This window comes from Ambystoma mexicanum, chromosome 6q (genome assembly GCF_040938575.1).
Source record: "Ambystoma mexicanum isolate Mex_15411 chromosome 6q, UKY_AmexF1_1, whole genome shotgun sequence".
In the NCBI taxonomy this organism is placed as follows: domain Eukaryota; kingdom Metazoa; phylum Chordata; class Amphibia; order Caudata; family Ambystomatidae; genus Ambystoma; species Ambystoma mexicanum.
Genome location: NC_090937.1, coordinates 959,162,503 through 959,234,591, shown reverse-complemented (window position 1 = coordinate 959,234,591; position 72,089 = coordinate 959,162,503).

Below are 72,089 nucleotides of genomic sequence, written 5' to 3'. Positions count from 1 at the left end.
GGGCGAATCAACGTAATAAAAATGACAATCCTCCTTAAAACTCAGTATTTTTTTCAAGCATCTCTAATTCAAGTACTGCCCCATTCTTTAAAATGCTTTGAAGAGCGATATCTGCTTACAGATGGAATAATAAGACTCCAAGGGTGGCATGTGAAGTTTTAACTGCTCTTATTAACCAGTGTGGTTTGGGTCTTCCTAATTTTCAAAAATTCTACCAAGCCACCCAACTTTGTATAGTAAAGGATTCATGGGGTGCAGAAGCTGAGAAACGCTGAGTGCAGCTGGAACGTGCAATAGGCGGTCTGCAATTGGCTGACATTCTATGGCTTCCTAAAGCTATCTACCCCCTAACATTCACGATAGCACGATTACTAGCTTAGTGGAAGAGGTCTGGGCACAGCAGTGAAACTTTATCGACTCCCAAATTTCCTTCACCTTTTACTCCGCTATATTTTTATCCGGAATTTGCACCAAGTCTACACCCCCGGGCATTCCTTAAATGGAAACAAGCAGGTTCCACGAAACTGCAACACATGTTTTGTGGGTGGGACCCCAAGCCCTTCATGCAAAGTAAATTTGATTTGGGTCTGAGCTAATTTTATCGTTTTCAATTTTTTCAGGTCCGCCATTGGATAAGGGCCCCTCCAATTAGATAGGTGAAAACCAGGGAACTGACCCCCTTTGAAAAAATATGTCACCACTAATCCAGGCACAAGGCACTATTATCAGACGTATATACGATATTAAATGCAGCCTCCCCTGGCATTACCCCACACTACAAATCACGATGGCAAGCAACTCTGGGAGAACACATTTCAAAAGTAGAAGAGACTCTGGCTTGACCTTCCTAAATATACCTGTTTCATCCAAATAAGGAATTTTGGTATAAACTGCTAACCCAATGGCATTACACTTCGGCTCGCCTACATAAAATGAAAGCTTCTATATTGGAGCAATGCTGGAGACAATGCGGAGCACCAGGAGATTGGGGGCATGTGTGGTGGAACTGTCCATTATTGGTCGGATACTGGGCAGAAATTGATGCATGCATGAAGCAAATATTTGGTGTAATAAAACCTATATCTATGAAGTCAAATGCACTGTTGATCCTTGAACCAATCATAAAATACAGCTTGAAACAAAAATCGAAGACTTTTGTTATCCTTCAACTGGCAGCTTTAATGACAATAGCACAGAAAAGGTAATCTAAATACCCACCTCAGCTCACTGAAAGGTTATCTAGAATTTGGAACTTTGTAGCACTTGAATGGATAACTTACATGATACAAGGAAATCAAGCTAAATTATCACAAGATTGGGCTGTGGTGTTAGACTTTTTAAAATCAGACTTTAACATTCAGAATTGTCCTCAGCATCTCCCTATTCTTGGCATTCAATGTCACTCTGAATAATTGAACTAGTACCATGCATAGGTGTAAGAGGGAGGGTAACTGGCTGGGTAGGTTCTGGGAGAAGAGGGGAGGGGTATATTTTTATTATATTGTAAATTTGAAATGATAATAACATGTATATTCATATATATTCAGTGAAAAAACTTAGTTAAAGGGACGCTATGGGTAAGTTGCGCTACTAAAAACCTATGAAATTCAGTGAAAAAACTTAGTTAAAGGGACGTTATGGTTCAAAGTAAAACCGAAAAACCCCTGAAATTCGGCAGTTATGGTAAGATAAGCAACCATAACTCGCGCCACCGTGCACTGCTAACACTAACACCCAGGACATCAAAGATGACATCACAAATGTCATTGATGACATCACTGATGACATCACATTTGTATGTACTTTTCATGAAAACTCTGTACAAGGGATTCTTATAATGCTGACCAAAAACTGTCAAGGATCAATGGGATAAATATCATGAGCTAATTAGTGCATTAAGCAATGCATTGATATAAATAGCATTCTATTATGAACATCTATCCAGTATAGTAAGCTACTCATGCAGAAACATAGGCAGTGTGTGCAGCATACATGATGCCATGTAGAATAGTGAAAAGATAACTGCTTTCTTATTAGAGTTTTGCGTACTGTGAAGGTACCGTAATTAGCACCAAGGTCCCTTTGCGGGTCCAATCCTTTACGGCTGGTAAAACCAGCCGTTAAGGTGGGAACCCGCAAAGGGACCTTGTAATCAGGTGCTAAGGGATTACCGGTACCGGTACTGGTAATCCCTTAGCGCCAGGGTCGTAATGAGGCCCCTTGACTGTTACTGAGCAAAACCATGTGGCCTAGATATGTCAGTAAAGGAAAAAAAGGGGGAGCCAGACATGTGATGTCATCAGTGATGTCATCAATGACATTTGTGATGTCATCTTTGATGTCCTGGGTGTTAGTGTTAGCAGTGCACGGTGGCGCGAGTTATGGTTGCTTATTTTACCATAACTGCAGAATTTCAGGGTTTTTTCGGTTTTACTTTGAACCATAACGTCCCTTTAACAAAGTTTTTTCACTGAATATATATATATATATATACATGTAACATAGAACAAACTAACCCCCTCGTGGTGATTTTCATGTCCGCGGACTACCGCCATGTCCGCGGACATATCGAAAATCTGAGCGTGGTGAATGTAAATTTAAATAGTGTGCCCCATTTCCCCTTTGAAGTTGGCGCTGAAAAGAGCCGTTTTTTTGGTTTTTTTTTTACAGAAGCTTGACAGACACCTGTTATTTTGTATTTTTTTTCTTGTTTTTTTTCTTACTTTACTCCTAAAATCTTCACATAACCTTCTCCAAAGCAACCCTTACATTCCAAAATAGAAAGGCATTTCCCATAAAAGATAAAGAGATGCCATCTTCTTTAAAATTAACAGCATTACTGGCATCAATATGCTCATTATTACAGAAGAACATACCAGCTCTAAGCATGAAGGCACACATGCCTCGGTTGATGACACACCTAGCAATGTTTTGCTGAGGACAAAAAACTGAACTATTGTCCCATATTGCCCTAGGTAGTAATCCAGAAAAAATTACTTGACCAAGCGTTCCAAATCAGCCAACAAACAAAGTAGGGGCACTGCTGTTGCCCGAATGGATGCACCATAGTGCAAAACTACCAAATGCTGACTGTTCATCAATGACATTTGCAATGTCATCTTTGATCTCCTGGATGTTAGTCTTAACAGTGCACAGTGGTGGCGCGAGTTATTTTTCATAGCTTACCATAACTTGCGATTTTCAGAGGTCTTTCGGCTGTACTTAGAACCATAACGTCCCTTAAACAAACTTTTTTTAATATCACGCAAACAATATACAAACATGACATGCAAAAACCAACTTCTCACAGATGGCTTTACACAGAATGTTGCAAAGAATTTATGCTCGTTCACAGTGAAGGTCAGCTGCTTCCATTTTTTTCTCAGGCTCCGGAGAGGCTCACAAAGCGGACTATAAGGTTGTATTGTGTCTTGACCTAGACAGACAGAGATTGTGATGAAAGACTTCTCTTGAAGGAGGGTTGCTAAAACGTAAGAGAAGATAAGGATGACATTTCTGAAACGAAACCACTTTTATATATTATATCACTATGCGAAAGATCGTTCGCACACGCGAAGTCGTATTTTGGGACTGCACTACTCGTAAACAATGGAAATTGCAATTGTACTGTAAGTAACCCTTTAGATTATTTTATACCAAATATAATTACAATAGCGTAGCATTAAAGACCGCTCAAGTTGAACTTGTTCGTTCAAATTGGCATAATGTTTTCTACCGCGCACTATCACCTCCGAATTGATTCCCTGTCATTTAGAGGGCTCTGAAAAAGGCAGACGACACAGGGTGGGTTAATAAAAATAATGTAACTAGTCTATAGGCGGTCAAGCACTCTACTCGCTGTGCCACTTCACTGTAGCCTGTCAAGTGGCACAGCGAGTACAACGCTCGCTTTGACATCCGTGCACAGCTTGCTAACGCAAGTTCGAATCCCGGCAAGGCCAAACTCAGCCTTTCATCCTTCCGTGGTCGATAAATGAGCACCACACACCGTGAGTAATAATAACCACCGCTTGGATACCTCACGGTTCTTAGCGCTATATGAATGGGAAAATATTATTATTTTATTATTAACATACTCGGTTGCACTATCTTCGATAGCAAATAGTTTCACGCCCTAATTAACAAAATGATGATTTTTAATGAAGATCGGCTGGTGAGACTAATTTTTGTTTTTTAAAACAGGTATGTCGCCCCATTTTGCCTATGTCACGATTTACAGACTCCAGCTATGGGGTCTTCAACTGCCAGGTGCAGGTCCAAATATGCAACTTCATGACCCTCACCATTTCATGGGACAATCGCCAAGGACCAATATGCCCTTACGCAGTACTAGCGGCTACAAACAACATACCAACCAATAGGGTGGTCTAATGGCTCTTTGTTGGAGCAACCTTCCGATTATCAGAGAGACCATTTACTGCTTTTATCATAAACCAACAGCCTATCTACCGCAAAGGAACAACGCGTGGCTCAAAATAAACTTTTGCTGATCGACAGCAGAGACAATAGCAAATCGCTGAATATTCACTAAACATTTCATGTGAAATAAATGTACTTTACCAAATGTACAATCATGCTGTTTACTTTTAAACCACAGTTTCATAATCCGAATTGTGGCGCACTGACTTGTAAGCTGATCTAACACCCTCTGTACCGCAAAGGAACATCGCGTGCCTCAACGTGAACTTTTGCGGATCGACAACAAAGACAAATGCAAATTGCTAAATATTCTCTAATCATTTGATGTCAGATAAATGTACTTTACAAAATTTACAATCTAGCTGTTTGCTTTTAAATCACTGTTTCATATTCTGAATTGTTTCGCGCTGTGTTGTGACATAATATGTGTTGTCTTCCGGGTTCTGTGTAAAGTCACTTAGGACTGGAGAGGACTGGGCGCGTTTGATGACGCACCCTGTAACGTCACAGAGAGAGGCGGGGAATTTGAATGCTTTGATAATATCAGGCTTAGGGGCGGGAGATATGATTTAGTGTCGCAAAAGCAAGTCAGCCAGGTCAATAGCGCCAGTCATAGGATTATCACATAATGTCGGCGCACACCAGCCGGATTTATCGTTTGTTTAGTGGACAAAAAGTTGGTTGACGCCCATAGGAAATTGTACGATCAGCGGACAAAAGGAGTGGTCTTAAAACACTTTCACCCTGACAACGAACAATACAAACAACGTTCTCAGAACACCCCCATTTTGTGTAATTGCAACCATTTCGGGACACCGCAAGTGTTCTTAGAACACATTCAACTAGACAGATTACAATACGGACAACGTCCTAAAGGACACCCCTGGTTTGTGTATTTACGAACAATTAAGTACACCGCGAGTGTTGATAGCTCATTTTTACCTTCTTTGCGAACAAAAATGACACATACTCCGTCCTCTAAACACCCCACCATTTAGTTTATTTACAAAATGTCAGAACAGCTGTGTTCTCCGCGGACAAATCGAACACAACAAAAACGTCTAGCACATAAAAAACAAAACATTGAACCTATCTCATACTCCCCCACCCTCCCCAAACACTCTTACACACCAACACACGGCACTAAATACAATTTTGTATCCACGTTTCACCGCGCTGTACACGGTCGGCGGCGAATACAAGATGGCGGGCGCCACAGAAAATCTGACGCGCTCCACACCCCTCGCCGTCCAATCAGCGAACACGTCACATGTCCGCGGACATGATGCAAGGCCATGGGCCAATCGTGGTGCTGTCCGCGGAGCGAACAGGGAAGTCTGTCCGCGAAGCGAACACAGATATCACTAATTTTTTTGCCTTATGTTTTGGTCATTTTATAAAAAACTACTGGACGGATTTACACCAAATTTGCAAAAGCATGCTTTCTGGAGCAAGCCCCACTCCTGCCGCAAATTTGGTGTAAATCCGTCCAGCCGTTTGGCCTGTGGCCGTGCGCAAATTTTTTTCCCATTATGTCTATAGGAAAAAACACAAGTTTTGGGACCCCCCCTATAACTTTTCCCCGCCTGGACAAATCCTCACCAAACTTTGCATTCAGAGTGGGCCATATACTTTTTTTGCAAAGTTTGGTGAGGATTCGTCCAGAGGGAGCGAAGTTATAAGCCACCCAAAAAATGCTCTTCCTATGGAAACACCAACCAAACCATAACTACATGGACGCTACCGCGGATATCTCCCTCAGTAGCCTCGATTAAAAACCCCTATTGTGAATTTTGGTCTAAGAGGCAGAAGAGAGACTCTGAATACATTTTGGTCCAGGATAGACCCAGAAGTCAAGAAAGAGACATTTATTCAGAAGAGTCATCATGCTCTTGAGAAGTATTGGAAAAACCCTATCGAGGAGCATTCTCCAAGGCTGAGCAAAACTGGACAGGAGATTGGAGTCATTCTCCTGGGCCCTTTTCTAGTTTTGCTGAATCCTTATTGTTAGTGGTAGGGTCAGACAGGATCGTCTTTGTGACAGAGGATGGACTTTTATGTTGGGCAATGCATCTTTCTTTCTTATTCTTTGAATGCAACTTTGCTAGAATGCCACCCCTTTCTATGCTTCTTCCTTCTGACTCACCACTATCTGAGTGGTGATTGTTCTGTTGGGGGGAATCCGGTGTTTTTCACAAAATAGAAAGGCAAGCTGTCTATGGCCAACATTTTAGCCAGATTATCAATACGCAGGCATTGTCTGCAACGGGACTTGTGTGATGTTTTTGGTCATGCTCAAATTATTCCAAAACATTGACCTGACATAATTAGGAATCACTACTATATATTATATTATATGATATGATAAGTAATTTATAACGCGTCTGTACACAAGTGTTTCTGGGTACCTGCACATCAACTGAGTTCAGGAAGTAGTGCTTGGAGTCTCACCCACATGCACTAAAAGAACTGCATTATTTGCAGGGGTAATTGTGCAGAATGTTAGGGGTATGCTGTTTGTCTTTTGGCATTTGGAGGGAGGCACCTCAGATCTTTATTTTGTTGTGCTGTGATGCTGCATATTTGACCACATAGATTTAGGACCCACTTGGTCCCTGACTTCCCTCGACACATGCTTCCTGACAGAGTGTGCAAGTGGTTACACTCAGATGATATTAATGATGTGTGAAACCTTTTGTCATTTTTTGTGGTCTAGTATCAGAAAGGTAGCGTTCACATGGATGCAATGGTGTTAGCGGGGGTGCTCCTGGTTTTGTAGAAGACACGTAATAATGTGTCTTTCTTGAAGAGATTGTTCACAAGTAGGGGGTGAGCATCTTATAATTTTGCAGTATCTTCATTACTCATTACTGTTGTCCTCCTGCACCCCATTATTGCTTGTTTGCAGCAGCAATGTTGATTGACTTCTGGACTCTGCTAGATCATAATCATTGCCTTGATCATAATCCATCTCATCATGATCACTATTTCCTGATTTAAGAGCAGATGGGTGCAGTGGGGAAAGAGATACGAGATTTCCAGTGTCAGCCTGCTGTTCAACTACTCCATGTCTACCGTTTCCTAATCTTTGGTAGATGAACGCTGCACAGCCACCTTCTCTCTTTGAGATAGTGCACAGAACTGAATGTGCAACCTACTCTGTTGGTGCCGATTGATGTTCATGATTGTGGTGCATAAAATGGACTTGTGCGTGTATTCTGCAGTGATTTGAGATGTGGCTGTTAATTGTGAGTTACATGATACCATGTTTGCTGCAATTCTGGCATCCCCAGTGCTCACATTCAGTGCTGTTTCAGGAGTGAAATGAGTGTTAGCAACATTTCTCCCCCTGCTTCTGTCTCATTTGGGTGAAGTCATGTTTTTCCAAATGTATGTCACCTACCTCCCCGAACCTCTGCTGCTCCCTTCCAGCACAATCTGGCGAGTGTGCTTGTCCCACAAGCTGTTGTCAGGGTTTTCTGGGTTGTCATACTGCTCCTAAGAGGTGTCTCCTAATGGCAGATGCCTGGGCCACTGAATTTAAGAAATGGGTTCTGACCAGTGTATATATAACCTGCCACCCTTGATATCTTTGTCTCCAAGCCAGCGAGATTCGACCAGTGCAACCTTCTGAAATGCTGCACTCGACATTCCCTGGCTCGACATGGCACTACTACTCACTTTAAGAGCCAGGACCTTTCATGTCCCCTGCCTAACTGTTGATGGCACTTGTGTTTTTCAACCACTCCAAAGCACTAAATGTGTTACACAACACTGTCTAAACAAAACCAACCCAATATTTTGCCTGGCTGGTTCCAAGTCACTTACTACCACTCCCTGTCCTTCTTTCTACAACTACTAAATCTGCTCAGTACATTTAAATATCATAAACCTGTCATGAACTCCCGCAGAAATTAACACCTGCATCTCTGAAAGCTTCCAGAGACTAATTATGAGCTCCACCCCTGTGTCCCCCTTTAAGTCATATTGAAAACGTCATACAAATCATTGAAAATGCTAGTCTAAGGTTCTATTTGGGAGATTTCCCAGAAATTCAGGTAATTCGAGTTAATGTAGAAAAGTCCATTAAGCCCTAATGTGGACTGCCTCCGAAGTTTTACTGCGCAGATATTCTGTGATTACATTTCCCTAGTTACCCACATGTTACTGTCATAAGTGAAACACGTGATATTGTATGTGATTGTATCAGCATGCTCATGAGATGCCAACACAGGGCTTGGAATTAAAGTAGTGTATCTTGGTTCCGGAGCCACATTTTCTGAGATTTTGTTGCATTAAATAATACAATTAACATCACTTTAACTAAGTTCAAGCAATCTCCTTGTGTTGAAGAGCTTTAAATCAACCCTAGGTTACCTGGGAAAACCCAGACGTGGGCCCCTTGCTCACTGTGCTCAGAGAGGCACAGCTCCACCTCACTGATGAGGCCCAACAAGGGTGAAACACGTGTATGGGGTTGCTGTTTGTACTCTTGTTAAAAGGAGATCTGCCTGGCATTTCAGTGCTGGACTTCCCTTCTGGTCTGGACAAAGACTGATATGCAAATGGATATTCCTCCTTTGTGGAAAGTACAGTGACCTGAAAGCGATGGCTGTGAACTCTCAAAGTTGGAAAAGAACCACAGACAGGTTATCGTGCCATGTGCTTTCTAAAGTGGGGCGCCTGCTGCGTTTTTTGTATTTTTGTAAGGAACTTGAGGTTGGTCACCTTAAGTTGCCTGGGGGAACCCAGACGTGGACCACTTGCTCACTGTGCTCAGGGAGGCACAGCTCCACCTCACTGATGTGGCCCAACAAGGCTGAAACACGTGTATGGGGTTGCTGTTGGGACTGTTGTTCAAAGCAGATTTGCCTGGCATTTCAGTATTGGACTGCCCTTCTCAGCGGGACAAAGGCTGATATGCAAATGGATATTCCTCCTTTGTGAAAAGTACAGTGAGCTGAAAGTGATGACTGCAAACTCTCAAAGTGGGAGAAAAAACATATAATAGGTTATCATGCCATGTTCTTTCTAGAGAGGATGCCTGCTACTTTTTTTCTACAACTCTAGATTAACTAATCATCTTTTCACTACTTTCTAAGGGGTTTGTTATGCTATATTTCCCACCTAGCAAACTATTACAGATGGTGTGTTTCTTTTCATTCACAATCTCATCGGTGATTGGAAATCCCAAAAAAAGAAAACATGGAATTAGGAACAGAATTTTCATACATTATAATGTTACCTGATAACTGCAGTCCTCATTACAAGTATGTCGATAAGGCAACCACTGCGCCGGTATCGCTACCGGCACCGTTGCTTCTGCACTGTCATAATAGGAGTTCTGCTTGAGGGTGCCCTTGCAGCCATCAGGTCTGACCTGGTGGCTGTACTGGCACCTGCGAGCAGTACATGATGGTAGCACCGGTATCGTTATTAACGGTACCGGTGCTACCACCCTCCCCATTCCCATTGAGCCCTGTGGGCTCACATGGGAATGGGGATGTACAGTGCCCGGCACCTGCGAAAGGGCAATTACCGGGTCCTGCTGAGCTGGAATAGCCCAGTAATTGCCCATTCGTGGGTGCCTGACCCGGACCCTGATGCGAGTTTGGAGGTAGCCTTGCCAGTAAAACCTGCAAGGCTACCTCCAACCTCGTAATGAGGCCCCTTGTCTTTGGCCTATCACATCAGAAATGTATCACATAGTTGCATGTTGCTTGTACTGAACTCTCTGAGGTGTGCAGAGTCACGAAATTGAAAATTCTATTGTGAATCCCACGCTTTCTACCCCACCATTGATAAAAAGGAATGTTGACACAGGGAATATGTGTTTATGTCAGGAAGGGGTCTACGAAAGTGAAATTGTGTGAAAACAGAGGAAGGGGTTTCCAAAACAGGAAGAAGGGAAGGGGTGATGGGTCTGGGACGACGGTGGTGAAATTCCCATTCAAAAAGAAAATAATAATAATTCTGAAATAAAGAAAACTCTGAATTAAGGGCAAACATAGCCCATTGGAATCAACCTACTTTTTAAAAGTATGTCATAACCATCTATGGTTGTTTGATATAATCATAGGATGGCGGAGCAAAAGACAACTCAAAGTAAAGAAAACACCTCCACTTATTGCCATGTATATATGCAATGTGGAAAGCATGCTTCTGCTGTTACCATCACACTTAGCACTCACTCACATTCCCCATCCTGCTCCTACTCTTGGCGCTGACAATCTAGGCAACCATTGCATACAGCTTCCCTTCCTCTAGCTTCTGACATCCCTCAGAGTTTTTTTGCAAAGGAAAGTGACAAGCAATATATATATATACACAATGGGCCACATTCCGGGTATGGAGGTAGCCATCGAGCAATTAGCTCCACGGCTGCCTCCCATACCGGTATCGACTCCGGTTTGGTTCAATGGGGACTTACCGGTCCATTCCAACCCTGGAGGGACCGGTAAGTCCCCATTGAAAAAAACAATCCCCATTCCCATTTTCGCCCCCATAGGGCTCAATGGGAATGGGGAAGTAGCTAATAACGGTACCGCAATTTGCGGTACCATTATTAGCTCTCTGGTCCCTTAGAGGCTCCCGCTAAGGGAACTCGTAGTAGGGCGCAAAGGGTTTACCGTTAATCCCTTTACGCCCAACTCGTAATGAGGCCCTATGTCTCTATAATTCTGAATAAACAACCGTGAGGCACCTTAAGGCATCATTAGAATGATCTCTGGTGATGACCCTGTCACAATTGGTTACTTTGATGAGACGCGAGATGTATGGCATGATATCAACGAAAATGTGTGAAATTCTCCATGAGAAATTGTAATTCATTTAATTCATTTGCAGGTTCTAAAGGCAAATATAACTATTCAGCCCACCAGCAATGCTTATACCACCTCATACAATTAGGAAGGTCCAATATGCCAAGTGATGATGAGCGCTCCTTAAGTCTATAAAATAATTAATACATAGTTCTCATAGCAGTATGGGTTTTGGAATTACATTAAAGTAAAACAGCAAGTTTAGCAGTGAATAAATCAACCAAAAAAATATGTTACTAAATTGAATGTGGGTTTACTTCTTTCATTTGTAGTATTTAAATTGTCGGCTTTTCTTTATAGGAAAAAGCACTAAATATATAATTGTATGAACTGGATGGATTTTCTCTAATGTATACATAATGTGTATTGTAAAGATGAACAGTTTCTCTGGATGGAAGTGCAACCATTGCTGCATGATTTGCTTTGACTTCGGAGTGTGTTATTGTATGTTGGTTTGAACTTTAAGCAGCAGTGAAAAACAAGATCCTCTCAGATAGAGAATCGTGCTGAAAGAAATGTAGTTGGAAAACTGCGTTGATTTTTCTTGAATACAGAGAAATGGTTGTTGTTGTTTCTGTATCTGCTTCTTAAACGAATATGTTTGGAAAGCGATCTATCCCACTAGACACCAGAATAGGGAGTTGGTGATAACATCAGAGATCAAGCATGACACTGAGAAGTTAACATCAGAGGGGGAAAGTGATATGTATTAGGTGACAGGAGGAATGCCAGGGGAAGGAGACGCTAATGAAGGGGGCAGTGAAAGACACCTCCCCGTCAACACCAGACTGTCTCTATTATAGTTTACGATGGCATGTGACACCAAAGGAAGAGACCCCCCTGGGAATATAGCGCTTAGTAGGAAGATGGTTGGAGGTGGTTATATAGAGCAGAAACATCAGACTAGTCCAGATTGAAGTGCTCAAACAGGTGGAATGAGTGTTGGGGGCATCAGGGGCGAAGAGAGGCCCGAGTGAGGGAGAGAGAACCACATTTTAGAAAGAAAGAGCAGGGAGGTTCTGGTGGGCCTAGCAGGCCATAGGTAAGGACAGGCAGTGGCAGGAGAAATGAAATGGGTCAGGGCTATTATAGTGGGAGCGGAGAGGTGGGGCAAGGGACACCGGCCGGTAGCCCTGGCCAACCCCACTGACCTTTAGACCATTGAAAGTCTGTATCTACTTTAGATCATGCAGAAAGGTTCATGTCACTATAAAGCCCACAATGCCAGGAGTGGTGAGGTAATACCTTTTTGAACTGGACAAACTGGGACATTTGCAGGTTGTTTTTTTGTTGTGTTCTCAACTCCCACTGCATGGGACTTTAAATGGAGGTCTAGACTTGTGGCTTGTAATTGGATGAGGGCTGGGATCGGTTGCTGTCCCTAAGTGCACCGAGAATGTTTTGGACTCAAGGGGTGAGCCAAGTGTATGATTGGCTTGTTCACCATCTTGGATATGAGTTTTCCTCCTCTGAACCTTTCAGAATGTGTGTTTATATATAATATATAAATTCAGCATGTAGTGAATGAGCCGCATTGTATCTCGGCATGAGAATCTTTTACAGGGAATCAATGCTTTTGTACATTTTCATTGTGCCCACCCTGAAGTCTCTGCATTTGGAAATAGGAGTGGAAGCTTTGTATCCAAGTAACCACAAATCTTAAAGCAGTTCAAACACATGCGACCAAATAACTTGTATGGTAAATCAGCTGAGGCAGCAGGTTATCATATCATATCATATCATATCATATCATATCATATCATATCATATTATATGTATCATAACATTTCCTGCTATTTTTTGAGTGAAGAGCATACATTTCCTTTGAAATGAAAGGTGCAATTTTCTACCTCAGAGCTTGGGGTCTGATCACAAACCATTTCTGACCTTCTCGATTGAGGTGGTGTGGCACCCGTATTGCCCTGCAGGGATTCAAAAAGAATTTCAGCAGGGATGAAGCTTGCAGAACAGTACTTCCCTTGGGAGCTGGTGGGGTGTTGACATTCTAGATTCCCAAAGTAGACCTGTGGTGCTGCACTGTGATTGCCAAGTTCCATGTGATACGGGCCATGGTGGGGGGCCAGGGGAACTTCCCATACTGCTAAGAGCCCAGCATCTACTGACTCAGGGAACCACCCGTCTGCCTCAATCCCTACCTTGCTGGTAAGTAGACCCAATTAGGGAACTTTATCAAATGACACAAAGTTAAATTGGAATGCCCAAAAGCCAGACGGGGAGGGTTAGCATTAACTCCAGCAGGCAGAGAGTCCAGAGCTGATCTGGTGGTGATACCCCCAGTGGTGAAATCAGTGATAAGAACATCAGGTAGCAAAAGAAGTAGCAAGGAGAAGGGCATAAGCCAGCTCTTACCTAGTCCGAGAGGTAGAGTAAGAATGTTCTAGCAGGCCCAGTCAGCAATGACAAGCAGGCCCGGCTCCAGGAATGTTCATCTGGGTGGGCCAGGTTTGTGATCAGGGGGGGCCCAATTTCTATTCTGTGTGGGCGTTTGAGTAGTCTAAAGAAAGGGCTGATATTAATGCAGATTTCCCAGATCCGTGATCCAGAAGAAAATGTCTTCCCAGATCCGGACAAAAATAAATGTGCACCACTCTATAAAAACAGCACAGAGCAAAAGAGAAACTAGGAAAATAGTGTTGCAACATCAATCTACCTATCTTCACTTGTCATCTGCTCCTCCCGTTTCTATTATATCCACTTCTCCTTCACCTCGCACACCCAATAACCTTCCATCAGGTCAGGTCCCCCTGACCACCATTCCCATTTACCTCCAATCCCAACTACCCCAAAAACCCACACCATGGTCATCATTACAGGTTTGCCGGTCTCGAAATAATGGTGCCGGTAAACTTACCAGCACTTTTGTTTCCGGACTGGAAAACTATGAGTCTGCCTGCCAGAGCCGCTGTGTCTGACAGGGCAGACCCTGCCGGACACCTCGGCCACGGTAGGCAGACCGTCACAGAAGCACCAGCACCACAGGAAACAGGAGACCAGGTCCCCACATTCTGCCAGCCATTCCCAGGCTCGCAGAATCCGGGAAAACCTGGAAGAACAGACAGGAACCTCTGGGAGCAGTGCCTCTGAGTCAGAGGATGAATGGACAAGGGTTACCCGAACCAAAAAGGCCAATAAGGCAAAAAGGGCCTTGCTTAAGGACCCCTTAAAGCAGATTAAGGCGATCAGGAGCGTCATCACGCCTTACCATAAGAACGCTAAGTATTCTGTTTGGGAACACTTGGAGCTCTATGAGCAAATGATGGAGACTTTTCATTTGAAGGACAGCCAAAGCTGTATCCAATATGTAAAGTGGACATTCTCCCCAGAGTACTCCAGTTTCTTTGCAGGGCTGGAGGACCAAAATCATTCCAGGTGGTCCACCTATAGGGCGGCCATATTAAAACATTTTTCTGTTCACAGAAATCCCCAAGAGGCTCGCAAGGCAGCCTACAATTTACAATGTGGGGAGGATCAGGCCCCACAAGAATTTGTGCAGGAGTTAAAGCGTGCTTTTGCACAGACCACAAGAAGGGTGCGCACGGATAGCAGAGAATTTATTAATACGTTTTTCCATGCCTTGCCCAAATACATAATGACCCAGCTCGTGAGGGATTTTCACGAGAAAAGATCTTTAGACTGGGTCATCGAACAGGCGACCCGGATCTATGAGGTGCAGAAGCCAATAGAAAATAAAAATAATGCGCCCAAAAACCCCAAAGCCAACAACACCCCTGCTGCTGCCAAGGTGGCAGAGGTAAAGGTCACCCCCGTTTTAGAGTTGGAGATGGGGGGGCCTAAAAACCTACCTGCACCTAATAATGCTAGGCCCAGAAGGTCCTCGGGCCAGTCACAGACAGGGAGCCAGGGAGGCAGCCCCACAAATGGGGTCCCTCGCTCTCCTGATTATGTAAGTCCCCGTTACAAGGGAAATCGACCCATCCTGGGTTATGTGTGGACTCCTCCAGCCCAAGGGGGGGGATCCAGCCAAGCACCTAACCCAGGGAACTTCCCTCCTAACTTCCCACAGGAGGGCAGAAATTCTCCAAATCCTGGGCAGAACTTTTTCCCCAGGTATCCACCCAACTTTCAGCCCCAAAACCATCCATCCTTCTTTCCCCAATTCCCTGAGCCCAGACCACTGAATCCGGGAGAGGGGAGGCCAAGGGTGGAGGGGTACCCAAATCTTCCCAACATGGGGTATTACCAGAGGAGGGACAGCTAGCCTTCCCGGGATCAGCCCAGGGGAGAAAACAGGGCCCCGTATCAGCCTGAGCGGGTTTCCCAGTTAGAGCGCCAGGTTCAAAACATGGCGCGGGATCTGGGTCACATACTGAGGGCTCAGCAGAACCCTCAGATGGGCGTGCCGGCGCAGAACGCACCCAACTCTGGACCTGGTGCTCCAGAACAATGACGGGGGCAGCACCCCGATAACTCACCGGTTCCCAGGGAGGAGGCACAAAGGGAAGGGGGGTGTAAAGCCTTGGAGGAAGCTTCCTTCCTCACTTGTAAACAGCCCCTGGAAACCCAGGAACCGGAAACAAAATCTCTTGCCCCTGAAAGTCTGCCTCCTAAGGAGCAGAGGGGGGGTAGGAGAAACAAAAGACCCAAACAGACTCAGTTTGAGGAGGAGGTACAGCTCTTCCAATTTGAGGGAGAGGGATCCTCAGAAGATCCTGGGAAAAGGATCTTCTCCTTCAGAGAGGGGGGAACTCCTCCCAAAGAAAAATGGGTCCCTAGGGATGCAAATCCAGACTGGGGAGATGTGGAGACTGAGCTACCGCCGCCCACCATCTCATCCCAGAACCAACAGCAAGAAAATCCCCTGGTTCAAACCCATCCTGTTGACTGCCTCCAAAAAGGGGGGGGCGGCCCGGAACCGGAGCCAGGGGAACCCACAATGGCTCTGATCTCCAGTTGCCAACTTTTTCTTTCAGATTCCCAAGGCTCTCCACAGAATTCTGCCCAAATCTCTTCGCTAGCGATGTCCAAAACCAGAAAGTTAGCCCACCAGTTGTCCAAAAATGTACATTATCTGTGCCCCCTTGAGGAGAAGGAGGGAAGATATTATGCCCCGGTACAAGTACAGGGGCAGGGTACAATCTCAGCGCAGGTGGACACTGGATCTCAAGCTACCCTTCTGTCCAGAAGGGCCTTTGATGAACTGAATGCAGGAAGGGGAGAGAATTACCAAATTCCTCTCACCTCACTTCCTGGACAACTCCAGAACTTTGACGGGGAGGAAATTCCCGTCGAGGGGACAGCAGACTTGGACATTAAGATCGGGCGACACAAGGTGAAACACCCGGTCATAGTTGTGACTCCAGAGGGCACCCCTTGTTTACTAGGGAATGACCTCCTGAGAAGGTTGTCACCCCTAATAGATTGCGTAAACAAGGTCCTCTGGACCCAGACTAGCCGACCAATAAAATTAAAACAGAGTGTCAACCATGTTAGTTTAAACGGCACCTGCCACATGGTTGAACAAAAATCTGACCAAGTAGAATTTCACTTCCAGAATAGCCAAATTCCAGACGTGACAGTAATAGCAGTAGGACAACAGACTGGTGATGGAGGGTCCTCTCTATTTCTGAAAATCAACCTTCCTTCCAGTCTAAAGTGGTACTCCACGCTGGAAGGAAACACTCTGAGATTCTATACTAATCCACAATCAGAAACTCCCACTCCTATAGTCCAGAAAGATGTGAAATCATCTCAGAGCCTGACTGATATTCAGCAAATTGGAGAGCAGTTGTTCATCCCTGTCCAGTTAAATGATGGGAAGGACTCTGTTCTCGCTCGAGTGTGTGTGAACAACGGTAAGAGCTTCATCAGCGAAGCCATGTTCCGCCAACTCCCAAAAGATCCAGCCATTCCCACATTCAAACTGATAGACAAATGGGAAATGGACCTGGAAGCACCTAATTCCAAACATCTCCTGCCAAGGAGGTGTATGCTCAAAATCTCCATTGGCAACAAGAGCATAGTCCACAATTGTTGGGTTGTGCGAGACGTCCCTGCCGCCTTTTACTTAGGCAGTGACATTCTCAATCGCTTTGCCATTAGTTTGGACCTAATAAACTTCAAAGCTTGGTCCCGATTAGCGGATAATCCCATGGGCTTTGATGATCCAGAAAAAGCATTTAGGTCAGCTCAATTGCTACCTTATGCAGTTGAAATTCAGATCAAAGAGGAAGTCACCATCCCAGAAAGGACCCGACAATTCTCCCTGGAAGTGAAAGTTAAAAGAGGACAATATTTGCAAAACCCTGATGCTTACATACATCTAAATGCTTCTCTCCAACAGCAAGGGTTAGGGGTAAACCCAACACCATTAGTCAACATAGAACATGACACCATTCCAATAGAGGTGGATAACAGCGACTTAAAGAGTATTACTCTAGCCGCAGGCACCATTATTGGAATGGCGGTTGATGACCGACATTTCTCCATTGATCTTGGAAATGAACTGTTAGGACCAATCCCCAAGGACTGTTTTGACAGTGACAGTGATGACAACGCAACACCAGACAGGATCTTTACCCGGCATGGGGGGAACTTCCTGGTGTACACTTCCTGCCCTTATGGTAAGGAAGATGTGACTTGTGACTTCAGGAGGGATGAGGTGATTTTCCAAGTCCATGAGGGATGCCTTTCCCACCTGAAGCCTCCAGTCCAAATCAGCACTCTGACCAGGGACTTCTCCACCCAGCTGGAGGAGGCCGCTGAAATAGCCAAACCAGAAGTCTTTCCAGGCTTCAAGCAGATGGTGGAAGAGAGAGTCAACCTAGCTGATGCCTGTGTGACTCTGGAACAAAAGCAAAAGTTGAAACAAGTTTTCTTGGATTTCCAAGATCTCTTTGCGGTAGACTCATATGACTGTGGTCGCACTGACATCCACACAACAACAATCCCCACAGACCCTGGCATGACTCCTGTGTTTGTGAAGCAATATCGCTTGCCTCTCGCATCAATGGAGTCCCTTACTGAAATAATTAAGAACCTTGAGTCCCGGGGAATAATCCGTCCAGTCCACAGCACCTTCAATAATCCGGTGCTGGGAATATTGAAGCCAAACGGCCAGTGGAGACTCTGCGCTGACCTTAGGGAGCTCAACAAACGGGTCCATACTTCCCGATGGCCTCTGCCCTACATTGACCAAGGGCTGGCCCAGATCCAGGGGTCACAGGTATTCACTGCAATAGACCTGACCAATGGATACTGGACCGTGCCTGTCAGTAGGGAGGACCAATACAAGCTGGCTTTTACCTTTGGGGGCCAGCAGTATACATGGACCCGGACTCCCTTCGGATACCTTAACTCCGGTAATGAGTTCAACATTTTCCTACATAAGGCCATGCCCGACCTGGGTGCGAGGGGTAACCTGGCTTATGTAGATGATGTCCTCATCAAAAGTTCATCTGTGGAGGAACACATAGCGGAGATCCGTTATGTTCTGACACAGTTGAGGGCCGCCGGAGCAAAACTTTCCTTTCAGAAAGCACAGTGGTGTAGAACCCGTGTTAATTTCTTGGGGCATGAGATTACTCCTCAGGGTCTCTGTCCCCAGGAAAAGAAAGTGGAAGCACTTCAGAAACTGAAAGACCCCACAACTCTGCGAGAACTAAGGAGCCTCCTTGGACTGACTAATTACAGCAGAAAGTTCATTGAGGGCTACGCAGAGATCACCAGACCCCTGATTCATCTCCTGAATGGGGGGGGTCAAGTGGGAATGGGGTCCAGAACAAGCCGAGGCAGTAAGACAACTCAAAAGAAGCCTCTCATAAGCGCCTTGCCTAGCTTACCCTGTCAGAAACAAGGAGGTCTTCCTGCAGACGGGGTTCTCTAATACGTGCTTGACGGCAGTATTATACCAAAAGCATGACAAGGTCAATAAAGTAATCTCCTATGCGAGCAAAACTTTATCCTCTGTGGAGGAAAAATTCAACGATTGTGAGAAGGCACTCCTGGCAACGGTGTGGGCATTGAAGAATTACCGCCCGTTTATCCAGGGGGAACACATCATAGTGGAGACTCCACACCAGCCTCTGCAATATCTCCAAAGTGACAGAATCCGAGCCGGGAATGTGAGTAATTCCCGAATTACTTCCTGGATTCTGTCAATGCAAGGCTTTCCTGTGGAGGTCAGATATGGCCAAAACAAGAAGAGTCCCCTTGCGCAAGGTCTGGCTGACTTGCATGATTGTGCCAGAGAAAACTGTCTCGAGGACGAAAGTCTAAAAATCAAGGACAACATGGAGGCATACCTTAATTCCCCACGCAAAGTCTTTGAAGAGGACAAGTGTGAGGGAATGCCCACTGTCTATGTGGATGGATGCTCTTACCATGTTGACAACAACGGGGAGAAAGAACTGGTGGCGGGCGTAGGGAATGCATGGGTGAATGAGTCCCCAGAACCCTCCGCTGGATACAAAATTGGTCCCCGAAGTAGTCAGGTGGCAGAATTGATGGCTGTGCATCAGGCCATCCTCACTGCTGTCCAGCATCAACTCCACGAACTGGTCATAATCACAGATTCTGATTATGTACGGAACGGGTTCGTGGAGCACCTGGTTAATTGGAAAACCAGAGGCATGTTATGTGCTAACAACAAACCCTTGAAACATGGGAAGTTGATCCAAAACATTGATGATCTGGTCACCTCGAATGAGATGACCATCTATTGGAAAAAGATCAAGGGTCATTCCAAAATAGAGGGACCAGACAAAACTGGAAATGACTTAGCTGATCAGCTGGCCAAAACCGGGGCCATCCAAGGGGATCTAATTGAGATTGAGTCCCTGTTGGGGGAAATCCAGGTCACTGCTATCACTAGGTCCCAGACAAATGCTCACAACGACCTTTCAATTGCACAATGGAGTAAGGAGACCCCTGATGCTGATTTGATTACAGCTCAGAAGAGGGATCCAATTATTGGTAAGTTTTACCAACACCTTGAGGACCCTGAGAACTTTCCCCTGATGGATACCGATTACATTGGGAAAGAGGACCTAAGAGTGTTGATGAAATGTCCAAAAATGTTCCGAATCCAAGACGGTTTGTTGGTAAGGAAATCCAAAGCTGGCCACGATCAGTGGGTGGTTCCTACCTCATTCCGAAGCTTGATGTTAAGTCACGCCCATGATGCGGCCACCGCCGGTCATAGGGGGTTTCACACAACATTGGAAATCTTAAGAGAGGTTGCATACTGGCCACACATGGGGCAGGACCTCGACCAATACTTGAAGGGGTGTCTTGTGTGTGCACAATTTCAGCCATCATCCCTCACGCACCGTGCGCCTCTCCAAAAGAGGGGGATGACACTGCCATGGTCAGATTTACAAATCGACTTTGTAGGCCCCGTGATTCGCTCTGCTAGGGGGAATAAGTACATGTTGACTGTGACATGCTTGTTTACCAAGTGGGTGGAATGTCTCCCAGCCCCAAATTGGAAGGCAGAAACCGCAGCTGCCCTGATGATTAACCATATCTTTTCCCGTTTTGGTCTACCTCAAAGGATTGAGTCAGACAGAGGTAGCCACTTCACCAGTGAAGTAATGACAAAGATGTGGGAGATACTGGGGGTCAAAAGGAAGTTGCATATTGCTTACAGGCCAGCTTCTTCTGGAGCAGTGGAACGCTACAACCGGACAATTGTGAGCATCTTAAAAAAGTTTGTGGCAGATTCTGGGCCAAGTTGGGATATCCGATTACCTCTGGTCCTAATGGCCATCAGATCTACCCCTTCATCTGAAACCAAAATGTCACCATTTGAGTTGATGACTGGGCGCAATATGGTGCTTCCTCAGCATTTGCTCTACAGGACCCAAGAGCAGACACTGATAAATGCCTCCACAACTCATGAGTATGTGGAGAATTTAAGAAAACACCTTCAACATGCTTTTGCTTACGCTCAGCGGAATCTAGAAAGATCGGCTGATAGCATGAAGACCCACTATGACCTGAAGACTTCCAGGAAGGAATATCAGGTGGGGGACCGGGTCTATCTATACAACCTCCAAAGGAACCAGGCCAAGCAGCGCAAATTTTTGCCTACATGGAAGGGACCCTTTGAGATCATCGACAAGATCTCCCCTGTGGCCTACAAAATCCACATCCCCAAAGGTCATTTGGCAGAGGGGGAGGACAAGTGGGTCCACATTAACCAGTTGAAATGTTGCCATCCCAGGCACACTCTGCAACAACTGGAGGAATCCTTTGGAATCCTAGCGGGTACTGTCTCAGACTAATTCAGTTCCAACCATAAAACATACCACATCTAGTCTTTAAAATATTGTGATTTGCATGAAACTGTCTCTTAGTTATACTGTTTTTTTTTTCAAAATAAGAATGTAATGTTTTGTTATGATGAAATGCATATGCTGCCCCACTATCTCAACAGTGGTGGAAGAAATGTCCATGAATAGGTATTGCCGCTCTTCCTTTGTCGTCCTAGGAGAAAGAAAACCTGGAGACCGGCCAAGGAGGATGATCCGGAGACCGGGAACGAAGATCCAATGGGCCCAGTGTACCGCCCAATATTCCCATCAGGACCGGCGAGGAGAACCGATCGATCCGACCGGATGGAGGAAAAGATGCTGAACTGTGCCATCTATTGGAAGAAGATGAGGAAACATCCCAGGTCTTGCGAGTCCCATTAGTGAAATAGAATGGCCATCGCAAGAGGGGGGCTTGTGGGATGTTTTTATCCACGCATCCAAGCCCTACCTCAAAACTGTGCAGTACTGACATGGAAAACATCATGATGGCCAGAGCTTCCCAGAAAATGCACAGGGAAATGCATGAAGAATAGGCTGCCACTCATTTTTGCCGATGTTATGGGCACAGAAGGACACTGCCTAAAACCACCATTGGACTACCCACACAGTAGTCTGAAACCATTGGGAGTGGCAATGCTGATTGCCAAAAGCAAACCCATAACTGTTGGGAATTCATTTTCTTAAATCCCAAAAAGGGGTGCAGTACCAGTACTCACCACTATCAGAAAGCCGGCGTTTTAAAACCACCAGATTTTGTAGAAAACTGAATAAATGAACCCAAAGCAAGCCAAAGAAAGACTTACTGAGAGGTGGATCCAATGTAAAGTTATATTCTGAAGTGACTTGAAGGTTTATAACAAGACTGGCTGAGCTGTGGATTTCAGCAGTTTAAGTAAATTTGGACTGAAAGACACTAAAAATCTAAATGTTTAAATTGACTGAGTGACCTACTTTTGTGTGTCACATAGGTTTCAATTGTTTAAATGTCATAGTTTTAAACTTAGAATCAGCATTCTAGCTGCATATGTAAAAATGTTCAGTTTTATTTGAATGCAGAAGACTGGGGAACAGAAATGACATGTAGCTAAAAACTGGCTTAAAGAGATTCCAATTTTGCCTGGCAACTACCCCCCATCAGGAGTGAAACTTGAGTCACAGCTGTGTTCCCAGGCCTATCTGCCTTTTGCTGGCCACACTAAGGATATGCCATCTCTCTGATAATTGAATTAAGGGGAGCCCCCACAGAATACAGGAGCTCTGAACAATGCAACCCCCTTCACCCAGGCAGATGGTTTATTGCAGATGTCGTAAATGTAGCTTCCTCCTGGAAGGGAAGGGGAGGGGCACTGCCTGTGAGAGCAAGCTGGCTTGGCAGAACTGGAAAAACCAGAAATTCAACCTTGTGCTGGGGGGAAACCACACCCCTTTGGGGCCAGAACATAACTCTAAAAAGATGGATCATTCATAGAGCGGACATGTGAAAATTTTATAAATGATACCATAATTCTTGTGATTTTTCTGCCCACATTTTAAGAGGTTTTTAGAACCGGTGGCATGTTCAGGGGGGTTTTAGCGGAAAAGAGGATATTACTCAAAATGTGTGCATGTGAAAAATCTGACACTTCATCAACTAATGTCCATACTCCTTGCGCACATGTGTGTAAATTTGGGTTAATGTCCGATATTGCAAAATCAGTTAAAAAGTGAAATATGTGCCATTTCTGAATGCAAGCCCCCAGGAAGAGCAGAGTTTGAACAGGGGATACCTCCTGTGATATGTGAGGGGTGCATATGATTTTAAAACAATATGTACCTCTGCAAATATGTATTTGGTTCAAATCTAGATTTGTGTTCAAGTTGACAGGAGGAGTGGACTTTCTGCAGGCTGTAAAATGACATCACTCTGACACAACTTAGCTCCCCCAATCAGGTGAGAAATGAAAGCTTGGCCAATGATAAGTGGAGAGGGGTAGAGCCTAGTGATGCTGCACACACACCCATTTTAAAAACAGATAAAAGCAGACAGACAGGACTGATAGGGACCTTCAAATCCATTTGCAGCTGGAAGCTCTGCCGGGAAAATCCATACTTTACCTCCATCAACCTCCAGAGAGCTAACATAGAGACTTCAAGCTATCCACCTTCAGAGACCCAGACCAGACCACTGTTAGCAGAACCAGAGAGAGCTGACCCAGATCACTGTGAAGTGCAGAGACCAGAGTCCAGTCTAAAACCTGACCAGATTCGTGGCGAGGCCCATTTAATTCAAGAATATAGTGTGAGTACCTAGCAAACTGTGCAGAACTTGCAGTAACTTTCCTCAGAAAGCTTAGAATCGTGGCTTTCCTACGAACCTAGAACCGCATTCCTACCCCCTATAGTTTTGCCGCGATTTGCAAATTTCTCAACGTGTGAAAACAGAAGCTTCTTGCTTTCAGTTGCCAAAAATTCGTTTAACCTGCTAGTTACTCCTAGATCCTTGCTAAAGTGAGCATGGACTAATATTAACTTGATACCACTCACCCTGAACCTCTAGAGGGAATTAAAAGCATATTTTTCACTTCATTGCCAGCACATATAAAAGCATTTTGGGCCTGTGTTTAAAACTCCGATCTGTAGTCTAAGCTTGCTGGGGTGAACTGAATTACATTTGATTGCATTTCTGAGAACTGTGTGCCTTCCTTCCATTTCCTTGCATAGCATAAAAGGGGGGGGGTGAATTGTCCAAGAAAGTGATTACATTGTCTTTTGCTGAAATCCTATCAAGTTATTTTCTGTACTGCATTTCATTCCACATTGCATCCATTTGAAACCATAAAAGTATTGTTGCTATCTTATCCATCCTATAACCACTCATCATTGATTATAAAGAAGTGTGCTAGTGCCAGATTCTCCGTTGTTAATCTTTATCATATCAGATTAAGTGTGCTATTCAATTATTAATTTATTCTAAAGTGTGATATATATATCTATTGTTTAAACTATCAATTAAACCTTTTAACTTGCAAAACAGAACTACTTCTTGGCTCAGTGGGGTCAGGAGGATTCCAAGAGAGGGGTGTTATATAGGGGTAGTCATCCAGAACGCATGAACTGGACATAAAGATATATCAATAAGGGTTTTCATTCAGTATTCTAGACTAGGCGTTGACTTGGCTGTAGTGCTGAATTGAATCCTCTTACATTCCCATGGAGTCTTACGGGACTCCATGGGAATGGGGACTTACAATTTACCGGCGCCTGACTTTCCGGAACGCCCGGGTTGTAATACCCCAGTCTTTCTGGCAAGTCTGGCGCCGGTAAATCATTAAGGGTCTGGCAGCAACCTGCCGTTAGTACCAGCACGGTTATCGCCAGACTATTAATGAGCCCCCATGTCTTTCTTGGCCTGGCTGCGGAGAATCAAGGGTGATGCTGCCTCTTCCTCTGCGAGAATTGGGCAGCGAGGCCCCCAGTCTTTGTTCCATTTCAGTTGGTGCGTGCCCAACAATGCCATCCTAAACACTGTGGCTACTCCCAGCAGGCACAGAACAAGGTGCTTTTTGTCCCGCCATCTAGTTGTAAAAGACAGTCCCCCCTCTCCAGAATACTGAAGCAAGGAATAGGACATCTTGTTTCTTACAAAATGACATTTCGAAGTAAAACATTTTATTTTTTTGTTACATTTTTGAAGAACTCCTTAATTGAGTTGAGTGCACGAGGGAGTGGTAGCATGTAGGAGAGAGAACTTAGGGTTGGGGGAGTGGGATCAATAGGCAGACAGTGCAGGTTAAGGGGTTTCCAGCTGCCTGGTATCGCTCCCGGTTGGGCTTGGCAGGGAGGAGAGGTGCATCCTCCCTGCCATCCCCCTGTACATCATTGTCTAGTACATACGGTTTACATGCTGGTTAGAAAATATGCAATTGTCCATGATGGCTTTTTGTTTGATGTGTTTACTTTGATTTGCTATTCAATTTCACAATTTTGTTCAATATATGTGGCCTGATATTTTCGAAGAATGGTGCGTGTGTGTTCTTGGCAGGTCCTGACACATGCGCTACTCATCTCTTAAACCGCAAGTGAGGTTTTTTTGAAATAGCTTATACTGTGAACTGAATGATTACATTATTGCCCAGGATCACACACTTTGGTTAAGCGGGAAAGTCAGAATTTGAAACTTGCTTGAAATTTAGATAGTTGACTACGCATCCTCCAAGCTCAAATTGGTACAAATATGTGTTGAAATTTGGTTTTGAATATCTAAAATAATACTAAATCTTATACAATTGCTTTAAAAACTCACATGATAAACCAACCTGACAAGGTTATCATTGTAGAAACGTGTTGATGAAAAAGAATAAGGGAGTAATTTTGTTTGAAATCCTAAATTGCACCACACCTGTTTTCAGTTTTTTGCAAAAGTACACCTCCATGCAATTGTAATTGTTTCCACCAAGTACTGGTAAAGTAAAGCATAAAACACTGGTAAATATCGCCTTTGATCTTCCCTTTTCCTCTATGTGTCTGGAAAAGTGTAAATACCTCCCACAATTAACAATTGTGGGAACCATCCACAATGTTTTCTTTTGGAATCTGCCTGCTTTTACCAGTGTAAAAAAGTCAGGCGGATTCCATAGGAATCCATTGGTTTTGCAGCAACATAAAAATACATTCTGGTGGAAAACCAATCGGATTCGGCAAAGGGACCTTTAAGAGCAGGCAAACTTGTTAAATTTGATCTGCTCTCCAACTTCGCCTACCACACCATCCAAATTCCTGCAGTGAACAAAAAGTTGTGATAAATGCTTTTAGCGCAACCTTTTCCACTTCGCTTGACTTGGAAAATGATCCACTATGATTGTAGCTTTTTTCCCCCATCCTGAATGATAGCCTACTAACTCCAGCATAAAAGGTAATGAGAATTTAAAAGAAATCTGATAAGAGTACCAACATCAACACCAGACAAGTGTTTCGGTCTGGTTGGACCTCATCAGTATGGTGGAGCTGTGCCTCTCTAAGAATAGTGAGAAAAGGGTCCACGTCTGGGGCTGTTGCTGGTACTCTTGTTCAGAGGAGAATTGATTAGCATTTCGGTGCTGGACTGCCCTAAGGCAGGACAAAGACTGATATGGTTTAGATATTTCTCCTTTGTGAAAGATAGTGAGCTAAAGACTCTGGGTAAGTCTATCATAACCGGGACTAATGTCCGGCATAGGTACTCCCAGGTCCCTCCTTGTTTTTTGCATATTAAGTAACTTTGGGTCTCACCCTAAGTTACTAGGGGAATCCAGACGTGGACCCCTTGCTCACTATTCTTAGGGAGACACAGCTCCACCCTACTGATGAGGTCCAACTAGACCGAAACACATGTCTGGGGTTGCTGTTGGTACTCTTGTTCAGAGGAGAATTGCTTATTATTTCAGTGCTGGACTGCCCTAGGGCAGGACAAAGACTGATATGTTTTGGATATTTCTCATCTTTGAAAGATAGTGAGCTAAAGACTCCGGGTAAGTCTCTCGTAACTGGGACTAATGTCCGACAGAGGGATTCCCAGGGCCCCCATTGTTTTTTTCACTTTTTGATTTTATTCCTCCAGAATTACATTTTTGTTACTACCAACCTTATTTTTTCACTTATACTTAAGTTGTTATTGCAGCAGAATATATATTTTCAATGTAATTTGTAAAGGACCCCAGTTGATTGATGCACCTTCTGTAGACATCTGTGTGAAAGCAACATCATGGGGGTCATTACGAGATAGGCGGTAGCCATGGTGCTATTAGCACCATGGCTGCCTCCCATACCGTGACCGAGTCCGGTCTTGTTCAAGTCCATTGTCCAGTCCATTCCGCCCCGGAGGGACCGGTAAATCCCTATTGAACAAACCATTCCCCATTCCCATTTGAGCTCCCATAGAGCTCAATAGGAATGGTGAGGGCGCTAATAACGGGCTCGCGACTAGCAAGCCTGTTATTAGCGCCCTGGTCACTTAGCGGGACCCGTAAAGGACGTGTGGTCCGACCACACGTCCCTTACGGTTCCCGCTTAGGGACCTCGGAATTGGGCAGTAGGGGATTACCGGCACCGGTCTCCTTACCGGTGCCGGTAATCCCTTACTGCCCAACACATAATGACCCCCCATGTGTCATTTATTGTTTGATATAGTTAAACATTTAATAAAGCATGATGTGAAAAAATGCTATATTCCCACAACAAAATAGACATGCTTTAAATGACAGAAACCAACTTTGTGATTTTAGGTTTGAGAAAATAGTTGTAGGCCTGCTTAAGTAAGTTTGATTGAGTATGCTTGAGTAAGTGTGCTTCTTCACTTAGTGGTGTTTAATGGCCCTTCATCTCCCTGATTGTTTGTGCTTTCATGTCTGTGAGGCATAGATCATTGTCCGGGGCAAGCAAACAAATCCTGGCTGGGCCTCCTGTAGTGCAGCCTCTAAGAATGATAATCTCACAGAGGTTCCTGCTGCACATTTAGGGCCTGATTCACAGAACGCTTTTCTATGGGATTGCGCCATTTTAAAACACTTCTGTGAATCAGGCCCTTCGAGTGAAAGGCCCACTGCTGGGATTGAGCCGGCTCTCGCCAGAACCGATATCCGGCACCAGATGTGTAGCTGGATCTCGGGATCCGGCCAGAGCCAGCGCTGGGGGAAAAAAAAAGGAAGCGCCCGTGAGCAAACTATAACTTCCTCTGGTGACCCTGTGCAAGGGGTCACAAGAGGGAGTTACAGTCCTCAGCCACAACCCGGTTCATGTAGTTATTTATGCAATGTTTGTCGGATACATGGACCCAGATTATTTATTTATTTCTGTAATGTTTGTAAAATACCTGTATCCGACAAACATTGCATAAATAAATAAATATGCAGGTACGCGACAAACATTGCATGAATAAATAAATACCCCTATTAACATTGAAACTATCACACATGATGCAGCCACCCAACTGCTTTCAGAGGGGAGCTTCAGGAGCTGTGCCGGGTGTGGTTCAAGTAAAAGAAAACCTTGCTTATAGCAACAGAAATCACCCCGTTTGAATAGTACCGAAGGGGAAGTTTAAAAAAAAAAATGGGATGCAAACTGTGCATTTTAAAGTATATTTACTCAGCAACTCTTGTCAAAACTATTTTTCTGCATAGTGAAGTAACTCATCACCAGTGCCATGGAAGTGGTTTAAAGTGGAATTGATATATAGTTTAGAAAAAAAGCAGCATGAAAGTAATAGCGCTGTTCAAAACTATTATTTTGGACATTTCCTTTGATCGGAGGTCAACTGCTAACTATGCTCCCCTAAACCCTGCCTCCTCGGGCACCGTCCCCCCAAACCACTGCCCCCACCCGGCCCTTGTGGGATCCCCCACCAATTTCTTTCCATTTCCACCACTCTAAATTCCCCCCCACACCCCAAATTCCACACTCCCTTGGGTCCCACATTGAAGGCCTCCTTTCTAGGGGGGGCCAGGGAGTGGCCTAGGGGGGGCCTGGCCCCCCTGGTCCCCCTGCTGGAGCCGGGCCTGATGACAAGACACATTTCCAGATGGAATGCAACACGGACACTATTGTGAATTCAGAGAGAGGGGACATAGAAATCAAGAGAGCGCTCAAGTCAGGCCACACCTTGAACCTCTCTAACTCTCATTGCTGGCTGCCATGTTCATTAATCTGTTTATTTAAACTGAAAAACTTATTTTGTTTCTGGGCCAGCGGAAATAACCTGCCTTTATGAACGATTCCCATTCAGCCTCCTCACCCCTCCCTGGTGGCAAACATACTCTTGTCCACTTTCATATATCATTTAAAGAACATTTTTCTTTGTAAATCATTTAAGGTTTTCCACAAACTTTACAAGTTTTCTTCAAATAAATCTAAACATCCCAACAACAGTGTCAAAAGAGAATCTGTGACCTGCATCTTTCTTAGTACTAGAGTGGTGGTGCGTATATGAACCATTGGTGGGTAAGAGAGGAAGGTCGGGAAAGAACTGTGGCAATATGCTCAACAAATACAGAAAACATAACAACCAAAAAAGCGAAACATAAACGAGCAATTCAAATCAAAGTACTTTCAAAAAATGAATTACGTATACTATTCCTGGTGAGCCACCCGGATGTATGTGATTATTTCGGATACAAACATTTCAAAGACGAACATGACGAATTCCAAATGTTCGTATTCGAAATAAGCACCCCACAGCTGTCTTTTTTATACCCCACTTTCCCCACCCCCTTACTTACCTTTTGGCAGCACACTTCGCTGTATGCTGCTGAGTCCCTGCAGCGCCATTTCCTATCACTTCCATGGATGGGAACCAGCGCTGCAAGGTCCTCTTCTTTCTTTTTTTCCTCAAAACTTTGTTGCTATAATGACAACCGAATGGTTGAAATGGTCGGCATTTTCGGCTGTACGTAATTTTAGTACAGCCGAAATCAGAGCATTTCAACCATTCAGTTTTTTAAACAATATTTTCGGTTGATATCGAGCCATCCATGCCTGGATCCTGTCCAAATAAATACTGTCACTAGTTAACACAATATAGTGGCAACGGATGTGCATTGTCTTTTTCACCTCATGACTCACCTGAGGAGATGAGTAGTCCAGAGAAGCAGGAAAAGTGAAAGGAAGGCCCCTGCTGCTACAGCTACGGGGTGGGGGAGGGGGGCTAAAATAGTTGCCAGGGGAGTGGATGTTGCAGTCACTACTAACACAATCTACCTGCACCATCAGGCTCCACTGATGATGCGGGCGTTGAGGCTATATCTGCTGATGTTTAACCGTGGAAATGTTCATCAGTGAGTGCCAGGAGTGTCTGCATGTATGCACACTGAATGCTTCAGTTAATTCTTATAGTTGGCATATCGTGATGAATCAGAGATGCAGTACCCAGACCCTGAGACCTCATTTTTTCATGGCATCATTGTGGTAGATTATATCAGATTGTGCTCTTACCTAATCAAGCAAATATTCTGTAACGATGCCGAAGGGCCGCTGAGCGCTTTATAAATTCAAATAAATAAAATAAAATAAATAAATAATCAGGTGGGAGGAGGAAGAACTGCAAGGAGAACACCTTGTCTGTGGACCTCCACTGGTACCTCCATGGTGGGCTTGGATTATCGACATCTTCCTTCCATTTCATGCACACCCGTTGGATGGTGCCATTCTTATCATCTCAGGAGCTGCTGTCGTCCTGCACGCATGCACCCTTCATCATCCCAAAAGTACAATACAACCCCCCCCAAAATAAAAATAAAATAAAAACACAAACCAAAAGCACACTGCAAATGGTAACAGGGGAGGGACAATCAAAAGAAAGGTTTCAAAAGGGCACTAGAAATGGCTAAAAAATAGGAAGTTACAAATAGGTGCACTGCTTTAATGCTAAGTTAAGAGTCAGTGGCAAAGTGAAATTACTGACTTATCTCTACATGTGCACTTCATGAGGTTGATTAAAGAAAGCCTGGTAATCCCCACAATTTACCTTCCACATGCAATCAGCGAGTAGCCCATGCAGTGCAGAAACACTCTTGACTTTGTGAGATTGTGCCTAAATATTTAGGTGTTCTAGATTTTTGAGACAACATAACCCTCACCAATTAGCTACATCCAAGCTATGCCGTGAGTATCCAGACACCCTGAAGTAACCTCAAGAAGCTGGTGAAAGGGCTGATACAAAAATCCCTTTTCTAGGCCATCTATAAATAACACATCATCATCAATCCTCCTCTATCACCCTCCCCAACTTCTCACCGGGTTCAAATTTACACTTAAACAATTTGAATATGTTATTTTTTCCATGCAAGTCTTGTAATGGTCCCTGAAGACGGGAATTAAGTTATATGGCTGCACGATTGGAGCAATAGGCAATGAAACCTGACTTTATTTAAACAGGCAACACTAATTGCCAAATAAAGCAAAAAAGATCATGAATTGCTTTCGTCTGTGTACATTGATTGTCTTTCAAGAGGTCACTAAGAGGCCACTAAGGAAATGCATTTTCACTGGCACAGAAGCAAGATACAGTTTATTTCCATATGGATGTTTTATCACCAAATGCCCCTAGAACATGCAATAATGTTAACCATCAGTAGAGAAGCAAAGATGTATTAAATCATCAGGTCCACACTTCTGCAGCACAACAACATGATATAAACAACATTAATTAGACAGCCAGTAGATGGATTCTTTGTTGCAGATCAAGTTATGTTTCAATCCCTTTATACATGCATGCAACATTTCATTGGCTGCATCAATAATGCAGTGGCAGGCCAGTTGTGATGTAGTCCACCAATGGCTGTAGTATGGAGAGGGTGTACAAATTGCCAAAACACTGGTGGGGATGTATCCATATCAGAATGCCATTCTCCCCTCTGCATAATCATACCAATCATGTTTGGCTACACTACCAAAACCTAAACAGTTGCCAAAATCAAAACGTGCATGTTTGCATATCCAACACAATGAGCACACTGTGGCATCATATCTATTACAATGCAGGTATTCTTGATGTACTACATTTTATTGTATAATTCCATATTTTCCCAAAGTCTTAATGGTTACAGTTTACCTTCTTTGACATCAATTTTGGTTGCATAAACGTGCTTAATGTTCAGTTAACAGCATTCTTCATGAAACCTATGGAAGTAATTATTTAAAGCACAGACATATTTAATTCTTCTGAAAATTAATGATCACATTATTTGAAACGTTTGACCCATACCTGAAGCACACAGCTCTCAAAATACTTCAAAAGTATGTGAATGGGTCTCATGGAATAATTAATGTGACTGCGCACAGTAAAGTTGCTAATTGCTACATTTAACTGGTACAGAAGGCTTGGCATTAATAAGATAGACCAGGCAATTGAAACTGGCAGAATGCTATGAGGTAATGGTGTGGTGTTAATAATGAAAACTCTGTATCCTTGACTAGTGAAAATAAATTACAGCAACCAGGAGTTGCTTCAATGCATGCTTCAACCACTGCTTGAATGCATCTCGGTTAGGGAATACAGTGTTAGGTGTTTCCTTCTATATATATATTTAAATAGTTCATTTTTTAAATGCACTGTATGCATATGTTGGGTGAAATAACACAAGGGGTTTTGGTTGCTTAGGAGAGATTAATATGGCATATGCTCAAGCACTATTTGGTAACATGAAAGGGGGGGCAGGCAAATCCACAAAACATGTTTTTTTGCTCAACCGTGCATATATAATGCTCCTGAGTGATCCTATGATCTATGGTGTCTCAGGAGGTAAGAGCCTCCCCACGTCTGAGAGGCTGCCTTCGCCCCCCGCCGGGAACTCAGGTAAGGTTTTTTTTTGTTTTCCCTCCCCTTTTCACACTCCTCCCTGCCCTCCCCACCCCACTTATCTTCTTGCTCCTTTGTCCCCTGTGGGGGATGATGGCAGCCTCCAGACATGTGGAGACTCGGAGCGGGGCCATCCTCGCTCCGCGCCTCCACACGGCTGGAGGCTTCCATCGTTCCCCACTGGGGACACAGGTACATTTTCGTTTTTTTTCTCCACTTCTGTTCCCAGCGTGTCCGCTCCCGATGGCTGACATGGAAAGGGAAATGGACTCCGTTTTCCCTTTCCTGGCGACCATTTTCTTGGTCGTTTTTTGTTTTGTTTTTTTTTGTCCTGAAACGTTTCGTGACAGAAAAAAATGTTTTTATTGCCACGGTCACGCAAATCTTGTGGGCCGGTATACTAAAAGCAATATGACCCTCACGGCGGGGGCATTACCGACTCAGGTAATGCCCCGGGGGCTTCGCTCGGGCCTATAAGTATGGGCCCCGGGGCATTACCTGAGTCGGTAATGCCCCCGCCGTGAGGGTCATATTGCTATCACTGAACCTGCACTGAATCTGCAACTGGGCCACTCACCGATCTCGGTCCTTGGCCCAGCCACTCTGCCCTGCACTGCCTGCCTGCACTACAGGACTGTCTCTGTTTCCTACAGCCCCTTCTCCCGGCACTTACCTTGCACTTGCCACCTGCTGGCCCTATTATTTATCTTGTATTCTACTAACCATGTACTGCACTTTTCCCTCTCCCTTTTCCCTTGCACTTTTCCCATTCCCCTCTACCCTTGCACTTGCACGATCTGAATGACACCTGGCCTAGTAGGATCGTTATCTGTCTCCCCTTGTTCCCCCACCCCTGCCTCGTCGCGCCTTGAAACACTTGTGTATAGGCACGTTACAAATGCCATATCATATCATATCATATCAAGTATCTCTGAATGAGAGAAAATATTAGTCCAAATACCAGTAAACTGTTTCCTTCTTATTGTATCCACTATTAGACAGGTGGCCCACCAGCGCTGACTAGGTATACAATAGAACCTTCTCTGTCCTTTTTATGTCTTGTTGTTTCTCTGCTTGATGACAGGCCCAGGAAATTAGTCTAAATCTATAGACAATTTAGACCACCAGTATTGTTTTGTAGAAGTGTGACAGGACATCTGCAACTTTATCTCCTGTTACCTCCTGAGACACCATAGATCATAGGATCGCTCACAAGCATTTTATATGCCTGGTTGAGCAAAACATGTTTTGGGGGTTTGTCTGCCCCCCCCCAATCTCCCTGTATTTGTTGGGCACCAGATGATATATGCATGCATCAAGCACACATCACCTACAAAGCAGTCACAAATAAAACACTACTCTTCTTGACCAAGAATCTTACCATCTCGGAAGGACAGAGCAAACCAAACGCTTCAACATCACTAGGATGGAAAAAATAATTGCAGAAGGGAAAATAAAACTGGAAACATTACTTTTCCTGCTAGGAATCCTGTCTCTAGAACAATTTGCCAATGCAGAATGGACCTCTCCAACCTACACTACAAGGAGGACCTGAATAACCTACCCTTTAAAGAACCTCTTGCCAGTTGCTGATTGCTGCACTCAAACCTTTGCTCCCCTTCTGGAGATCTCCCTCTCTAACCTGCTCCTCCGGCCCATAGCACCTCCTCTACTCCCAATGTGCCCTGCTTGTAGCCTCCTGGGTGTGTCTCCTTTGCACAGCACTTGTTGTTTTCCAGCTGGGTTTGTGCTTTATAAATACCATCCATATGTGCCTACACAAATTTAAGCATGTCCACAGTTTAAGATGCAAAATTAAAATTCCAAATTGGATGTAAGAATGAATATGCACTAGGTTTTATGTAGTTTATACGCAGGTGTGAAGCAACACATGCACAATAACGGGGTGCAGTAATAGGGTATAATAATATTGATACAATTAGAAGGATACACTATAAAGTGTGCACTTGGAAAGCCATCATGAGAGAGGATACAGAGTGTTGCAATACAGGTTAGGGAGGAAAAAGTGAAGGCAGCCTTGATTAATTCTTTGGTGGAGATGAAGTTGTGTACTCATGTTTACTTTATTCCAGTTAGTTCCACATGTTTCCTAAACAATGTTGAGTACCTGGGTCTCCATCAAAAAGTCCCTCTCTTGACTTAGTCTCATTCATGTTCCCCACATTTCTCTTTGCCAAGCTTTAAATAAGACCCCAAACATGTAAGTCTTTATGGAGGTTCTCCCGCATTTGAACACATGTTTTTCTATGCAAAAATGTACAGTTTTTAGAAATTCAAGATTATGCACTTCTGATTATCACCACATAACTTTGATTTCCAATACATTTCAGTAGAGTATAATGAAGAGATCATATCCACCAAACAAAGCTATTAGGGGATGGTGACTGAGAATGCGTGTGGGAGTTGCAGGAGGCAGTGGTAAGTCTGCTGTCCGGGGAAGCACTAATATATTTCAAGTTTACTTCATTATCCCAGCGAGAATGAAGAGGACAAATCAGATTTTGCCAAAGTGGAAATGGCGATTGTGGAATTAGCCGACACTAGAGCTTGTAAAGTGTCAGAACAGGATGTGTGGGGAACAAATCCCTACTACTGTTCTCGACAGCGTCCTGAAAGAGACATGGCTACATGCCCTCGGTGATGTACGGATACTTGAAAGACAGCCTTTTGTGGTGCAAACAGAATGTGTGGGTTTGAAGAATACAACACAAACCCCCTAGCGATGGAAGAGTGACCTCAGAAAGTTTGTGAATGTGAAGTGATTTAGCGGGAGGTGGTGAGAGGTACCTCATAGTTCCGCTTATCTGCAGGCCTCAGCATAGTTTGAAATCACATTTTAAAGATTTGAGAGTAGCTAACGTTATGAGCAGATGAGCAAGAGGAGGGCTTGACTGCTTGTGTGTGAGGCACAGGGAAAGAAGCAAGAACAATCACGAGGACCAGTTTAGAGAAACCACAGGTGAATTTCCCCCCACCCAGTAATACAATTGAAAAATATATTCGAATACACATGAAGATATTTTTGCTAAACAAGCAGAAATGTCTGCTTTACTCCTCTTGTCATACAGAAGGATGTATTGTCACTCAGAAAATGCTTGGTGCAGGAACTATGTCGAGGAAAAGCAATGGATAAGGGGGAATCCTATGAAGTGAAAGCTAATTAAGGCATGACGATCACCTGAAAAAGAAAGCCTTGGCAATATCTACTAAACAAATTAAATGGTAGCAGTACATATTGCTGTTGCGCAGAGTTAGTGAGCGTGATTGCATGCATCAATTGCTAACTGGCTTAATCAGATGTATCTCATCAATGCAAAAACAATGTTTTAAATGGAGCAGGGATATCCAATAATGAAGATACGATTAATCATTAGGAGAAGAGATGTCATTTTAACTCGAAGTAAATGCTACAGTACTTTCAGGGGAAGACCCTACTAATTGGAAGGTTATGACAGACTAATTAATGTTGAAATAGGAAGACAGGAAAGGGTTGCGGAGAAAAATGCAAATCATGTTCACTAGCCCATTTTTCTATTTTTGACTTTAAACTCTTTGATCTATAAAATGAGGCAATATAGTGACTAATAAAGCATATCAATCCTTGACATCTTTCTACTAAAACTGTAATCATCAAGGGGAAAAGAGAGTTGTTTGTGCACGCATCTCCAAATAATTAAATTAAGTAATTCAGTTTCTCTAAAAAGATAGGAACTTATGTTGCAAGAGATGTCAGCTTGCATGACAGTGGTTTGCAGGCTATTCTTCTCTCTGTTTAAGAAGTTAGAACTGCATGAAACTAAGTTTGCACTAGCATACCTTGCCTTAGTCACATCTCCCGGTTAGTTTGAACTACTTCTCCCAAACTCCACTTATTCCACCCAGAAGGAGACAGACTATTTCTTTATTCCATTTTATGTTAAGTATAATATTTGCTAGAGCGGCCCTGAAATGCTATGTAAAATGCTAAGAGTCACAAAGGAAGAGGATAGATCGGAGATGGCAGGAAGCTAGGAAAAGAGTTCAAACCCATACACGGCGAGGAACACTGGAGCCTTCAATGTTCATCTGAGTGTCATATAACTCGGTGCAAAGGGCAAATATCTTAGTAGCATGTTGCAGACACAGGATGCTTTAAGATGGAAACATCTCCCCCACAATGGTCATATTTCAAAGGGCACTCAGAACAGAGGGAATGGAAAGCCAACCTTAGGTACCTGGGTGGGTGGGACAGTAGTAATACTTGGTAATGTGGTAGGACCCTGGATTGCAATGTGGATCAGATGTCAGACATTAAAGTCAGTGTATAGATGATTGGCAACCAACGGTCCCAGTGTGGCACGATGGTCTTTTCAGTGCAAACAGGCGGTGAGGGTCACAATGAGGGTAGGCTGCACTTGATATTTTCAAAAAGATTTATAAAAACATTGATACTGGTTGAGAGTACATTTTTGCCAACATACTTTATAATTAGCAGACAGCGCTTCCTCGAGACTTGTGTTGGAAGTGGAACCTTTCTGATGAGTAAGTACTGGATGAATTTGGGCGACTGGTACCAAGCCTCATTAGTGCCTATTCAAAAAAACATTGGGCCTCATTACGAGGTGGGCGGTAAGGGATACCGGGCACCGGTAAGGAGACCGGTGCCGGTAATCCCTTACCGCCCAATTCCGAGGTCCCTTAGCGGGAACCTTACGGGTACCGTTAGGGGAACAAGCGCTAATTACGGGCCTGCAATTAGCAGGCCCGTAATTAGCGCCTTCCCCATTGAGCCCTATGGGGGCTCAAATGGGAATGGGGAATGGCATTTGCAATGGGGACTTACCGGGTCCGCCAAGGGCAGAATGTCCCAGTAAGTCCCCACACCACCAGGTCGGACCCAGACACGATTTTGGAGGCAGCCATGGCGCTAATTGTGCCATGGCTGCCTCCAAAGTCGTTTTGAGGCCCATTGTCCTGATTTTCCACTTCACCACACAAGCCCTGATAAACCAATCTCTGTTAAGTGCAAAACATGGGCCTGCTATATTGTACTCATAAGAAGTCCCACATATATATGTTCGTCCTAGTGCAAGCACTCATTCTTCTGAGTCTTTTTCTCATGTTGCATGGATGGAGTCTGTGAAATAATGGAGAGTATGCTGAGCTGCATGACAAATACATTCTGCAATTTCTTTCTTGAGAAGAAACCTGTTGTGAGGAGGCCAGGTAGATAAATACCTTGGGTTCATGTGTCAGCTACTCGAAAATATTGAGTTAATTAGAAGAGATGGCAGCATTGACAATACTGCCCTCAAAACAGGCTGTTTTAGTTATGCAATATGCCTTGTTATGACGCTTGCAGTTTATGCATCAACTGCAAATTTATGTGTGTTTGGATTGCCTCTCAAAATCAATACATTTCTTTTAAAGAACAGAGTGTATAATTGCATCACTTGTTGGCTTATCTCCCTGAAGCATGTCTTCAGGAAACAGGTTTGGGTGTCATTCATTACAGGAATGGTGGTGAGTAGTTGACCAGATGATGATGGCAAATGACTGGCACACAAACACTGGACAAGACAGACACGCGAGATTGAGTTGGTTGGATATATGTAGGGTGGTATTTGCAAATGGTTGAGGAAGGAAAAGTGATGTCATAGTAAGTATAGGGCACTCCGTTAAGGTCTAGGAGGAGGAGGATTTGTAGTGCAGCTTTGAAGGGGTGCAAAGCAATAGTGTTTTTAATATAGGGAGGAATGAAGTTCAAGTGGTGTTTTAAGAGGAGGGAGAAGGAGTACAATTGTGGGGAAGGGGAGATTAGGAATGCAACAAGTGGGGAGAACATGAGGAAGAGAGCAGTAGATAAATGTGTTACCAAGGTAGGACATGCAAACCTATTCAGGGATTTAAACACAATGGCCCTCATTACAAGGTGGGCGCAAAGGGATACCGGGCACCGGTAATGACACCGGTGCCGGTAATCCCTTTGTGCCCTATTCCAAGGTCCATTTGCAGGTCCTTCACTTAACGCCTGGTTTTACCAGGCGTTAAGGATGGGACCCACAAATGGATACCTGGATCAATAACGGTACTGCAATTTGCGGTACCGTTATTGAAACCTTTCTCCTTCCCATTGAGCCCTATGGGGGCTCAAATGGGAATGGGGAATGGCTTTACAAATGGGGACTTACCGGTCCTGCCAAGGTCGGACTGGACCGGTAAGTCCCCATACCACCAAGTCGGTGGCAGTACCGGTATTGGTGCCGGTCATGGCGCTAATAGCGCCATGACTAGCACCAACCTCGGAATGAGGGCCAATGAGTAGGGAGTGTAATAGAGACAAGTTTCCTTTAAAAGAGGAAGTCAATTGGAAATGTAATAGGAAAGAGAGGAGGTGTGGTATTGGAAGCACAAAGGTAGATACTCCAGTATTAGAGGAATTGAGCATAACAGAGTTAAGTGCCTCCTACTAATATATTGCAGAGAGACAAGATATGCTGGCCAAGATATCAGGATAAAAGTTTGGGAAACAGTAGAGGATTTCCATGTTATATACAAAATAGTGGCAAGGGAACCCAACTGAGGAGATCAGTTGGGCCTTGGAAGAGGTGTAGAGAGCAAGCAGTAAAGGACCAAGGACTGAACCTTGCGGGAGGCCAACCAGGTGGGTGGTTAGATTAGAGCTGCCCATGTTCCATGATAACGTGAACATTGACAGAGTAGAAAGGGCCAACAAGTAAAGTGGTAACCTTGATTCAAAGATTCAAAAGAAGGGAGGTGTCATCCACCTTATGAAATGTGCATTTTTAAGACCCCCAGCTTCTCCCTTTGTGTAAAGGGTGCATCAGCCAGAAAGCTGGGTGCCCCATAAGCTTCCTGATGTTGTGCCTGTAGCATCTCTCAGTGCACAATCCCCTGGTAAAGGGGCAGAGGCTTGTCACGTGGGCCAGCATCAAACTAATGTCCCTTTAAGACAAACACATGTGAGCCACATAGATGATCAATTCATTCATTCCCTGGGGAAAAAAAGCACATTAATATTCATATATATGCAAGAAAAGAAAAGTCATGCGTGAGAACACACTTCATTGCATTGTCACCTCCATTGTCACTTCTCTAGGTCCAAATGTCTAGAGACGGCATTAGAGGCATCAAACGCCTTTGGCATAGGGACACTTTGCATATCTCCCAAAGCCCATGGTGAGCAACTAGCTCTGTACTGTGAATCAAACAGAGGGCAAATCTAAGATGGCAGATCCCAGTCCTAATGTCTTGGGCCACGAATATGTGATGCACAGGTTAGCAGAATCAACCAGAGCTGGCAGTCCCTCTCGCCCAGTAAAAAGGCCCCTATCCCAATTCCACACATATGAAAATACTACCTTTGTTATTTGCCCTGTTATCAGTCTGATAGAAGCATAAGAAATGCAAGCTGGTTCTTAACAGAATGCTTCCTTGGAGACAGAACATGATTGTTTGGAGCATGATGGAGGAATTTAATGGAATAGAGACTTGGAGCATGTTATGGGAGAAAGGGGAGATGTTATATGATGTAGAGAGGAAGAGATGAAAAATTACTTGATAAGGTGGAAGTAGAAGAAAGGTGAAGAATGGGAGTTGTCTGGGAAAGGCGGAAGAAAAAATCAAGAGAATAGAGGATGAGGGGAGAGTTGACTGGGGTAGGGGAAGGAAAAAGTAATATGATGAGAAGAAGGATGCTGGGATGACACATTCTGCCCCTTGGAGGTGTGGCGCTACTTAAAAAAGCAATGTGTAGATGCTAGCAACTAATCACCTAGTGATAAGCTTCAGAGATAAACCTCAGTATTTGGTCCTTTACTAATTGCTCTCTGCACCTCCTCCCTGGGTCAAATTATCTCTGCTTTTGTGTTGTGGTGGTGCATAAAAGTGGTGTTGATGAATTTCAGTGTTGGAGAGAAGGAATATGGGTGACTTGTGAGGTTCCCCTTGGTATGGGGGTGTGGGGAGTCATTGAGGAGGAATTTGATAGTTTGTTGGCGGGCCATAAAGTTAGGACCCAGAGACCAAAAAATGATGAGGTCCCAAACAGACAGCTACAAGAGCTCCAATATCTGCCTATTGGTTGGTCAAGACTTTGGGCTTTTTCAAAACTCTACCTCAACTCTGCCTGACTCCAGAGAGCCTGTTATCATTGTACTGCACAGAATTTAACACAATCAGAGAATACATTTAATTAGTAAAAAATTATGCAATCAACATAGCATTGCAATCTTAAAATGTAAAAGAGGAAATAATATATGAGTTACTTAGGACCTGCTACTGCTGGGTATATTCCTACCCTGTGTATATATTCCTTGTGTATATTCCTTCCCCCTGTATGGGATATGCTAGTGACATTAACCTCTGACCTCCTCTTCCACCAACCTCTTTAAATCCCACATTACTTGTTCAGAGCTCAGTTGCTTCCTAGCTGTGTTTGTACTACGTGCACTAAAATACAGTGAAAGGAAACAGCCACCAAACAAAGAGAGAATGGTGTGCATTCATACATTTGGGAGCCCAGAGTATGAGTAATCACAAAGATAGGAAGAGATCCAGGAATGGGATGTGCCAGAAATTCCAGTTGATAACCAAAAATAATGGCATGATCCCCCATGTCAAATGCTGCAGATGAATCCAATATTTAATTTTAATTTGTATTCTACTGCTTAAAGCACACAACTAGGTCAAGAGCAGCACAGCTCTTTACAACAGGATTATTGCAGAATTGGGCATGACATTTTATACAGTAACGCAGTACTGTTGGTGGAGGGACAGAGGGTTTTTTATTGGTCCAGGAGGTATTGTTGAAGGAGCCACATTTTTAGTGTTTTGCAGAACTGGAGGATGGTATGGGCATTTCAAACCTCTACCCGGATTGAGTTGCAGATTTTCGTGGCTTGGCACAAGAAGGACTGCTTGTGATTCTTCTCTTTGCAGGCTATCTTTGACACCAACCTGTTTTAATAGTCCTGCTGCATTTGGTGCGACAGCCATCTGCTGTGTGGAGTTTAGCCACCAAGTATGTGGGTGTTCCATTTGAGACTGCTTTGTAGGTGATACATGCAGTTTTTAATATGATCCCGGCAAGGAGGGGGAGCCACTGAAGTGGGCTTAGTGTTGCTGAGATACGGTCAATTTTGCGGGCACCTGTAAAGAGGCAGGATGAAGCATGACATTCTGCTTTGCAGGAACGAGAAGACAGGCATATAGCAGCTACACATTCCAAATCCTATTTGAGTTCATGCACGACGGGAGCAAAAGCTGACATTGGAACTTTACTCCATGGTTAAACACTGCCCTGTTCTGTTGTGTACGTGAAAGCTTATGGAAAAAAAAGAGAGATAAGAGGGCCGACTGTGAAAACCTGCCTTAAAATAAAGTAAACCAAATGTAGAACAAAATCATCTTCGGGGGAAAACAGTAATACCTTCTAGGTCATTTAAGACTTTTCTTGTTCCTTGCAGACTCCTTCATTAAGAGGGGATACCGAAGGGTGCTCAGATCTCTCTAGACTTAACTGAGTTGTTTAACGCACATGACTACTGTGTTATTCCTGAATGGTCTGTTTTTCTTGGGTCTATCTGTAATTATTCTTCTATTTTTATGTTGTATGCACTCCAATTTTTTACTCATGTTGGAGATTTTTATTTGACAGATTATTGTAGGCAAAGAGTATCTTGCCTTTTCTGCTCTGAAGAAGGCTGGACCACCAGAAATTGGGCCTTTCCATTAGCCAAAACCCGAGTGGGCAGTGACATAAAATATCCTTAATGCCTCAATATCCTTAATATCCTTAATGCCAGTAAGACCGAGATTCTCCTCATCGGCACACCCACTCCCTCCTTTCCTGTCACTCTCTGGCCAGCCTCTCTTGGCCCTCTTCCTGCTCCCACCTGTGAGACTAAAAACCTGAGGGTCCTCTTCAACTCCACACTCTCCTTCTCTCCTCACATCTCTGACATCTCTAAGAAGTCACACTACGAGCTGCACCTCCTCAGAGGTATTCTTACTTTCCTCTCCTTTCCCCAGAAGCTCATTGTCTCCAGAGCTCTGGTTCTCTCTAGGCTGGACTACTGCAACAGCCTCTTTCTAAATCGGCCTGCCTCTACTCTCCGCCCTCTGCAACTCATCCAAGACAGGACTGTGAGACTTGTCCTTGGCATCAAGCCCAGGGATCGTATCCCTCCAGGACTGAAATCTCTGCACTGGCTCCCAGTGGCGTTAAGGATTAAGTTCAAACCCCTCTGCATTGACCACAAATCCTTTTGGGTCCTGGGGCCTCAATAATTTCAACACTCTCTTCCTAAATATCTTCCTTCTCAAGCTCTTCGCTCCTCCGCTTCCAACTCCCCCAGTGTTAGCCACTTCTCCAAGCAACACGTTGGTGGTAGATCTTTCTATTCTGCTGGGGCTTCGCTCTGGAACAGCCTCCCTGTCTCTCTGAAACTTGAGGAGAACCATCTCCAGTTCCGGAAGACCTTCCTCTTTGCTTCTGCTTTCTCTCCTCCTCCCCACTGCTGATCTCCTGGTTGAAACTGAAACTGCACTGGCTTATATGGCTACCCTCTAATAACGGGCCCAAGTCCTCTCCCCGCAAATTGCACACCAGCATTGCACCCCTGGCCACCCTTGCACTCGGGGACTGTTTCTGTATCTCTGCAGCCCCCTACCAGCACCTGACACCTGTTGTCTGCCCTTACCCTTGCACGTGCAACCAGCTGGCCACACTTTTTATTTATTGTCTTTATTTATTTTATTATTTATTTATCTTCATTTTTTATTTTGTACTGTTATACAACTGTTATACTATGTGCTGCACTGCCCCCTCCCCCTTAAACCCCTGCACTATTCCCCTTCTCCCCTCCCCTGCACCTGCGCGATCTCAATGCCACCTTGCCTCGTAAGATCGTTATCTCTGTCTTCCATCGGTTCCCCCTCCCTTGCCACGCCTTGAAACACTTGTGTATAGGCGCGTCATAAATGTCATATCATATCATATCATATCATATCCCTCATGAGAAGCAAGACAAGCCCTTTCTTTTATATTGGTTGGAATAATGGAGCATTGATTTGCTCTCACTCTTTGACAACTCTTCTATATCCAAACCGATATGCACAACCCGATCTGTACGCATTTCTTTCCTACGGTATTTAATCAGGAGTGTGTTTTGTGTGTCTACATGTATAATCAGGTTATGGCCATAGAGATTTCTTATTTGGTCATTTGTCATTTCTGAAGAAGGGCACTTTGGTTAGTATTCATTTCATTTGTCCATTGTACTTGTTCATTATGTGATTTCAATTAACAAAAAAGCTTTTCTTCATGTTTGCATTATTACACACTCTTTTCTATATCTTGTTTTGATTGTTCATGCCAGAAAATTAATAAACTTAAACACTTGATTTTATATCAGTGTGTCAACTTTTTTCAAAGTTACCCTGTAGACATGTGTGAACCCTTTGCATATGCAGAGACTTTTTTGTAGCTGGCATCTCTAAGACACCCTCTAACTGTACAATGATTGCTTACTAGGGCCTCACATTTACTCCAGTTCAATGTGTGCCCTGAAACGGAGCACAATGTTTGGATCACTGACATCTGTTCTACAATAGACAGTTTTGTATTAAAGAAAATAATCATGATGTCATCGATGTAAAGCAAACCTTTGAACTCCCCAACGGGTGTTTGGACCCCATTTATATTTGGGTGTGTTTCAATAGCTAATCATAATGGCTCAAATGCTTAGGAGAAAGGCAACGGTAATAGTGGGCAGTCGTGCCTTGATAGTTCCTTGGTAAAAGGAATTTGACAACAATCCATTAGTGGTGATCTTTGCTTTCGGTTGTTTCTTGAATTACAACTCTTCCGCAAAGAGAGGACGTGCAAACAATCCTTCTCTTGTCATGCACCCGCCCTCTGTAACCCGATCCCGTTCTCGGCTCAGAATGCCCCCACAATTCTCCAATTCTGTAAATCTCGCAAAAGATGTCTCTTTCAACAATACCTGACCAAGGATTAATTCCAATGGACGCACATACCGACACACACACAGACCTCACAGTACTGCGCTGCTGTTAAAAGATGCCAGCACAAATGCTGGCTACCCACACACTGTACAGGGTTCCTCTGCTCTTGATCTAGGTCGGGGATTTAAACAATAACATAAATACAAAATAAAATAGTAGACAAACCTTTCTAAAGAACCCCTAACCCAAGTCAAACCTGTGTAGCGTCTGGAACATGAACGGTCATTCCATGCGTCTGAAAGCTTTTTTCAGAGTGTGGTACTTTAGGTTCCTTACTATCTATCTGTTTCTTAGAACAACACATGCAACAGTAGCCAGCAGGATCATAAGGCTCTTCAGGAAATTGGCCATTTCCCGATTTGAGTTGGCTGTCATGGGCCGGTTTTCAAGACATTATTAATGGGTCAATTATTTCTTGTTCATTTAAATGAACAGTTTACCAAAATGTGTGTTTTCTTTATTTCAGTTTGTCAAGAACTGCACTCTCTCTGTACAGTGTTACATTAATTATGAACATCAACGCACAGATTCCCTCAGCACCACCAGCCCAGCACAGCTCAACCTAGATACAAATGTTTATATTTGCTGGATCGGGCTTGTGCAGAGCATTTCTGTCTGAACTGTGTGAACTGGTAGCAGTGTGTGAAAACGCAGTGTGCCCAAGAGTTTCGGGAGGCAGGCAGTGTACAGTGGATAGAAAGAGGGCCAGTCACACCCTCAGGCCAGAGCTCAGCCAACATCCACTTGTGCTTGCGTGGGGTGACCCCTGAGGTACTGGATTGGAACCTCAATGCCTGAAACCACATCTCAAATAAGGAGTTGTGGAATGTGTGCGTGCCCCAAAATACAAGGTGAATCTAACTCTGGTTATGCTGGCGGGCCTGCCCTTGGCTGCTGCACAGCGAAGCGTGCAGGAATGTGTTGCTAAATCTCAGCTATGTGTTGAAAGCCTACTAACCCAGGTAAGGAGATGGGGATTGTTATTTGTGTTCATTTATACACTCTATGGAATCCGAATGGTTGGTCAAGCTGATATACCCTACCTTCCCTGCGCTCATGAACTCAGAAGATATGCAATACATGCACTGCATGCAACATACGAGAGGTGGATGTGTGAAGTGTCACTGCTCCATCTGCCATGGTCTACATACACTCCTTAATCTACTGGGACATGGAGAAATGCACAAATGACAGGATTGGAGATTCAGCGTGTTGTGCATTGGGTGCATAATGTATGAGACACTCAATACGACTGGACCCCAAGGCAACAGAAAAAACATCCTCACAATTAGGCGCACACTTAGGCCGTTCCCACTCTCCATATCAAAATGCTACCAGACCATTAGCCTTGGCCTTTGACCATGGCTGGTGGGCACGGCCAAACACTACCAAACCACTAGCCATGTCCTTTGGCCATGGCTGGTTGGCAAGGCCACTCTATATTTTAAAACGCTTGCAACCCATCGCTCAAAGAAGTTCATCAATGACAAACTGATTTTTTCCTGTTTTGACAGTGGTATTGTTATGTATAAGTGATTGCAGCCATTGAGAACTCACAATGTTTTAGGGAATGCACAGTGAGATAAAATGATTGGTCATGGACCACACACTTTGGTTAATCAGCGTGCTCCAGGCCACTTGTTTTAAGGCCAGTCTCTTGGTGACTGTAGTGACACATCCCACAACCCCAACCGACCACATTTAAGCAGCATGGCAATGAGGAGAAAATGACTGGCTGCAAGAATAACATATGCCCAGGTACTTTCTGTACCCATAGCGAAAATCATAGCGAAAATCAAAAGCTGGCTCCCAAGAATATATATGCACAGTAAGTGAACATGTATCTTAAAGAGAAATATACACATGTAGTTAATTTGACCTTCCCCTTGGAAGAAAGTGCATAATACACATTAGTATTGGACATTTTAAGTAATAAACACCACAGAAATAACCTGAGAGAGGAAATGTTCCTCCCTTATGGTACATTTTCCATTTTCCATGTGTTAATAATGTCAGGACTCTCATTGAGCCTTCCCATTAGTTGGTCCAACGGGGGTTCTTCCCATTTTCCATCACTTCCCGCGGGGTGTTTAACATTGTCACTTTGGGAAACTTTAAAAGAGATGGTACTCTCAGCACTGGTACATGGTTTTTTATTCCCAGATTGTTCTCTGGGTCTGGTGATACTTATTTTAAGTACGTTTTGTCGTACCGTCAGACTATCCTTATTGGAGTCTGATGGTGCATGATGCACTAACGTATAAGTCACATAATTGGTAGTGGAGTTAAAAATGGAATTTTACTCATATGGCATCTATGCTGTTTTTAGGCAGAAATATAGTAAATGGGACATCAAGCGTGCAAGTTCTATGCCGAAGGTCGCAGTAGAAACATCACGACTTTTGGTCTCAAGCTGTACCATGGGCACAAGTAAGTGTGGCTTCTAGTGGATGCCGATGATTGATACAATCTGGTGGTGAAATTAGATACCCCCATTTGGATAGTTTTAAAGTATATGTTTGTATTGGTTCCACAGGTTCAGTAGTTGCACTGAGGCTAGTGGAGGATTAATTTTCCGATATCCTGTTCATCTTGCCTCGACTTGGAACTTGGGGGTGAGTAGGGTTCGAATGTGTCGAGATATCTGTAACACATTGTGACACTAATAGTCACCTCAAAAAACAAAATGGGATGACACTCTGTTTTTATGGTTGTTTTTAGATTGGTCACGGGCCCACCTATATTAAGAATCGGGGCGAAGAACTTTGCTTTGCCTCACGTCCTAAGGAAGGTCTCCGACCGAAACACGTGTCGACGTTTCTGTGTGACAAATACCTGACCCGAAAAACTGGTGTTAGATACACCACGACACCTAATTTTAGGGACTGGGTCTATTAGGGTACTTAGGCAATGAAGTTGTATACTTGAAACCCAATGAGAGATGAAATACCATTGGTATTGATATTGTGTGTGAATGCAAGAATGAGCTCTGTATGTGGCTATGAATGTTGATATGAAAAAGTTTTTTATGAATTTTATATTGTGGAACATGGTTTTCTTATATGCTAAATTTGGCTAATAAAATGTGAATATGTACTAAAGAGTGTCATCTCTTCTCACTGATCCAATCTTGGATATTTCCATTAAATATGCTGGCATAGTATAAAAGGCGTTCACCTTTTAAACCCAGCAATCTGTTGTGAAATGTTCCCTGGTAAAAACAATCCTAATACAAAACAAGTGTTTGTGGTCTTGTGGGTAAGAACATGATAACCTGAGTAAAATCCTGGTAGCCAAATACCTGAGCAAGCTTGCCAACCTCAACAAATCCCATGTGTTGCGTCCACCCTCTGAATAAAGGTTATACTCTTCATCCACAAGTGTCCTTAACTTGTACCCTGAAAAGCAGTCACAATCAGGAGAGAATAACCGCACCAGTGTCCAGAATTGCAAACTCTCTTGCTACATTAAGGCCAAACACTCATGACTTACTTGCCCTCTCATCATTTCCCCTCCTCACCCTCATGAATGGGTTTCACCAATAATCTGCTCTATAAAGATAACTTGAAAAGTAATCATTCCATAGTGCAACTCAAAAATATAAATCCTTATTGAAAACTATATTAGGCAAAAAGTGTACGTTTGTGCCAATACCCCCACCCTCTTGACTGGCAGACTACAAATACCAGAATGCAAATCAGCAAAAGGCAACAAAATGGTCTCTAAGTCCAATACTTTCAAGGACTGACAGTAGACATTTGTGTTTGCACTATAAATTAGTGCCTACTAGACCTGCTTATGCCTCTCTGCAGTCTATTCTTATGTTGCACCGGACCAAACTGTTGTAAATGAATTTTTATGTTATCTTGCATTTTTTGTTTTTGCTTTCATACTCTTCAGTTTACAACTAATGTGTTTTCTTGATGAAGTATAAGTACATGTAAACAACCTACACTTTTGTAAACTTACTGTTGCAGAAGACCTTTAGGGTATATGTCTCCAAATGCTAACTGATTGTTCTTTAAAGCATCAAGATTCCATACCTTGATTGTTGTTGGACTGATAGCATGTTGTAATAAATTTGCACCACGTAAAGCTTTTTTTCTGTCAGTACTGCACTTACATGTACGAATGAATGTGCTTGTAGCCTGTACCCTTCGGGTCCCTTAGACTTGGTTAAAAGTTTGGAACAGTGGTGACCTTTGCAAATGCCACAACCCCTTTTTCTAATAATGACATACAGAACGAAGAGTATGTTCTAACTATTGTTCGGTGGCTACCCCCTTATGTGATATATTGTTTACCTCAGCCTTAGGTTCTGCCAATTGGACTACCCCTTCAGTTAATACACCCCCCTCATCTGTGCCAGCTCTCCCCACTCCCCAGATGGCCTTCTCAAATCCCATGCCCTCTCCCTACCGCCCACAACACACACTGTTTCTGTGACACAGTTTTCAATGATATATCTGCTATTCAAGGCTATAACTGAGGCCCGAGAAAGCTTTGTGTTGCAAACTCAGTCCCTAGACACCCTCAAAATCCCAAAAGTCACTTGATGGCCTCTAGCCGCCCCTCCACCTCTAGTCTTATGACATTACATGTTTTTCACCTGCAAATCGCTTTTTTCCTGCATTTAATTTTCCCATATCCTTGGCTATAGCTGCGGTTATCTCTCGCATCAAGAGAAAAACAAGATTGCGGCTGTCTCATTTCTAAAAACATCCAGTTTTAGGTAAACCCCTGAGATATAGCTATCTATTTTGGCAAAGGTGGCACCCCCTTCTCCGTCAAATATTTAAAAAACGACTGCACGAAATAACGCCAAACCATGCACGGATTGTCAGTCAACGTGCCTAAGTTGTTTCTGACCTGGTCTGATCCATCCAGCAGTTTGGGCTGTGTGCTTTGACAAAAAATTGACCTTGTTTGTCTATGGGAAAATGAATGGGAAGTACAGTGCACTTTTGGAAAAAAAAATATTTGTGGTCTTCTTAATAACTTTTTACATTTTTAATGAATCTTTATGAATCTTTGCAGTCCGGGATGGGGTGGTGGGTACGAGTCCTTAATCGCTATCGAAATTTCGTTCAAATCTTTACTCAAACCAAAGTTATTAACAACAGAATTTTCAAGTGTTCCTGTGGGAATCCGACTCACCTTAATTTTAGAGCAGCAATTATAATATATATATATATTACATGGACGCGGTAGCATCCATGTAGTTATGGTTAAGTTGGTGTTTCCATAGGAAGAGCATTTTTTGGGTGGCTTATAACTTCACTCCCTCTGGACGAATCCTCACCAAACTTTGCAAAAAAAAAGTATATGGCCCACTCTAAATGTTTTTGCAAGGTTTGGAGAGGTTTGGTCCAGGGGGGAGCAAAGTTATAGGGGGGTCCCAAAACTTTTGTTTTTTCCCATAGACATAATGGGAAAAATTTTTGCGCACGCTTACAGCCCAAACCGCTGGACGAATTTACACCAAATTTGCGGCAGGAGCGGGGGTTTGGTCCTGAAAGCGTGCTTTTGCAAATTTGGTGTAAATCCGTCCAGTGATATCTCTGTTCGTTCCGCGGACGGACTTCCCGGTTCGCTCTGTGGGCAGTGCCCCGATTGGCCGAGCGGCTTGCGTGATGTCCGCGGACATGCAACGTGTTCACTGATTGGACGGCGTGGTGCGTGAAGCGCGTCAGATTTTCTGTGGCGCCCGCCATCTTGCATTCACAGACGACCGCGGACAGCGTGGTGAAACTTGGATTAAAGATTGTATTTAGTGGAGTGTGTTGGTGTGTAAGAGTGTTTGGGGAGGGTGGGGGAGTATGAGATAGGTTCAATGTTCTGTTTTTTTTATGTGCTAGACACTTTTGTTGTGTTCGATTTTTCTGCGGACAACACGGTTGTTCTGAAATGTTCGTAAATAAACAGAATGGATTTGGTGTCAAGTTGAAAGTGTTCTAAGAAGACTCATGGGGTCCTGGAATGTTCGCAGGGGATGTCCTGAAGACGTTGTCTGTATTGTTCGTTGTCAAGCTGAAAGTGTTCTAAGAACACTCGCGGTGTCCTGAAATGTTCGTACATAAAGAAAATGGGGGTGTTCTGAGGACGTTCTCCGTATTGTGCGCTGGCAAGTTGAATGTGTTCTAAGAACACTCGCGTTGTCCTGAAATGTTCAAAAATAAACAAAATGGGGGTGTTCTGAAGACATTCTCCGTATTGTGTGCCTGCTTAGCTGTATCCAATGAGGGAATGGCACAGAGAATGAAGTGGAAATGTTAGAAGGGCTGTATAAGAGTTATGCGGTCCGCGGACAGGGCGTGCTACATCCAGGGTTTTCCAGCAAATCCAGCATGGAAAGAAGACTGTAGGGTCAGCCAATCAGATGTTGAGGTTATGGATTTGTGTTCAAAGAGACTGTGTGTAGTGAAGATGGCAGAAGTGGAGAAAGTCAGGGTGTTGGTGCTTGGAGATATGTTTGTGCATGGTTTACAACAGTATGCTCAATGTAGGCATGTTGCAAAGAATTTTGATGTTAAAGGAGTGGAGGTGGTGTGGAGCACTGTGCCTGATTGCAATGTACAGGGAATTTTACAAGTTTGTGAAGATATGGGCAGGATCAACATTCCCCATGTGGTAGTTTTGCACTATGGTGCTTTCCATTTGGGCTATGTCAGTGCCCCTACTTTGTTGGCAGATTTGGAACACTTGGTTCAAGCAGCAATGAACATCCTTCCAAATGCCAAAGTATTTTTTTCTGGATTAGTACCTAGGGCAATATGGGACAATAGTTCAGTTTTTTTTCCTCAGCAAAACAATGCTAGGTGCGTAATCAACCGAGACATGTGTGCCTTCATGCTTAGAGCTGGTATGTTCTTCTGTAATAATGAGAATATTGCTTCCAGTAATGCTGTTTATTTTAAAGAAGATGGCATTTACTTATCTTTTATGGGAAATGCCATTCTATTTTGGAATGTAAGGGTTGCTTTGGAGAAGGTTATGTGAAGATTTTAGGAGTAAAGTAAGAAAAAAAAATACAAAATAACAGGTGTCTGTCAAGCATCTGCAAAAAAAGAACAAAAAAACAGCTCTTTTCAGAGACAACCTCAAAGGGGAAATGGGGCCCACTATTTAAATTTACATTCACCAAGCTCAGATTTTTCGACATGTCCGCGGACATGGCGGTAGTCCGCGGACATCGAAATCACTAGCTAGGGGATAGGTATGTTCTATGTTACATGTATATAAAGTCAGGGATATTATGGTTAAGTTGTGCTACTAAAAACATATGAAATTCAGTAAAAAAACTTTGTTAAAGGGACATTATGGTTAAGTTGCGCTACTAAAAACCTATGAAATTCAGTGAAAAAACGTTGTTAAAAGGGACGTTATGGTTAAGTTGCGCTACTAAAAACCTATCAAATTCAGTAAAAAAACTTTGTTAAAGGGATGTTATGGTTCAAAGTAAAACCGAAAAACCCCTGTAATTCGGCAGTTATGGTAAGATAAGCAACCATAACGCGCGCCACTGATGACATCACATGGCTGGCTCTCCCTTTTTTTTCCTTTACTGACATATCTAAGCCACATAGTTTTCTTCAGTAACAGTCAGGAAGTAAAAATGGAAAAGGTACTATATTTGTAGACTTAGGGTCAAGTCATATCATATGAAACATATGTATAGTGGAAGACACAGGCTTGAAAGAGAGCAATCCTTTCTGTGCATGAAGATAATCATTAGAGTTATCAGCACTTTCTCATAGTTTTATTTTTATTACTATATTGTCCCTGTATATGCTCATATTTGTATACATTGTACTCATACTCCTTTCCTTAGGGTTCACTGACATCATTTAATACACATACATACAGTAAGTAGCAGCTTTGAAACAGAGCAATCATTTCTCTGCATAAAGATAATCAGTTAGGTTATGAACTCTTTCTGCTACTCTTTTTTTTTTTTTTTCCTTTCCTTCTGCTTTTTTGCTTCTGCTTTTTTGCTTACTTCTCTGCCCCTGTATATACTCATATTAGTATGAGTTGTTGTCTCTTTGTGTTTTGTCTGTAATAATGTAATTATGTATTAAGTGGGTTTTATTAGCTACTTATTACATGTTTCACAGTACGCAAAACTCTAATAAGAAAGCAGTTATCATTTCATTATTCTACATGGCAAGATTATGAATATTGCACCTTCATCATGTATACTGCACACACTGCCTAAGTTAGTGTTAGCAGTGCACGGTGGAGCGAGTTATGGTTGCTTATCTTACCATGACTGCCAAATTTCAGGGGTTTTTCGGTTTTACTTTGAACCATAACGTCCCTTTAACAAAGTTTTTTTTACTGAATTTGATAGGTTTTTAGTAGCGCAACTTAACCATAACGTCCCTTTTAAGCAAGTTTTTTCACTGAATATATATATAAGATAAAAATACAATACATTCCCATAATTCTAAAACAGATGTGCAATGTTCCTTCGTCTTATTCCATAAGTGCTATTTCATTTTCTGTGCATAAAACCTTTCAAATTAACTGATATAAGGCTAATAAAACCATTGTTCTCCTTCGTCTCAGCCTCCAGGTCCTGGGTAGGCAGCTAGACACAGTAAATATAACATCAGGATCTTGTGACTGCTTACATAATGACTTGGCCTCATTTAAGCACTGGATACCTCCATTCAATGAGCGTTTTATATTTTTGTTATGTGGGCCCTTTTACAAATGACATAAACATAAAAAGTGTTGCAGTGTCACCCCTCCTAAGGACAGAAGGGACATCTTGCCAATGGGTTATCTGACCTGCATGATCTAAAGGCAGCTATAGGCAGTGTATCCAAACTAAACTTGATAGACAACGCCGGGAACAACTGAAATCCTAATCTGCAGCAAAACAGCTCTCTTTCTCCAACCTGCCCCTTGGCTGCCTTCCTTAGGACCCATGCACCTTGCATCCCATTCAGTCTAAAACCTACAATGCACTTTTAGCTCAGAAATGACCCTCTCCCGCCACATCAATGCAGTCTCCAGATCATGCACCTTCCACCTCCTCATTCTCAAGATGAATTTTCCATATCTCTCCTACTGCCATAGAGTCTCCGCAGTCATGGCCATCATCATCTCACGCCTAATATATTGGAATTTCCTCTATCTAGGCCCACCCACATCTCAAATCGGAGACCGAATAACCTGGCTTCTAGCAACTGTAAAAATTTTATAACACACAATGATTATGTTAACAGGTCCAGGGTCCCACCCTGTTTAGTCACTTTGAACTTCAGTTTTTTCAATTTTGTAAAGTTATTTTTGAACACACACAAATAAAAAAAATAAAGGTCCAATGAATCCAAAAGTCTGCAGCTAGGCTCCTCCATGCACTCTCACCTAGAGAACATAACTACCACAAACCCATGATACTTCACTGGCTGCCCACCAGTAAATGGGCCTCTTTCAAAGCCATGTGCATTACCTACTGTTCCATACATAAGAAAGGCCCTGTATTTCTCCAAAGCAAACTTTCATGCTACCACCCCACCCGACTGCTCAGATCAGGCTCTGCTCACCTCCTAGTAGTTCGACAGACTAGGTGGTGCCTGCTTCTCCATCCTTGCACCCACCTTCTGGAACTCACCCCCCATCCCCCTCACTATCCGCCTCATAGAGGATCACTTGGCTTTTAGGAAAACCTTCAAAAATTGGCTGTTCCCCTGGCTTCCTAAACCCTTGTTTCTCAATTATTGTCTGTGCGTTGCAACCCTTTCCTCCCCTTAAACCCCACCACCCTGTTTGAATGACTAAAGAAGGTATCCAGTAACTTTCACACGATAATAACCCTGAGAGAGGGCCAGGTATTACACTCAACAGGGCTTTGAGGGTGGGCAATGCATTGCACTCCAATCAATTTGGAGGAAGGCAATTAGCTACAATTGAATCTTCTTTTGTAGTCGGCACTGTATGCAACTCTAAAGCATATGAGGGAGGGCATTGCTGCCGCAAACAGACATGCAAGTAGAAATTGTTCACACTTGAAAGGCCTAGGGTTGGCAATGTATCACTCCAAGCATCACTCACAGTGTATTTACTTAGATGGCATTTGAGTTAAAGCACTGCTCTTTGCACATGGTTTCAATCCGGGTAGATATTGTTTGCACAGCGAACCAATTTTTTCCTCTCACACTCGGCACCTTCGTAATTTAGCCAAAGAAACGGCCCCACTCCCACACACCTCTGCACTCACATACAAGACAAACACTGTTGCACAACAATGAAGCTACCTTTCACAACAAAGATTTGAACTGTAGCTACACACATAATTCTCTATCCACTTAAATATAACCCCTCTTGCTTAGTTCATAGTATACCTTCTTCTCTCCATTCACATACCATTCAGACATCAGTGACTAGCAGGGTCTTGACCACCCACTCACAACTTTAATGGCCGAATTGCATACGCAGATAATAGCACCTCCAAATTGTTCCCATACTCTGGAAGTTGGTCCCTCTGAGGGCTTTCAGCAAACAGCATGTTGGGACCATAATCATGGTGAAAGGCACTATACAAATGACAAAAATGAATTAATTAATTAATTCATTAATTAATACATGTAAAGGCATTATCCTAAAGGCAAAGGTATGGTTCTCAAACACTGTTTTGTTTGAAGGTTAACTACCTCATGACAGTAGATAATTTCAAAGAAGCATCCATATTTCTTGACCCAGACCATTCCTCATAAGACTTAATTATTTGTTGATTACTGTGTTGAATAATCGAAGTGTGACTTAGCCACAGCTGTTCGAGATTTAAGGTGCTGAGTTGATCTTTTATGTAATTGAAATAGGGGACACTGCATAAACTTTGGTACATCAATATGTCCAATAGGGTGGCCGGATAGTGTAAAAGACAGATTTTCCCCCCAGATTCTTGTCCAGTAGAACAATGGTTTTAATGCAATCAGGTACACTATAGAGGTGAGGCCTAGTTGAAAGTGCAATCTTTTAAGGGATATTAGGTTTGCTCAGGGGTACTGCCACCAGCTTTAAAGGAGTTTTCCATCACCCTGAGATTTTTTATGGGGCGTTATCCCCATAATTCAGCTCTGTACATTGCAGATTGTAATGCCTGCAAGCGGGATACATTCATGGCAGGTGCTTAAATATTCAATTTCCTAGAAAATGTGGAATATGCCAGTATTCTTCTTTGACATCAGGTGTTCTTTCTCTATGTGGTGTAGCATCTGGCTGCTGGGGCTTTCCCAACTCGGTGTGTCTGCATTGTTTGCCGTTCAGTGGCATCTGTTCTCTTTTTTTAAGGCTCATTCAGTTAATGTGACTCTAAGTCTTGCAGCAGTTTCCTGTCACTTACATGTTCACGGTCCATTCTTCATTCTTGGGTGACTTGGGAGGCTAGGTATGGGGAAACCGAGGGTTATAACTGAGAGAGCTTCCAAGTCAGGCAGCCATTTTCCACTACTTAATAAGTAGTGTTATTATGCTATGGACAAAATTACTTGAGAAATTGCATACAAGCACTAGTTTATCACATACAATATTGGTAAAGTTAAATTTGAGCCCATACCTAGTTTTCTGGCAAGTTAGTTAATACTTGTTTCTATCTCTTATCTAATATTGTAGACTTCCAGGGGACTTATTGTTTTGTAAGATGGCGATTCAATGGGAAGTTAACAAAGCAGGCTCTATTTAAGCTATGTGTGTAATAGGTTATGTTTAATGTTACAGAGATTGGCAATGAAAGAGGTGATGCAATTTGGATACTTTAGTCCTCTATTTGTTATTTTCAAGTAATGCAACCCTCAAATTAGAATTCAGACTTTTATATAATCTTTCATTGTGACTTATAATTTAGGATCTAAAGTAAACGGATATTCAATGAATTACTTATGAATGCAATTGTTTATCTAACTGCTTCTATTTATGAAGTCATATGCATACATTTAACAATGATCTCCTCTGTTTTCAGGGCTAATATGTATTGCAAGCTTTTCACAGAATTAAACAGCTCAGGTTTATCTATAAACAGTTTAAAGAATACTGGTAGATATAGTGGTATCCCTGGTAATTTGGTCCATAAATGTTCTTATATATGTAATATATAAATGGGAATACAGTATCAAAATATTATCCAATGCTTATCTAACAAAAATGTTGGTTACTTTTTCATTTCTGGATTGATCTGTTGACCACAAATAGTGTAATACTCTGCTCAAATAGCATTGTCATATTATTAGCCTGATATGTGATAATCTCATCATGTTCGATGTGTGGAGAGTTAAACCAAGCGCTATGTTGTGTGCCATTTTGTAATGGTTTGTTATTAACATGGACACACCTTAAACTGTTTATTTAGCTTCCAAGAATAGTATTTAGTTTCCTAATTTTTTAGGCATTCCCCTTAATATTATTTAGTTTCCATGAATCCTATCTGGTTTCAAATTATTGAAATAAAAATCAATGTGATTAGAAATGTGCATCTGTGAGAACATAACACTAAGCATTGAAGCTCAATATTGTTAATTTAAATTGCCTTTGATACCACATTTCCCTACTAATTTTAAATTGTCTGTGTCTTTATGTTACTGATCATTCAAATAGTTGCAAAGTTCATACTTAAAGTGGATAAGAAAAATGAGATCTTTTAAGACGTGCTTGATACCAGAGACCAGTCTCTAAGTGTGGACCATGATTTGAACCTGTGTTGCTTTGCACTGTCTTGCTTCCAAGACCAATACCTTGCCCCTGAGCTATCCTCCCAGCCTTCAACATCACACTCTAAGGCTACTAAATCTGGTTCAACACGTCACCTTGATCCCCAGTTTGCCATTTGTGACTGAAAAATACCAGTAATTGGTTGTCCAACAGTCCTGATATAGAAATACATTTAAATAGTGATCACTATTGAGCCGTTACATTGATGGAGGGAGGCAGTGTCAGACGGACCTAGGACCCAGGTTGATGTAGCAGACACAGGTTGATGTCGCAGACGCTAGGTTGCATTTAATGCGATGGCTGGAATTTGAAGCCATTTTGTTTGTTAATCAATATTATTTTTTGGATGTGATGGCATGCTAGACCAGGCTATTTGTTTCCAATTTGGGGAGGATGGAGTAGCTGGAGGACCTCGAAATAAAAGTATACAAACAAATAGAAATAATTGGAAAGTGTGTAACATTGAGACATAGAAAAGAATGTTCATTCATTTTGTTACAATTCTTTTTAGCTATAGTATATAAACGAAATACACATATAAACCATGTGCTATCTCCTAAAATTGTGTAAAACCTTTCAAATACATTTTACATGTGTAAGATTTTCTAAAACAAAGCAGCCATACTGACACTTGGCCTTAAACCTCTGGATCAGATTTCACCAATGTTATCGCTTTACACTAGCTTTACAGTTATATTGCACATCAATTTTCAAGTTTTCTGACTCATGCACACAGCATTTCTGAAAAATGTTCCACTTTACTCAAGACATACGTTTATTAGTTACTGTTCTTATACATCCTCTGAGACTATTTGGATTCTTGGTGTATGTTATCACTGCCTTTAAAGAAAAAGATGGGTGGCAGTACCGTGGATGTTTCTGATATTGCTGTAACAATCTCCCTGTAACTTTAAAATAGGTTGAAATTCATCTTCATTTCTGGCAAATAACTCGAAAACCTTTCCATCCAGAAAATCATTCTGCCTGATTCCTTACCTCTCTGTAAGGTATGGGGTTATGGGCAAGCTCATACTTTCTACTGGATATGCCTGATATTGTTTGAACTTGAGCTGAATAAAGTACTTTGTGGTATTCCTGACCCATTTTTGCATTTCACTGTTGCGCTGGAGTTATTTGTAAACAAGACATACTTTGGTTTTGATCTTACTGTCCTGCTTTTCTGTCTATGCAGATATCATTATTTGTTCTTCACCCTTGCCCATCGTTTGCACTTAACAGATCTGAATGTCGCCAAACATAGTGATAGATCTGCATCCCACTTCTCTCTCCCCTTGTTTTGGAGCCACTACTAAGTGACTGTGTTTACACGAGGTTGGCCCCTTATACCACACACATAATTAAATGAAGACAAAATTAAAAACAATAGATCAAATAACTGAAGTTTTGCAATTTGCAATGATTTCTTTTGTAATTTTATTTTTCATTAGCTGTCTTGTGTTAGTGCAAAAAATAAATCTTGTTCATTCTATTATTGTTGGCATTACTATTATATCAAAAATGATATCCTTGTCTATTTCTAAATGAATTGCAATTAATATTCATTATAGTTGGTCCTCTTTCGCCTTTCAAACATGGAGACTGATATGAAGCCACCCCTTTCCCGTCTTAGAAAATCATGTTGAGCTATTTTCCTTTTTTGGCTTCTCTATAGATTACTGTGGGAATCACTCAGATCCAGACAAAAATGTTTTTTTCATTTCTGAAAAGCTCACTGAATCAATGCTCTATGAGAAATGTATAAATGTCTTTTGGACCAGCCATCTCCCCCCTTCTTCATCAAATGTTTTCAAAACTGCTGGATGGATTTACACCAAACCATCAAAGGTCACATCTGCGTCGCTTTGGGGACAAAATTGTTTTCTTTTTTTGTTACATCTATAACCAGAACCAGCAGTATTCATCATATGGATATTCAATGGAAACACGCTTTTCTCTATGTGTAAATGAATCGGATTATGCCAAAAACTGCTTTTTTTTGTTTTCTTAAAACCTTTTGAACAGTCCAATTAATGTATCCCAAAGTTCCATTTTGCAGGGGCCCAGGACAAAGTTATTTTCTGGAAAATATCATCCAATTAGGTCTCGCAAAATCAAAAGATATCAGCCAAAGAATTTTGGGAAAAGCCAACGCAAAAAGATTTAAATGTAACCATAGGATGTTATGTAATACCCTCTGAAATATTAATGAAACAACATTTGGTAATGTCATGGTTGAAGCGCAAGAAAACAACCCCCCGACCCCAAATCACTAGTTATGATGACTTGGCCGAGAGGTGCACTGCTTACGATGGCACCCAAGAGAAGAAAAATGCTGTCACCCATGACATCGCAAATGATGACATCACATAGACTATCACTGATGGATACACACTTTGAAACAAAAAGTGTCACTAGACAACACATACATATATTTCCATGCATTCTATACATTCTGTTTAGTGGATTTATTCTTTATAGTTGAGCTTACAACATTGTCAATGGTAATATTGTTACTAGTGGGTATTACCAAGGCCAATTGGTGGTTTAACATTGCCTTTTCCATAGTGTTATTGTAGTTGTTTATAACAAGGTAATTGCATGTCTCCTGTACATTCCAAATATGGCCTATGGGCAGACCTCAGGGCTATATTGATGCACCCAGTTTCATTGGATGGGTTTCGGGGACTGGTAGCTGTGCTTCATATCTGTCTATAAAGCATCTGTACTGTGAGGTAACTAATTCATCCTAATAACTTACTTTGCCTTTTTCAGTATACTTTTCCACATGGGAATGTACCCTTTCTGCTATTTCTAACATACACTCTTTCCAAACTGCCAGTACGCAATGCTTTCTCCTAAACTCTGGCCATGCATCTGTAATGAGCAGAGGAGCACCACAACCATGCTTAGAGATGTGACACCATAGAGCCACGAGCAAGTGAGATTATTTAACATGAATAAGGAAGTCCATTAGGCTGTGTGGTTCGAACATTCATCTCTGCCTAGGACACAGGCATGCCCAGTGATGCGTGACACATCACAGAAGCAGGCATGGTATTCTTGCCGGGGAACCGGAAAAAAGGTCACATGAGTGCCAGTCACCACACCATGGCTTGTTACATATGAAAGAATGAACTGCCATGCGTAGGTGGAAATTGTGCCACATGGGTAGGCAGGGTGGAATCAAATGAGCGTTGCATGGTCTGTTAAATCCTGGAAGTCAAAGTTGTTTTTTTTTTATGTTTTGACGTTTATTGTTAATTTAACTGACTAAATGCATCTTACTTTTTTCAGTAAGAACCCCATTCTGCAAAACCATATACAAACCACAAAAAGTCTGTGGTTGGTGGCCGCATTCCTGAGTTGGGGATGCTCTCCCTGTTTTTCTGTTTATTTTTGTACCGCTATATGGAAATAAACCTGATTGTGCTGGCATTGCCTTTGTTGCCTTATTTGATTTATTTGTTGGATTTTTAAAACTGCAAATGCCATATGATCTTACTGATTTATTGATGGTCAAAGTAAAATTGTTGGACTACATAACAAACATAAAACTGCCCTTAGATTGTTTGTGGTAACAGGGATGAAAGAGGTGCTGTTATCACGGTTGTCATTTTTTGGGATGACATGAGTGATGTCATGGATGATGTAATTTGTGATGTTATCTCTGATGTCATGCGTGGAATCATGAGCAGGGAAGCACCGTGAACATGTTATGGTTCCTGACATATTTTCGGGATACGTTGTCCTGCGTTGCAACCAGAAAGTCCCTTTAACAACGTTTTTCAATGATATTGTGTGGGTTTTTATTTAAGCAATAAGCCCCGAACCGCGGGCGTAATACCGAGTCTGCTAAAGCCCGGGGCCACTAGTTACAGAAGGCCCCGGGGCTTTACCGGACTCTGTAATGCCACCGCAGTGAGGGGCTTATTGCTATTAGTGCCCCGGCCCGCAAGACCTAAAAGCTTTGTTTTTCTGTTCCGAAATTCCGGATCAGAAAAAAAAAGGTCAAACAAAATGGCCACCAGGGAAGGGAAAACAGAGTCTGTTTTCCCTTTCCATGTCGGCCATTCAAAATCAATGTAAAAATGTAAGCAAAGAAAATGGCTGCCAAGGAAAGGGAGAAGGGACTAAATATAGTCCCTTCTCCCTTTCCATGGCGGCAAAAAAAAATTCCTCCATGGAAAGGAGCGAAGGGACTAGATGTAATCCCTTCTCCCTTTCGATGGTGGCAAAAAAAATGACCGCCATGGAAAGGAGTGAAGGGACTACACGTAGTTCCTTCTTCCTTTCCATGAAAGCCTGTTGGGGATCGGGAATGGACGTGCTGGGGACAGAAGTGTTGCCAGCACGTTCGCTCCTGAAAAAGGACCAAAAAGAAGGTAAGTGGGGTTGGGAGGGCATGGAGGGGATTTTTTGGATGGGGGAAAAGGGGGAGGGGGAAACACTTATCTAAATCCCCGGCTGGGGAAGATGGCAGACTCCAGCCATGCTTTGGCTCGGAGTCGGGATTACCCCGTTCCGATCCTCCTCATTGGTGGAGGGGCTGCGACCACCCCCCCTGCCAGGGAAATGAAGGAATGTAGGGATTCGAGGTATTCTCAGTTGGGTAAAGCCCCGGTGAGGGCCAATCAGATTGCATGTAACAAGCTGATTATCTCTCGCCGGGTACTAATAGTAAAAACATACATCTATGCATAGCAAACACAAGAAAAGAAATGGGCTTATAAAGGCTTGAACATAAATTTGTTTGCCTGAAATGTGTAAGAAGAATAAGCCGTTTGAGCCAAGTGTCACATGTGCGCAACACAAACCAGCAACCATTGCTGCAAGTCAACCTCCTGTTCAGAGCCACATGAGCAAAATAGGTATGCAAATTAGCCCAAATGAAATCCATTTCTTACAGAACATTGTTTTAGTTTCACCGGGCAGTGCTATTTTATACATATATAAATCAACCCAAGACAGACATTTCTCAAGGCTGCAGATAACGGAGTACTGGTTTTACCCTTGTTAGGTATCCTCAGTGCCCTATAATCAGACAGCCTTGTGGTTGGAGGATTGGGGTATGTTTAGCAAACACCAGCAAAGGCTAATGTCTTGCTTTACCACTTTACCTTTGCACTTTGCTACTTGTGTAGAAAATGGGCCTGCTAGGCCGTTAATGTAAAGAATACACATTACTTAAACTACCACTGTAGCACAGTTTGAACCTCAGCCCATTGCCCATAGCAACATTGTGGGTCTATGCATCATTGACTACACCCTTCACCAGTGTCAGTTGTATGTAAACATAGGCAGAGCTATTACCAGTATGCATTAGCCTTCACATCTGGCCAGGTCCACTGACCAATTTACACTATCCAGTGGCCACCGACTTTGAACATCTCATTCACCCATATCCAACCCTCCATAAACCTAATTAAATGGGACACTAGGGTTGCACTCAGTAGCCAATGTACCCCCATTAAACATCCATACACTACACACTTCCCCAGCCAACATATCAACGTCACTGATCTTCTGCCAGTCACTTGCTGATAATTGATTCTAGTAATTGGAAATTTTGCCTTCACACGCCCTTCAGCCATTCCCAAACCTTCATCGCAGCTTCCAAATGTGCCATTCTTCTGAGTAAGGAGACACTGGACATAGCTGTAGGCCAAACCAGTGACCATTTTGGATGTGTGTTGGAACCTCAGACATCGCTGTAGGGAATACACAATATAAATTGACCATTGGACAGATTAAATTGGCCGCTCTTCTTGTCTTTTGGCTAGACGCTGTTACTACTTCACCCTGGTCAGTGGCCACAATAAAATGTCACTGGTACTACCGTACAGAGCATTCAGAATTCCTTGCACTGCTCTAAACCAGACATTCCCTATTTCTCCTAACATATTGCTTAACCAATATATGAAACAGCATTCCATCTCCTTAAATATACATCAACTCACACTGACAGAATGACCCCTCCCATCCCTGCCCTGCAATTTACAAAATGCTCATTCTTCGGGAACAGGAGATTAAAACATCAGTATTCTCAATACATTTCCGAAACAGGATGCGCCTGGATGTGTACATTTGTAAACAGATGCCAACATTCCATACAGAAGCTGGAAAGATAAAGTTTTCTGATACTGCACTGGATGCTAATGATATGATTGGCAATGTAAGCAGATGTGCACGGCGTGTAGGTTTTCAGGATATACTGTGTTTGGATGACTTTTTAAATTATCCTTTTTGAATAGCGGTATTGTGCATTTAAGTACTAAAATGACTATGCAACATTAATAACTGAGGAAGACAGTACCTTGTTTGGTCACTTGGTGCAGCAGGGCTAGGAAGGTACCCTGTGTGGTAAAAAGTGACCACTGGGCCTGGCCGCAAGCCAGGTCCACTATCCATCTTTGTCTGTGTCAGCAGGCCTACCATCTTCTGACACAAGCACTGCTCTAACTTAACCATGTATTCCTACACTTGAGAGTCCATCGAAACAAAATACATCTCCCACACCCCTATTTCTATTCCTACTGACTTCAAATCATGTTCTATGAAGCTGCACGCCATAATCCTCTGGGAAAGTATGCGCCAGAAAACAAAAACAATACAATGTGAATACCTATCCTGGACCACAAGTGCAAAAAACAATATTTGTAATCACCTTGTTCAAATGACACTACACTCCACTGTAAGTACCCTCCCCCCTTTTTTTAATTGAATGTACTTATGTTCATCTTTCCTAGCTCCTAAAGAGCCATCCATCAAGGCGCTTCACCTAAAGTAATGAGCTAGTACAATTTAATGTTATGATGACAATGAAGAACTAGATTCAATAGGAGGAAAATGAGCAACAGAATACCAAGCAGAGAGAACATTAGTTGAAGGTCCATGAAACAGTTGAAGTGAAGTTCAAGCAACATAAGGTACATGTAAATGACCCCCAGACAGAAATACAAATGTTGGAGGGGGGTCAAACTTGATTTGTTTAAATAAAGTCCAGCAAAAAACATGGAACACCAGTCATAGCATGAGGAAACTGCGCTACCTGGTAAATATCAGCTACACATTTCTCCAGATGACAAGTATGAGCTTGAAAGGATAGACTTCAAAGCCTAAACTCAGTTGGACATAACTCAGATGTCATGTGGAATAATGGTCACTCTCTTGGCGTGCACGGTGGAAAGGTTCTTTCTACAATCTTAACCATTCCTGTGTCCTCCAATATATCCCTTGTAAGGAGCACTTCCCAGCACGAGGTTTACAGACTCTGCAAATGTCTCCAGACACCATGGCAAAACAGCTGGCACAGGCCTCATCAACTCTAGCATGCAGAAATGACATCCAGCTAAGACCTCCCCTCCTTGTCTGTAAGGTTGTCCTCAGTTCTATACTGGCCTTCGGAATGCCAGTTTCCGAACATTTTCAGTTATCACCTTACAACCATTCCTGATAAAACCACACTGACAAAGTCAGGCCTATATTTTTTGGGGCATTGAACTGGTTTTAAGACGCCCAAATGTATTGCCTTTCCTATGGGAGAGCAACACTTAACCATAACTACATGGTCGCTCTCAGGGCTAATATTAATTGCCAAGAAAACAAAGCATGTTCCCTGCATCTTATCTGCTACAATAAAGCAGCAGCTCAATCCATACCACATTTGGGCAGTCATTCCTCCGGATTATCTTTACCACCATTCGTAATCTGGCAAATCTGCCCAATAACAAGGGGCAGAATGGTGGCGTAAATCCCCATTTTGGAGTTCATATGCCTGAGTGGGGATTCGCCAGGAAATAACATATGAGAGGTATTTTCCACTGCTGTAATTACTCCAGAATTTGGTCCTAATCATCGCTGCGTGCATAGTATGGCTGTGCAATAAATACTGCAGTCATTCCTTTAGGTGCAAAGCCCCACAACACACACAATGCACGTTTGCTAAAATGACTCCATATGACTGGATACTCTGGAGGAAACTAAATCATGGATTTGCCATGCACGCTGTGATGTGTCAAATCGGTTACCCGCCACATTAACTAATAGCAACTGTACCAAACAGGCACAGGCCCATTCGAATTCAATTATACAATAGAATTCAAAATCAATTGGCCTAAATAACAATACATTGCAAAAGCGGGGCTGGTGACATGGCCAATTTACAGCAATTATCATCATTAAGCCAGTACTCTGACTGTAATTACGTATCCTGTTATGCCGGGGAGGATGTGAGGGTCTATGTTTATAAAGGAAGACCTTCACAATTGTGTGTGCATTGGACACTTCCTCTGAGGGAACCTTCATCTCTTCTTTACAATGTCCAATGATGTATAAACCCCCTGTTCCACTCTGTTATCAAAAGGATAGGAGGTTCTCCTCTCTTTATTGGTTGCTCTGAAGGCACGAGGGTTTATGAGAATACATTCAGAATCTAGCGCTTTGCATGCAGAGCTAAAATCCACTATCCCCTTTTTGCCTTGCAGCTATATACTGATACAGTCGAAACCCAGAGCAATATGTATTCCATGACCAGCCCAAATTGGCTGCTCCCTATGCGTCCCACAATGTCTCGTCAATTGGCTGCTCCCTATGCGTCCCACAATGTCTCGTCAATTAGCTGCTCCCTATGCGTCCCACAATGTCTCGTCAATTGGCTGCTCCCTATGCGTCCCACAATGTCTCGTCAATTGGCTGCTCCTATGCGTCCCACAATGTCTCATCAATTGGCTGCTCCCTATGCCCCACAATGTCTCGTCAATTGGCTGCTCCCTATGCGTCCCACAATGTCTCGTCAATTGGCTGCTCCCTATGCGTCCCACAATGTCTCGTCAATTGGCTGCTCCCTATGCGTCCCACAATGTCTCGTCAATTGGCTGCTCCCTATGCGTCCCACAATGTCTCGTCATGGTAAATGTTAATACATATGCAGCAATGTTGCTAGGCAGGAAGGCGTGCTTTAGACACACACACACATCCAGCGGATGCACTCTACAGGTGACAAGTGGCTCTTAATATCCAATGCCCAATCTTCTGCAGGCAACTGAAACCATATGAGGATGCTCTCCCTTTACTGGTAACGTGAAAAAAAGACCATTGCAGTTGTGCAAGTCTTTCTTCATGTGCCTTATCTGCTGCTTTGTGAATTATCTCCTTATTCCAATTTATCCTCAGTTAATTTTGATGTACTACTCTATGACCTCCTCTACATTTGCATCCAGGACAAAAACCAAATGGGACCCGGTATGGAGAGGCTAATTCCACGCCGTGTTAGGAGAGTTATCTACTACGGTAACAGGGACACGTGTTTATTTGGATTTGCACCTGTATGTACATAGCAGTAGCCCATATCAGACAACAGACACAGGCACGTGAAAAAGCGTAAACAATATGTGCTCACCATCTCCCATTGGAACTATGGGAAATCATAGACCCAAAGATTCCATAGTACATAATCTCGCGAGTCACCCCATTCATTCTAGCTAATTGCACAATTATCACCTCAAACCCAATGTGTGAACAAGCTAAAGACCAGTGGGCGGTCATTGGTCCGGTAAATATATTGAACTACAGATTGCATTATTTAAACTGCATTCGTGTGGATCTTTATATGACAGGAAGCGCAGCTGCGTGGTCTTCCATGCTGCAGTGTTAATGCAATGGCATGCTCACTTACTGCATTATGAAACCGTGTCATTCAGTTTCAATGAACCGGTCATTTTGGTATCCTAGTATAATGGCAACGTAATGGTAGGAAAAGTGGACCTGATGGCACCATCAACTGCTGAGCAAACTGAGTGACGCCATTCTAATCACTCCAATTTGCTGCACCCATGTAGGCCCGCCATTTCCCTAACCACTCAGACTACAAAGCAGGTAACAGCGTGCAATGCTACAGCTCAGAGGCCGTATTCCCTGCAAACTCCAAAGACACTGCCCCGAAGTCTGCAGCACATATGCCCAATGCCAGCCATCAGACTCTTAACATATCTGCAATGGCACAGCGCCTCCAGCCCATAGGCCCAGTAAGAAGGGAAGAATAAATCTCGGAGCACCACTTGTCCAATAAGTACAATCCAGGCGAGTGGATGAATGTGCCGAGCAACAGCTCCAGATGCCAATGCACCAGTACCCATGCCTCGGTGATTCCACTGCACCAGCACCCGTGCCTCGGTGATGCCAATGCACCAGTCCCCATGCCTCGGTGATGCCGATGCACCAGCACCCATGCCTCAGTGATGCCAATGCACCAGCACCGGTGCCTCGGTGTTGCCACTGCACCAGTACCCATGCCTCAGTGATGCCACTGCACCAGCACCCATGCCTCGGTGTTGCCACTGCACCAGCACCCATGTACCAGTCTTCTCATTCTTCTGTGGGCAGACTCCAAGGGACAGCGCAATGTTCACTGCACTGCCTAGGCCATGTTCCAGCAGGATTCAGGAGAACCAATAGTTTTATTTTGGAATACAATTAACCAGGCAGACTCACCTCTATTAATCTCGCACAATTGGGCTGCAGTCAACTGAAGTAAAATCCTTACGTTGGGATGATTTCTTGACAGTGAAGACTCTAGCCAATAAGCGGACATGACATAATGCACAAGGGGCTTCAATCATTTGTAATGATTTGTTCTGATACAATTGCACAGGACATATACTTGTGATCAAGCTAACTTGGATTAATTTGTATTGAAGAGTTGCATGTTAAATCGTATTTCATCATCTGGAGAAAGAGTCATCTTCTTTGCAAGCTGATTTTTTTTTCGAACCCCTGTTGATTTGTACATGCAACATGGGATTATTAAGTTTAGGAGATAAACATCTGGAAAGGAGGATAGCAAGACCATAGGAATTACTGGGAATATCAGAGCCAAATCCAGGTCATCTTTGGGGCATTTCACCAATAAGCAAGCCTCATGTGTACCTAGGGTAGACATGTTTGATAATCAGTTTGCTTTTAAAGTGGGTAATGGTACATGCAGAGAGCAAACTGCCACCAACACATATATGCTTCCTCTTGCCTGAACCGCTCTTCCTCCACCACGGTCCCCTTATGTGTCTCTCAAAAGACCCCCCAGCCTCTTATTACACCATGACACTTAGCATCATGGCCTCCAACCGGGCCACTTGTCGAGCTTATAGGCAGTAACAGAAAAGGAGAAGGGGCTTAGTTCTGAGCTGCTTTTTTAGCATGGTGACAATCGTCTTGGATATTTTCTCAACAAAAGAAACAGCTTTCTTTCTCTATGGGAGCCATTTCTTTTTTTTCCAAATACATAATTATATAAACAAACTTAAATGCTCTGACCAACCTATCCTTGTTGCCACGGTGTTAATATAAGGAACACGAGGAGCAGATGGCTACATTGGCTTCTACTCCCCCTTAGTCCTTCCAAAAGACTGCCAGGTTGTTAAGCGGGCCATTACCAGCCAGTATGTCCTCCAGAACCTTGTGTTACTGCCTTAATAATGGGCCTTTTATTTGGGTGTTGGGGCTATGAATGCCAACACCCTTGGCATCATCATAGAGCATGTCAACAGTTAACATCACAATACAGGACATCTGTGTCTTTTAAATAGTTTAAGGTTTCGTCAAGTAGCCTGGGTGGTCTGGGCACTGAAGTGGAGATTATTTCGGTATAACTTGGTGAATTGTGATTGTGAATATGTTGTAATGAAATAAAATGGACACTATTTACTTAGGAGGCGTGCCCTCTTTGTTTGGTTACCCACACATGAGTTACATCCAACTGATGAATGGCAGGCACTTTTGGAAATGCTATATAAGATCATATCAACAGTCAAGTAAACAATTGATACTTAACACAGAGAATGATGATATATTAATGTTAAAGCATATTTATACCATGCACTCTCATCACCGTGCTGTTCCCCTGGTGATTTGGTGGCTCTGAAAGGCAAGAGGGTAGGGTAAGTTAGTGGGACAGAGTGGGAGAAAAGAGCAAGTGAGCTGTGATGTGTTGTTGACAGCTTCAGTTTGGTTAATACCGTTTGCTGAGTTTGTATCGTTTGTTGTGCTTTGGATGTATGGTTGTGTTTAGTTCAGAGTTTGTGTGGTGTATGCAGAGGGATGAGTTTTTTACTAGTAGAGTTGGAATATAGACATTCTTGTCTAGATGTGACGTAAGCTAATATTCACAAATCTGTCTAGATGTAATGCAGGCTAAATATTCACATTCTTGTCTAGATGTGGCACAAGCTAATATTCACAAATCTGTCTAGATGTGATGCATGTTAATATTCACAAATCTGTCTAGATGTGACCCAGGCTAAATATTCACAAATCTGTCTAGATGTGACACAAGCTAATATTCACAAATCTGTCTAGATGTGACGCAGGCTAAATATTCACATTCTTGTCTAGATGTGGCACAAGCTAATATTCACAAATCTGTCTAGATGTGATGCATGTTAATATTCACAAATCTGTCTAGATGTGACCCAGGCTAAATATTCACAAATCTGTCTAGATGTGACACAAGCTAATATTCACAAATCTGTCTAGATGTGACCCAGGCTAAATATTCACAAATCTGTCTAGATGTGACACAAGCTAATATTCACAAATCTGTCTAGATGTGACGCAGGCTAAATATTCACATTCTTGTCTAGATGTGGCACAAGCTAATATTCACAAATCTGTCTAGATGTGATGCATGTTAATATTCACAAATCTGTCTAGATGTGATGCATGTTAATATTCACAAATCTGTCTAGATGTGACCTAGGCTAAATATTCACAAATCTGTCTAGATGTGACACAAGCTAATATTCACAAATCTGTCTAGATGTGACGCAGGCTAAATATTCACATTCTTGTCTAGATGTGACGCAAGCTAATATTCACAAATCTGTCTGGACTAGCTTGCACAGTTAGCATGCGATCCACCAAGATGTCAGATGTTGCTAACTAACAGTTCTCCTAGATGTGATAGGACTGATAGCAGTTAAACATCTGTCTGACTACTTTTGGAATTTTTAAACAGCACTATTTCTAGGAGTGGTTTAAATGAAAAATCCAGACATTCATGAGGAAACGTATTTCTTGATGAAACATCTTTATGAGAGCACAACAGTTCAATAGGTGGAATAAATACAATTGTTAACAGGAGATGGATGGCATATAAACAGGGACATCATATCACCAAATTACCAGGGGTAGCGGAAGTGACATCACACAACCCTTGACCTCTGATTACATCACTGAATGTTATGTAATTTTACCCCACCCTGAAGTTATATCGCGGATAGCGATGCAACACAACCTTTCACCCCTTGACAAAACAGGAAGTGTCATCACACAGCTTTGTTCCTAAGTACACTATGAAAAATATGGTTACGATATCACTAAAATAATAATTATTATAAACATTGTGATGTACATTTCAGACAAGAATGAATCGCCATATGATTCGTTAAGATCGGTGTGTATAGACCCATATTACTAAATTGCTTTGAATGCATGCAGACGTCCATGGCAAAATAATAATGATGTGTTATTATATAGCACTTAAGTTTAAGGGCTTTATATAGAAACAATATACATACCATATCACGCAACCTGTGTTGGTACTCATTTATCGACTTCAGAAGTGTGAACGGCTGAGTTGAGGTGAACAGGAGAACAGACTTAATCAGTGACTCACCCCCTGAAGTGTGCCTTACCTTAAATAAACATTTAATGAGTCTAGCAATTATTGTATAGAATTCCAGAAAGACAGATTTTTTTGGCTTTCCTGTTCATTCTTATTTAGGGTCACTGCTGAAAGTGTTGGACTTGTGGAACCCCTGTTCTTTTTTTTTTTTTTTTTTTTTAAGTTGCCTGAGCAATAAAGCCAGCCACTCCAGAAGCAAAGAGCCAAGTGGTGCTGGCCGCAGCCCAGGAGCTTGCATTAAAAAAATAAACATTAAAAACATTGTTTTAGGGGTTGCAAGTGAGAATTTAGGGGCCCCTGTATATAAACACATTTGTGGCTGAGACCCCTCTCTATAGGAAGAAAATATTCTCAGAAATGTCTATCACTGGCAAAAATACTTCTCAGCATTGTGATGTCTTATTTGGTATTAAAACACATGTATGCTGGACAAATGGGATCCCGAGGCTACATATCAGTGTAAACAATACAACAAAGTAATTGACATCACAGTCCATATAACATCTAATTACCTGCTCTTTAAATCTGCTTTCTTCAACAACAAAAAAATCAACTGTAGCTCAAATCTAGACGACTATGGTGGACCAAGAAACCAACAACTGAGGAAGGGCATCTTCTTAGATAAACAGAATCGCGTCTTTGGCACCCTCGTTTTGTGCAAGATGTACTTTCAGAATGCTCTATCTGAGAATGTATGAATTGGACAAATTATGAGATAGAGAAAGAAATGGCTACACAGGAACTACTAGTATATTAGCACCCATACACAATATTATCTTAGT